Source organism: Phaseolus vulgaris, chromosome 5, assembly GCF_051622355.1.
Source record: "Phaseolus vulgaris cultivar YP4 chromosome 5, ASM5162235v1, whole genome shotgun sequence".
In the NCBI taxonomy this organism is placed as follows: domain Eukaryota; kingdom Viridiplantae; phylum Streptophyta; class Magnoliopsida; order Fabales; family Fabaceae; genus Phaseolus; species Phaseolus vulgaris.
Genome location: NC_143502.1, coordinates 7,220,601 through 7,292,689, shown reverse-complemented (window position 1 = coordinate 7,292,689; position 72,089 = coordinate 7,220,601). Strand labels below are relative to the sequence as shown.

At 34.2% G+C, this 72,089-nt stretch overlaps 6 protein-coding genes and 1 long non-coding RNA gene across 10 annotated transcripts in view; 1 reads left to right on the top strand and 6 right to left on the bottom strand.

Annotated features, from left to right (window-relative positions):
- Positions 1-744: 744 nt before the first annotated feature.
- On the bottom strand, positions 745-2,151 carry LOC137835019 (putative glutathione S-transferase). Its single transcript, XM_068643310.2, has 2 exons — positions 1,764-2,151; positions 745-1,428 (listed from the first exon to the last, which is right to left on the bottom strand). Exons 1-2 carry the CDS (start codon positions 2,082-2,084, stop codon positions 1,081-1,083), a joined length of 669 nt encoding a protein of 222 aa, XP_068499411.1. The 5' UTR covers positions 2,085-2,151; the 3' UTR covers positions 745-1,080.
- A 17,257-nt stretch (positions 2,152-19,408) lies between these two features.
- LOC137835018 (glutathione S-transferase 3) lies at positions 19,409-20,444 on the top strand. The gene is made up of 2 exons (XM_068643309.1): positions 19,409-19,852; positions 19,939-20,444. Exons 1-2 carry the CDS (start codon positions 19,538-19,540, stop codon positions 20,281-20,283), a joined length of 660 nt encoding a protein of 219 aa, XP_068499410.1. The 5' UTR covers positions 19,409-19,537; the 3' UTR covers positions 20,284-20,444.
- A 7,991-nt stretch (positions 20,445-28,435) lies between these two features.
- LOC137835017 (Pentatricopeptide repeat (PPR) superfamily protein) lies at positions 28,436-31,831 on the bottom strand. Its single transcript, XM_068643307.2, has one exon. The coding sequence runs from the start codon at positions 31,777-31,779 to the stop codon at positions 28,816-28,818; it is 2,964 nt and encodes a 987-aa protein (XP_068499408.1). The 5' UTR covers positions 31,780-31,831; the 3' UTR covers positions 28,436-28,815.
- Positions 31,832-36,561: 4,730 nt separating this feature from the next.
- Positions 36,562-36,973, bottom strand: LOC137836229 (uncharacterized). The gene is made up of 2 exons (XR_011085215.2): positions 36,885-36,973; positions 36,562-36,791 (listed from the first exon to the last, which is right to left on the bottom strand). It is a non-coding gene; the product is annotated as an uncharacterized LOC137836229 (long non-coding RNA).
- Positions 36,974-45,213: 8,240 nt separating this feature from the next.
- Positions 45,214-46,302, bottom strand: LOC150027455 (cytochrome P450 87A3-like). The gene is made up of 4 exons (XM_090302811.1): positions 46,171-46,302; positions 45,972-46,078; positions 45,642-45,769; positions 45,214-45,538 (listed from the first exon to the last, which is right to left on the bottom strand). The coding sequence occupies exons 2-4, from the start codon at positions 46,047-46,049 to the stop codon at positions 45,427-45,429; spliced, it is 318 nt and encodes a 105-aa protein (XP_090158937.1). The 5' UTR covers positions 46,050-46,078; positions 46,171-46,302; the 3' UTR covers positions 45,214-45,426.
- Positions 46,303-54,446: 8,144 nt separating this feature from the next.
- On the bottom strand, positions 54,447-57,097 carry LOC137835016 (cytochrome P450 87A3). The gene is made up of 5 exons (XM_068643306.2): positions 56,747-57,097; positions 56,334-56,655; positions 56,097-56,246; positions 54,688-54,939; positions 54,447-54,611 (listed from the first exon to the last, which is right to left on the bottom strand). Exons 1-5 carry the CDS (start codon positions 56,938-56,940, stop codon positions 54,462-54,464), a joined length of 1,068 nt encoding a protein of 355 aa, XP_068499407.2. The 5' UTR covers positions 56,941-57,097; the 3' UTR covers positions 54,447-54,461.
- Positions 57,098-70,658: 13,561 nt separating this feature from the next.
- The window catches only part of LOC137835014 (cytochrome P450 87A3), a 3,603-nt gene continuing 2,172 nt past the window's right edge, over positions 70,659-72,089 (bottom strand). Inside the window, exons 5-9 of one of the 4 annotated variants that reach the window (XM_068643304.2) lie at positions 71,942-72,031; positions 71,759-71,837; positions 71,560-71,666; positions 71,090-71,217; positions 70,659-70,988 (exon numbers count right to left, since the gene is read on the bottom strand). In XM_068643304.2, the coding sequence (XP_068499405.1) occupies positions 70,877-70,988; positions 71,090-71,217; positions 71,560-71,666; positions 71,759-71,837; positions 71,942-72,031 (516 nt within the window). In that variant the 3' untranslated portion in view covers positions 70,659-70,876. Of the gene's footprint in view, positions 70,989-71,085; positions 71,218-71,559; positions 71,667-71,750; positions 71,838-71,941; positions 72,032-72,089 lie in introns of those variants that run through there. The other 3 variants (XM_068643305.2, XM_090302827.1, XM_090302828.1) reach the window with 3 other exon arrangements.

Genomic DNA, 72,089 nt, shown 5'->3' with positions numbered 1-72,089 from the left:
TATAGGTGAATTCGTGGTGATCACATAGGTGAATTTGCCTCGATGTTAAAAAATCTCTTTTATGAATTGGTTGGTGTTATTCTTGTGGTTGAAATCTCAATTGAACGCAACTTCATATGTATTTGGGTGATGTGTGACTCTTCATTAGTTTGCTAAGTTTTTTCTAACATTCAAATAGATCCTTGGTCTCTTAGAGGAAGGTGGATTGAATGTCTTGTTTACTATAAGACCCTGACATTTAAGTTTCTCTCATTTTTTTTGGAAGAAAATAGATGTCCCTCTTTGACTTTAAGTTTATATAGGTTGTATCCTTAAGGAGTTTTGCTTTTGTTTGAAAGATTTGGTTTGGTCCCATACTTTTTATACCTGTTTTTTATATATATAACATGATTATATATAAATTAATATAATTATCTTTGAATAACTTATTAAAAGGAAGCTAATTCTTTTGCAGAGTTCAAGCTATATAATATATAATATATGGTAAAAAGACAAGTCTTTTTTAATTATTACCATCCTATAGTGATTATATAAACACACATCATAGGTAGATGGAAATATGAAATGCCAGCAACAAGCTAGGGACATTATTACATAATTCTGATGGTCCTGATGAATCCATATGTGGTAAAAAAATAGAAAAAAATGTACTTGTAACTTATTACATGAAGTTTAATTTACATTTAAAATATCATTTCTCCATATCCAAAATGTTGACTAAACATGATGTTACAAAAGTCTTAATGAAGTTGTGAACTCGCAAGCTTGTTTTTAATCATGTTCCTATTGTACAAAGAAAGCAATAACAATCGTGTTAAAAATTTGTTTCACTTCATGTAACAAACACTGTCATCCACCGACTCAAGTATATGATAATACATAAAATACTAAATTACAACAACCACATGAAAGGTACATCCGAGGTTTCCCAATAGCTACTATAGAAGACATGAACTTTGGCACATTCAAGTAGTGCCTTTTATTACATAAATTTTATTCAATGGAAAGGTTAAGAATGAGGAATGGAAGTCAATACTTTACTATGATCATTAAGCTGAAACCTAAACCTACTCAATGAACCTACTCAATGCCTGATTTCTTTCTCATCTCCACAACGATCTCATGGATCTTATGTTGATCAGGAAGAGACTTAGCAACACTCTCTTTCTGGAGGCACCTCTTGGCCCAAGCAATAAACTTAGGGCACTCACTCTCTAAGTTGAGGCCGCCAAAAGTCTCATAGGCTTCAAACCAAGTGTAAAATGGTACAAGTGCTACATCCATGAAACCAAGATTGTCTCCTCCAAAATAAGTCCTGTCTCCCAGTTGTTCCTCCAACACTTTAAGGGTTTCAATGAACTCCTTCTTAGCAACTTCGTTTTCTTCTCCTTTTGATGTCCAAAGAATCTTCCTTCCAAGATCATACATCTATTTGACATTTCAGAATTAACAATCAATCAGATCATAAAAGTGTAATAATGAGAAAAGGATCAACTTACACAACTATTAATCTAATACTTTTTCCTACATCTTGCTAAAGAAGAACAAAACTTTCATAACCACTTAATATAAATTATGGAAATCACAGGATAAAAAGATATGAAGAAAGTAGCTATGTCTATCCTAGTGGGGATCATCTTCCTTACATTATGCATCTCCCATTTTCCAATACAACCAAACTATACATCATTATATACCATAATCATAACAAAAGCTTCATGGTTGCAAGTAAGAATCAAAGCATTGAAGCACAAAAAGGATACCTTCTTGTCAACAAAGTCAGCCCAGAATCTAGCCTGAGCTCTCTGGTAAGGGTCAGAAGGTAACAAGGGAGTTCTGTCATGCCAAACCTCGTCAATGTACTGAACAACAATGAGAGATTCAGAAATGGGCTTGCCCTTGTGAATGAGAACCGGAATTTTCTTGTGAACTGGGTTCATTTGGAGGAGAAGAGGACTCTTGTTCTTCAAGTCCTCTTCTTTGTACTCATAATTTATACCCTTTTCAGCAAGTGCGATCCTCACCCTCATCCCAAACGGACTTGGCCAGAAATCTAGCAGAACCACCTCATCTGCCATACTCATTCAACTTCAAGAACAGATATGATAAAACAAGATTCAAAAAAGAAAGTGATTTGCATTGCAAAAGAGGAGTGAGACCTTCATATTTATAGCTAGTTTTGAACTTTGAATTATTCAAATATGACTATTATAGTCAATGTAAGCTTGGCATAATTAAAGAATCTTCTAGCTTTTAACTGCAAATAAGATTATTACATGTTCTTTTTAGTCGCAGGTTCTGGAGTATTGAGATGCTACCAATGTTAATGTGTATTCTGGAATATTCTCAAGCGTTATTTTCCGATCTTAGCTTCTACACAGCACAAGCATGTTCGTTTCAAGGTTCCAGGACCTTCCATGTGTAAATGTAACGAGGGCTAGAGTCCCTGCCAAATTGCACTCAACAAGATTGAGAACAAGTCGTCTTCCATGGTACTATAATTTTTCACATCACTTTCCAGTTTCTACCACGTGTTTTCCATTCTGTTTCTTCCACTATTTATCAATCCTATTTTTGGTATTATTAAGATATGCCTTTTTTTTGTCTTGTTTTTATCTTTTTCTTAGCATTTGTTAATTTTTAAATTATTTTTAAGTTCTACTCTTGATGTTTTTTAATATTATTTTAAATTATTTACAGTTAATTATGGTTAATTAGAATAAATATATTTTTCTTCGTTTTGTAAAATAATAATAATAATAAATTTTATATTTCATAACGAAAACACAAACCCGTAAGCCGTGGACTTAGAAAGAACCCAATTGATAAACAGTCAAAGTTATATGAATAATTTAAATAGAAAAAGAAAGAAAATTGAGGTTGACCCAATGATGTAATCGCTTAGATCATAATCTTTTGAATACTTTAAATAGAAATAGAAAGAAAAGTAAAGCATTGATTTTCAAACTGTAACCGAAAGCAACTTGACTTGTATCCGATGATGTTGTAATTGCTTAGATCATAGTTTTTATAATACATCAAATAGAAATAGAATGAAAACCGAAACATTATTTTTCATATTGTAACCAAAAGTAAATTGAGAACCCGATGTTGTAATTGCTTAGATCATGTTTAAAAAGTTGAATTCAAGAGTTCTTCAAAAGTTTTACAGACAGTTTTTTTTTTTTTCCATTTGTCATATCTTAAAAATAAAATATGTATAATAATATTTTAGATTTCGTAAATTGTGTTTTTGGTGTCTTGAGTTTTACGCGAAATTTTTAATTTTCAAATGCTTAAGTAAATCTTTGATTAAAAAGACAATCAACTTAAATAAATATCTTGGAAGTGTGGCGTAAAATATTATATATTATATATAATATTTTTTTATAATTATGTAATTTTATTTTTAAAAGGTACAAGTTTAAGACATTGATGTATATTTTTTTATTAATAGTAAATATTTTACTAATAATAAAGGTTTACTATAGTAATTTTTTATAATTATGAAAAATTGTTTTTTAAGGTGTAATTTTTTAAGCGAGTATCTAACTCATAACAAAATAAACTTGAATTATATATTTTTTTTATTAGGACAAATAGTTGATTCGGTTTAATAATTATATATTGAGATGTTAGTTTTTTATATAATAAGAAGAAAAAGAAGAATAATCTTGGTAAAAAATATTTTATCACATTATTTTTTTTTAATTCTATTAATTATTAAGGTAATTAAGAAAATGTTTGATCTATTAACTGTTGTATATTTATTAAAAGAAAAATTAACATTATTATGCAATTAATTTTGAAGAAGTTACTAGAGATTTTAAGTTTATAAAGAAAAAAACAAAGGGTAATACTCTGACAATTATAAAGATCAAACACATGTTTAATTACATTAATAAAGTTCTATAAAAATTAAAATTTAGGTATAATTATTTTTTAGTTCCTACATTAAAAACGAATAGTCAATGTATCCAATTTTATCGTTTCCGTCTAACATATAAACTCTACGTCTAATTTGAGTCCTCATCTTTCTTTTCCGAAACCTTCAAATTAGATTTTAAATCTTTAGATAGGTGTGGATTAGTTCTACAATTGGTTCTAGAAATCTTCAAATTGGTTATGCAACACCCTTCTCTTTTCCCATCCATTCTCCCCCATTGAACCTCATCTTCACCCTCACCAAACCCTCTTCTACTCTTTTCATCCGACGAAGGGCTTCACCTTCCTCGGCACCGGCTGCGCCTTTTACATGCATCCCTACTACACCATTATGGTTTTAATTGGGGATTAACATTTAATTGTTAGTGGGGCAAAAAGGAAAATTGAGGAATTTTTTTAGGTATATAAAGAATTTTAGGGTTTTTGAGTGAGGGGTACTGCAGAACATTGAAAATTAGATTTTGGGTATTGTAGAAGAACCTTAATTTTCTGAGTTAGTTTGAGTCCATGCCTCTTGTGCTTACCTTTTACTTCTCATTGAAATTAGAATCAGGTACACATAAAGAACACGTGAACACTAAAAATTGCGTAACAAAATCTAGATATGGTTCGTTATCTAATTTCGGAAATCAACACTTGGAGCAATCAATTTGAAGATTTAGGATCTTCAACACCTGGGTAAAGATTTTAGGATCCAATTTGAAGAATTTGGAAAAGAAAGATGATTCCAAATGCGACTCAGCTTACATATGGGTCCACTGTTCATAAATATGTCACTTTATTTTTCACATCATCATCTAATGTCGTTTATGCAAATTTAACAAAAAAATCAAATTACATATTTTTTTTTTTAAAAAAAAACTTATGACGAAATTGATTTTTTTAAAAAATTACTAGACAAAATTGACTATTGACCCTTAATATAGGGACCAAAAGGATAATTAATTACTAAGACTTTTTTTTCTCTTATTGTACTAAAACAAAATATGCAAATACCTATTGTAAAAACCAAATATTTACCTTTTCTAACATAAAGGCCTTTTGATCAATTTTGTAAATATATCATAAGTTTTTTTATTCTATCATTTTAATTAAATTACTCGCAAACTTTTTACTCATTTCTCTTTATTCTTCATTATCTTTCTTTCAATCTAAATATTTTTCTTAGGCTCGCTCAAGCAAGAGACAACTTGGCTAAGCAAGAATGCTCCAAAGAAAGGGTGTTTTGAATCAAGAATCTCACTTAAGTGAGATATGGTTTGCTTGAGTGAGTTTACTTTTTTTCAGGACAAGCTTGAGCCTAGCTTGAACAACTTTGGCTAACTTGAGTAAGATGTCACTAATCCAAAGATCGAAAAAGAGTTATATATGAAGATAAATAGGAAAAAAAAGGAGTTATTGAAACCCTTGAAGCTTAAAGTGAAGAAAAATAAGCTATCAACTTTCTTCTCTTGCTTTCCATCATTTTTTGCTGCTTCTAATGGCTACCATGAGTAGCTAACTTCCTTTCTTTGGTATTGAATGTAATATTTTCAAACTCTTATGTATTTTTGTGATATTTATATATAGTATTTTGTTCCTACTTGATATGGGTATTTTCATTTCATGGAATGGGTGTGATTCTGGAGATGTAGTTCATACCCAAAAAAGTTCATCTACTTCAATAATCTAGAATATTTCGATTATCCCCTTGACAAGGTTTTTGGTCCAATGGAATGGGTGTAATTCCTAACTCCAAGGAACTATTGGAACCATGAGGCTAACGGTTGATTTTTGTCTAATTCACAAGTTATTGAATATGGCTTTGTTGGAAAAGTAGTTAGGAAGATGATTGAAGTCTCAACAAGAACCATAACAAGTGCTTACAGCCTAAAGGATGAATGAGTCATGTTTTTAGGTTCTTGGGATGATAACTTATTAGTTGAAGAGATAGACACCATCCTATATGGTGTTTTCCGACCGACTAACATGTCTAATTTCATTATTTAAGGCTTACTAAAGAGAATGAATATTGACCCATTGGATAGGATGATTCATAACACTTTCTTCAATAACTCCTGTGTGCTAGCATTGCTACCTTTTAGTCAAATTCAAGGAAAGGTTCACTGTCAAAGAAGAAATAAGTACATCCAGCTACTAGGATGTCCAATAAAGAAGAAAAAAGCAATTAATGTGTATTTAATGCATCATTCACGGTCAAGCTCATGAGAACGACATTCAAGTGAGTTGAAGCTATTCAACAGCCAAAAATGAATTTTTTACAGCTATATCTTCAACACTTATTTAAAGTAATTCATCAAGAAGAAGAGAGAAACAACGTTGCATACTTCCGAAACACTGCTCAAATTTTTTGTGCCCCAAAAAATTTTAATAGAAAACATTGTTCGTGTTCACTTAGCAAATAAGAAGAGAATCCATAGACCTTGCATATGTTGAAATATGTTATCCATCTCCAGTGAGCAGCCTTGTGATCTATTGATCACTACTAAGATTTTTTTTTTTTATCTTAATGAGGAGTAACTTCTTAGTAAATAATATTCAATTATTCATTAGAAGTGACTATTGTTCAAAATTATTTTTAAATGGATAGTCAAAAGTGATTGATGTTTAAAGGGCTATTTCAAGAGCACCTTAGAGAAATAATGTTTTGACACTCTTAAGAAAATACATCCATCTAACAACCAACTTTAATAATATAATAATATATAAGGATTTTAAATTAATAAAAATGAATATTTTTATTTTATTGATATCCAGTGAATGTATTTTGTCTTTTAATGGTATCTATAGAAAAAGATAGAAAAAATTTAAGGGTAAAGTAGTAAAATGATAGAGGGGCAAAAGGGTAAAAGCATATGTGCATAAGAAAAACTTAAACAAAGAATTGAGCCTCCATTGTGTGTGTTTTGGAAAGAAGAAAAAGAAAAGAAATCTGATGGGTCTGGCATGTAAGCTGCAACAATTGGAGGAGAAGAAGAAGGAATTAATAGCAAGCAACAAGGTAAAAGGAAACTATCTTTTTATTTCTATTATTGTATTATTACCTTTAGAATAAAGAGATGTTCCCCTTTTTAAGGGTTTTACAAAAAACTAAAATAAAAAACTATATATGTGTGGATATGTGCGAATATGTGTGTTCCTTTCTCAATATCCTCCACTCAAGTTGGATGATGTATATTCATCATACCAAGCTGGTTTACAAAATTTTGGAAGGGAACCCGTTGTAAGGTTTTCGTAAACATGTTCGCTAGTTGATCAGAAGATTGAATAGGTAGGAAACGTAGGTGTTTGTCCTGTATTTTCTCATAAATCACATGGTAGTTAATGTCAATGTGTTGCGTTCTTTCATGAAAGCTAGGATTATAAGCTATGTGGCAAGCCGATTGATTATCACAATAGAGAGTACTAGGATCACGAGTTTGTACATGAAGGTCACGAAGTATATAGTTGATCCATTGTAGTTCACAAGCAATAGTCGTAAGTGCTCTGTATTCTGCTTCAGAAGAAGACTGAGAAACAGTGTGTTGTTTCTTTCTTTTACAGGAAATAAGATAGTAGCCTAGGAAAATGCAATAGCCGGTGGTAGAACGTCTTGTGTTAGGACAAGATGCCCAATCCGAGTCACTGAAGGCCTTAATGTGAACTTCATATTCACTATTAAAAAATAACCCATGCGCAGGATTAGCTTTGATGTAGCGTAGTATGTTGCACAACTTGTTGGTGATGAACTGTAGGTTCTAGAACAAATTGGTTAAGTAGTTGGACAACAAAGGTTACATCAAGTCTAATGTTGGTGAGATATAGGAGTTTTCCAATTAGTCTTCTATAGGGATTGCGATTATGAAGTTTATCTACAATTTCTAACAAAAATTTAGTGTTCGACATAAGAGGAGTCAAACAAGGTTTACTTCCTAGCATTCCAGTTTCTTCCAAAATGTCAAAAGCGTATTTCCTTTGACATAAATGAATTCCTTTCTTAGATCTGGCAACTTTAAGACCCAAGAAGTATTTTAGTTCACCAAGATCTTTTATATTAAAAGAATAATTTAGGAAATATTTGTTTTTTTCAATTTCTTGTAATGAATCTCCAGCAAGAATAATATCGTCTACATAAACAAGTAAAATGGAGAGAGAATTTTTAGTTTTTCTAGTAAAAAGAGAATAATTAGACATAGATTGAGAAAAAACCAAAAGAAATAAGGGAAGAAGATAGCTTAGCAAACCACTGTCTGCTGACTTGTTTTAAACCATAAAGAGACTTTGTAAGTCTGCAAACATGGTTTTGCCTTTCAGTTATCAGCTCTGGAGGTGGTATCATATATACTTCTTCTTCAAGGTCTCCATGTAAGAAAGCTTTGTCAACATCTAATTGATTTAAATGCCAACTTTTAACTACAACAATGGTTAACAAAATTCTAACAGTAGTAAGTTTAACAGCAGGAGAAAAGGTATCTAAATAGTCAATCCCTTCAAGTTAGGTATAACCCTTTGCAACAAGTCTAGCCTTATGTCTCTCAATAGTACCATCCGCTTTGTGTTTAATCTTTTAAACACATTTGTATCCAATGGGTGTGTTTCCAGATGGTAGATCAGTGACATAACATGTGTGATTTTCTTGTAGATCTCTTATTTCTTTATTCATATCAGCAACCCACTTTGTGTGTCTACATGCTTGTTCAAAAGATTGTGGTTCAATATTAAAGGATATAGCAAGAGTATAATTTAAATGTTTTTCAGTCAAATGTTTATATGATAAAACTGATGATAAAGGATATGGGGTTCTTAAAACTATTTTTATCATATTCATTGAATATGGAACTATTAACCTGATGATGATAGTCCTTTAGGAATGAAGGTATCTTCCTCTGTTTGGTGGATTTCCTCAAATCAATATTTGTAGTTCTTTCATGACTTGCTTCTTGAACTTCACTTTCTTGATTATGTGTCTCTTCTTCCCTTCTGTTATTATTTTCAATGTCCCTTCTATTGTTACTGTCCTGATTCTCATTGACAGAAAAAATACGATTTCCATAATTATTTAACCTTTTACCAATGTCAGCAAAATTGATATTTTCATTGACCAGAAAATCTAGTAAAAGATCAGTATTGTTTTGAGTATCATAATTTTGGTTAACATGAGAAGTATTGTCGAAATTTTTATAAGGAAAGATAACATTTTGGTTGATAAAATTTTTCCTATTTTTAGTATCTAGTAAAACATATCCTTTTAGACCTGATTTATATCCAAGAAAAACACACTTTCTAGCCCTAGGTTTAAGCTTATTTCGGTTATTTTCAAGACTAGAAGCAAAACAGAGAGATCCAAAAACTTTTAAATTCAGATAAATAGGAAGAATTTTATACAAAAGTTCATAAGGAGAATTTTTTTTCAAAACAATCGAAGATAATTTGTTTATTAAGTAAACAACATGTGCAGCAGCATAAGACCAATAGCATTTAGGTAGTCTATATTAAAAAATAAGACTACGAGTTATGTTAAGGATGTGTTGATGTTTTCTCTCAATAACAGAATTCTGTTGAAGGGTTTCAACACAAGAATTTTTATGCAAGATCTCAGGTTTATCATATAATTCAATGAAATCAAACTCCTTACCATTATCAGACCTTATAATTTTGATATCAAGATTAAACTGGTTTTTAGCATACATGATAAAATTGCATAAAAGGTTTCTAGTCTCAGCTTTTGATTTCATAAGATATATCCAAGTATGTCTATTATGATCATCGACAATATTTAATAAATACATATGCCCATGAATAGAAGGAATCCCAATAGGCCCCCAAATATCAACATGAATCAAATTAAAAGCATTTAAAGAACGTGTATTACTTTGTTGAAAAGGTAGTTTATGCTGTTTTGGAAAAATGACAAGTATCACAAGCAGTTTTAGAAATAGAGTGTACATAGGGAAAAATTCTACAAATGTATTTAATAGTTATGCTGCTAGGATGACCTAATATGTAATGCCAAAGATCAATATTGTGTTCATTACAGTTAAGCACAAAATTATTCTTGAATCCAATGTTAAAATCATGAAGCTAGTATAATCCTTTATGCAAATCAGCTTGTCCTATCATCTTGGATGAAATGTTGTCCTTAATCAAACATTTCTTAAGGGAAAAAAATTGTTTGCAGTTTAAGTCTTTAATCAACTTATGAACAGAAATAATATTCAATGAAAATTCAGGAACATATAAAAAATTGAATATGATGAATTCTTCATAAATTTGAATAGTTCCAGCATAATAAATAGTAATGAGAGATCCATTTGGTAATTTTATATTAATTAATAGGTTTAGTTTTGTAAAGAACAGTGAATTTGTTTTTGAGATAAGTCACATGATTTGTAGCACCAGTGTCAAGGATCCATGAATTCTTACCTTTTGATGGTATCTCAGCTGTAGCAGTTTAATTGTTATACCTTTGAATTTTGATTGATACCATGACTTGTTGAGGATTTTGTAAGAGTCTTTGCACTTGATCAGTAGTAAGGGAATTTCTTCCAGTTTCTTCTTTATTGTTATTTTGTAAAGAGACACTCTTTACATTCAGATTGCATGTTCTATCTTGATTAGTGTTGAATTGTTCATTCTTCTGTTTGTACCATGGAGGATACCCATGTTTAGAGTGTTGAACCAAGTGGTGTTCAATGTTTTGAAGAATCCAAATCCTTTGAAGGATGTTGAAGCCTCTGCTTTGCTTGCTGTTGTTGTGCTGGTTTAAGCTTTGTTCTGGGGTAGTTTAATGTTGTAATCCACCCTTAGATTAAATCTCAAGCTATTAGCATCTCAATCTTTATCAAAGTAAAATGTTTTTCAAACTAAGTTGAAACAACCGATTGTTTTGTCGAAAAAACCGATTGTTTACACTTAGGTGTTTTGAGAAAGTTTGAAAACTGTTTTTGAATGGTTAAAACTGTTAAGTAACAAAACAACCGATTGATTCGAGGAAACAATCAATTGTTTGTTTTGTAACCATAACAGAAAAACTGTTTTCTTTGACTGAGCTTTAAATGCTTTAACTGAATACGCTCCAGTCATTAAATGCTTTGACCAATCTATTTTAAATGCAATTAAAAGTTTGTTAAGATTTGATAACAAACAATATCTTTGTATAATTTCAGAAAAACTGTTTATGAAGGATTAAGAATCTTGAAACAAAGTTTTAGACTAAGAGTTTTTCAAAGAGTTCTGAGATTGCTTAAGAATTTAGAGATTGATCAAGGTGCTGGAATAGGATTCTACTTGTATTGATTTCAGATATTCATCTGTAACAAGTGTAATCTTTGTAAACTGCTGAACAATTCGTTTGTGTGTTTTGCTGAGATTGGCTATGTGTTCTTGAGGTGTTCAAGATCAACAATCTTAGTGTTGGCCAAGGAGAGTGTGTTTCTTGAGGTTTTCAAGGTCATTCTCTTGGTTGTGGTGTAAGTGATCAAGTGGTGATTGCTTAGTGGTTATCCTCAGGGTTTCTGAGAAGACTGGATGTAGCTCTTGTTTGGAGTGAACCAGTATAAACAACTATGTACAATTTCTCTATCCCTATCTCTTTAAATTCAGTTTTGATATTTTGAAACTGGTATAAACAACCGATTGTTTTTCCAGCTTTGTGCTTTTGCTGTTTTGATTTGAAAAACTGAATCCTTAATCAAGGTTCTTTTGAAGAATTTTCATTCTAAGCTTAAAAGTTTACTAAAATCTTTCTTAAACAATTCAGCACCCCCCCCCCCTCTCGTTTAAGGCCATATATTCTAACAATTGGCATCAAGAACTTGGTTCTTGAAAGTTATTCAAGTTGATCTAAAATCCTTTTTTCTATGGCTGAAAAACTATCTTTTGGAGAACTAGAGAAAACACGCTATGTGTATTTGGGAGAGGACCCATAAGCAAAATTTAAGTTTTAACTGTAAGTCAAAACTTGAATAAACGTAAATTGAACACATGCAATTATGTTCACAAATAGATCTTATCATATCATGACTCTCACACAATCATACAATCAAGAAGGAATAGGCGCTTACCTTGATCCATAAGTGATCCTATTTGAGCAATTACTTTATCTCCTTTGTCTCAATCTATCTCTTGCAATTCCGTTCTTGTCACACACTTTCGTGATGGTTAACAGTGAGACAACTATTATTTGCAGAGACAGAACCCTATAACCTTTAGTACCCAATCTCCATCAGATGTAGGTTTTCCATTAGGTATATCATCAGATATATATTTCTCACATTAACCAATGGGCCTTTATTCTATTATTATTATTAAATCATATTTGGCCCAAATCCCAAACTCTAAGTCATGTGAGTCACTTTATAGAAATTAATTTACATAATTTTTTACATTCTCCCACTTGACTCATATGAATTATAATACTTTCATGATTTAATAATGACATAAATGCGCATTTAAAAGGCCTTACATAAATTGGTTCTATCATTATTCATAATCAAGAATACAGAAATAATAAGAGTCATGGCGGTTACATGTCATTTGAATCAACACATTTCCTTCCATGTACTACTATATCATTATTTCTCCTTAATATGACTTTATAGTGAGAAATTCATAATAGGTTGAAACATAATATCATTGTCATCAATAACAACATAATTTGTTTTCCACACCATAATAACATAATTTGCATGCATATACATAAAGTAGAAAACAACATAAATTTCAGAAACTTTATTTATCAATGAGCTCAGAGTGTCAAATAAGCATTAACAACATTCATAATTCACTAGTAGACATAATGCCCATATTTACAACATGACCAGTAAATGTTTTGGGCGGTAACCCTTTTGTTAAAGGGTCAGCAATCATAAGATCAGTGCTAATATGTTCTATTGACACTTTATGTTTCTGAACTTCTTCTTTAACGGCAAAGTATTTCAATTCCATATGTTTAGCCCCTTTGGAATACTTGTCGTTTTTAGAAAAGAAGACTGTTGCGAAGTTATCACAATAAATTTTCAGCGGCTTGGCAATACTGTCAACAATTCCAAGTCCTGAAATAAAATTCCGCAACCAATTAGCCTGAACTGTGGCCTCAAAGCATGCCACAAATTCAGCCTCCATAGTGGACGCAGCGATGACTGACTACTTCGCACTTTTCCATGAAATCGCTCCTCCGGCTAAAAGATACACATAACCAAATGTAGACTTTCGTGTATCCACACAGCCAGCAAAATCTGAATCTGTATATCCAATCACCTCAAGGTGATCAGATCTTTTATAAGTAAGCATGTGATCCTTCGTTCCTTGCAAGTATCTTAAAACTTTCTTTGCAGCTTTCCAATGATCCAATCCTGGATTACTCTGGTATCTACCAAGCATACCAACTGCAAAACTAATATCTGGCCGTGTACAAGTTTGAGCATACATTAAACTCCCAACAATAGATGCATAAGGTATATTCTCCATCTGTTTCCGTTCCAAGTCATTCTTTGGACATTGCATGAGACTAAATTTGTCTCCTTTCTGTATTGGAACAGAAGATGTCGAACATTTATCCATTCTGAATCTCTCTAAAACTTTATTAATATATGCTTTCTGAGACAAACCTAACAGTCCTTGTGATCTGTCACGGAATATTTCAATTCCTATCACATAGTATGCCTCACCCATATCTTTCATCTCAAAGTTATTAGAGAGAAACTTCTTAGTCTCACTTAATAGACCAAGATCATTAGTTGCAAGCAAGATATCATCAACATACAGAATCAAGAATATAAACTTGCTCTCACTGACCTTCAGATATATACACCGATCAACGATGTTTTCCTTAAACCCAAAGGACACAATAGTATCATTGAACTTAAGATACCATTGCCTAAAAGCCTGTTTAAGCCCGTATATTGATTTCTTAAGTTTACACACCATGTGTTCCTTTCCTTCTTCAATGAACCCCACTGGTTGGTCCATATAAACATCCTCTTCTAAATCCCCATTCAGAAAAGCAGTTTTGACATCACGCAGCTCAAGAACATAATGAGCTACTAATGCCATGATAATTCTAAAGGAATCTTTCTTAGAAACAGGTGAAAATGTCTCCTTATAATCAATGCCATCCTTTTGAGTAAAACCTTTGGCAACAAGTCGGGCCTTGTAACGTTCGATATTGCCATGAGAGTCACGTTTAGTCTTAAAGACCCATTTACACCCGACTCTCTTGCATCCTTCTGGCAATTCTATAAGGTCCCATACATCATTCTGTGCCATTGATTTAAGCTCATCTTTCATGGCATCTAACCACTTATCAGAATTATCATCATTGACGGCGTCTGAAAATGAAACTGGATCATTATCAATACTTAAGTCATTTTCTGACTCTTGTAGATAAACCACATAATCATTCGAAACAGCAGACTTTCTTTCTCTTTGAGATCTTCTTAATACTATTTCTTGTGGTTGTTCTACTACAGGTTCATTGTTTTCTTCATGATCATTAATTTGTTGTTCTTCTTCATCGTTGAGTGACTCAACTACATTAGAAACAACAATACTTGAAGTAAAGGTACTAGTTAAAGGAACTTGTACTCTAACTTCCTTAATCTCCACATTTTGTGAAGTATCACTCCCACTGGTTTCACCATTTTCAATGAACCGTGCATTTCCAGATTCAACAATTCTTGTGCTATGGGTAGGACAGTAAAACATATACCCTTTTGACTTTTCCGGATAACCAATGAAATATCCACTGATTGTTCTTGCATCCAATTTCTTTTCTTGCGGATTGCATATTCTAACTTCTGCCTGACATCCCCAAACATGCAGGTGTCTCAAATTGGGTTTCCTTCCTATCCACAATTCAAAAGGTGTCTTTTGAACTGCCTTACTAGGAACCCTGTTCAACAGATACATGGCAGTTTTTAAAGCATACATCCACAATGAAACAGGTACAGTTGACTTACTTAACATGCTCCTAACCATGTCCATTAAGGTTCGATTACGCCTTTCTGAAACACCATTTTGTTGTGGTGTACCTGACATTGTGTATTGAGCACAAATACCACGTCTCTCAAGGAACTTAGCAAACAGACCAGGGTGTTGTCCACTTTCATCATACTTTCCATAATATTCACCACCTCTATCTGACCTGAAAATTTCCACCTTTCTGTCTAATTGTCTTTCCACTTAATTTATATAAACTTCCAAGGCATTCACCGCTTGCAATTTTTCATGCAGTAAATAAACATAACCATAACGTGAAAAATCATCAATAAAGGTGATAAAATACCTTTCTTTATTAAAAGAACTTGCATCAAAAGGTCCACATATATCAGTGTGTATAATTTCAAGAAGCTGAGTACTTCTTGTGGCTCCCTTCTTTGTGTGTTTTGTTTGTTTGCCTTTAATACAATCCACACATACATTCAGATCAGTAAAATCCAAACTTGGAAGTATTTCATACTTTACCAATCTCTCCATTCTTTCCTTGGAAATATGTCCCAAACGTTTGTGCCACAAGAAAGCAGAACATTCATTCACCAAACTTCGTTTAGTGCCAACATTATGATGCGAGGTCATAAGAGTTTCAGCATATAGTTTATCGAGATTCAATCTATATAATCCATCATAAAGAGTACCAGATCCAATAGACTTAAGTCTTGCCGCAATATTAGTCATTTCAATGACATGTTCGTGCATAGTACGAGAACCATCAAATTTCATGGTGGTTAATATACTCATTAATGTCCCAACAAGAGACTTATCAGTAGTTTGGGAGCGCTCTTCCACAAATTTCGTAAATTCTTTTGCACCATTAGTTTTGGGAAGAGCAGACTTAATATTACTTGTTATGCTCATTCGCATAAAGATACAGGAACAATACTTGATCACACATGCTTAACATCAATACTTTGAGTCATAAACTAAACATACTATACAGATTCAGAAAACATTCTATGTATACTAATGTTCTCCTTTGGGAGATTCATTAATACACAAAACATAATGATGCTAATAATATTAACTTTATTTGGCAAGATGTATGCATTAACTAGAAACACTTGTTATCTTTGGATATACAAGCAAAACTAATAACATATACTCACTACCAACAATCATATCCATTAATTATAAGGACAACTAATCAACCTTTGGGTGATCCATAATGCCCTATAATAATGAATTTCCATTTACCCATATATATATAAATAATTTAGCATCCATTCTATAGGTAATTGGAATAAAATTTATCAGTAATCTGGAATTAAATAAAACTTAAAGATTTGATCACTTTGGTGATTACAAATCTATCATACAAATAATTCCATAAATAATATCATTAATTGAAATAAAATTTCATCATCCATAATTTGGAATTAAATAAAACATAAAGATTTGATCACTTTGGTGATTACAAATCTATCATACAAATAATTCCATAAATAATATCATTAATTGAAATAAAATTTCATCCATAATTTGGAATTAAATAAAACTTAAAGATTTGATCACTTTGGTGATTACAAATCTATCATACAAATAATTCCATAAATAATATCATTAATTGAAATAAAATTTCATCCATAATTTGGAATTAAATAAAACTTAAAGATCTGATCACTTTGGTGATTACAAATCCATCATACAAGTAATTCCAAAATTTCAATTTAAAATTAAATACATAAAGCGGAAAAAATAATTTTCCATTCCTCACTTTCAGTCAATTAATTAAACTTTAATTTAATGAACATAATAAAATTTCATTAAAACTTTAATTAAACCTTAATTTAATGCAAATAAAATTACATTAAAACATGATACATAAAACAGAAAATAATTTTTCGTTACTCACTTCTAATTAATTAATTAAAGTTTAATTTAAATGTAAATTTAATTACATTATAACATAACCTAAATTACAGAAAAGTAACAATTGATTAAACTTTAATATGGGGTGCAGCAAAGAATTCATGCATTTCATGATGACAGAGAATAATTCATACATGGATTCACTAATTGGATTCTTTTCATGCATTTTATTATATTATATTATAATATAATATGAATAAAATTGATGTATTTCATTATTTTATATTTCTAATATAATATTAATAAAATTGATAACCTAAGGCACAGTAAATCAAATTTGCTTCTTTTTCATGAAGCAAAATTGGTTAAGCTGCAGGGATGCCGTTAACCACCCCTCTCACAATGAGTCACCGTGCCGCAGCAGCAGCAGTCACCGTTCTGCGCGTTTGGGTTCAAAAGGTTTTACGCAGTTAATGGTGTTGATCCATAAACCCTAATTTTAAAAATTAGGGTCCTTCAATTGGGATTAATTAAAATTAGGGTTCTTTAATTTTGATGGTTTAGGACAATTAGGGTTCTATTATAGAGGAATGGAAACCTTAATCTATAAATCTTAATTTTAAAATTAGTGTTCTTAAATTGAGAATATTTTAAAATTAGGGTTCTTTGAATTTTGGAAAAACATTAATGGAGAATCACAAAAATGAGCAACAAGGCTCTGATACCACATGTAACTCAAAACTTGAATAAACGTAAATTGAACACATGCAATTATGTTCACAAATAGATCTTATCATATCATGACTCTCACACAATCATACAATCAAGAAGGAATAGGCACTTACCTTGATCCATAAGCAATCCTATTTGAGCAATTACTTTATCTCCTTTGTCCCAATCTATCTCTTGCAATTTCGTTCTTGTCACACACTTTCGTGATGGTTAAGAGTGAGACAACTATTATTTGCAGAGACAGAACCCTATAACCTTTAGTACCCAATCTCCATCAGATGTAGGTTTTCCATTAGGTATATCATCAGATATATATTTCTCACATTAACCAATGGGCCTTTATTCTATTATTATTATTAAATCATATTTGGGCCCAAAGCCCAAACTCTAAGTCATGTGAGTCACTTTATAGAAATTAATTTACATAATTTCTTATAGTAACAGTATTACAGAAGTCTCCAAGACCCTTTAGAAAGCAAATGACATATTATGAATCTCTGTATTTAGAATAGACTTGACAAATCACAATTATAAGGAACATGACAAACATGGTTAGGTATAAGTCTAAGAAATTCTAGCTCTTCCCAAATAATTTTCAAATCTGTAAAAAAACTTATTGGCATTCCTTTCTCCTTGTTTTATGGAATGTAAATCTTGGAGTAAAACTGAGATTCGAAAATGATCTCCTTTAGAAAATCTATCTCTCAAATCTTCCCCAAGATTTTGAGCAATGTCTATATACACAACACTTTCTGCAATTTGTGGTGATAAGGTTCTTGATATCCAAGAAAGAAACATTACATTACATTACATCTTTCCCTTGCTTCAAAACTTGAATAACTTCTGTTGAGTTTAAGAATGCTTCCATCAACAAATTTAAGTTTATTCTTGGATAAAAGGGTCTTTTCATGTTTCTATTCCATGTATGATAGTTGGTTTCATTGAGAGATGGAGAGACAAAAACCAGTCCTAGATTTTCTCCAGGATGCTAGTAGTAAGGACTAGTGAGATTCAAACATGGATCCATTGCAGAAACACTAGTTTCTGATGAGTCAGATTCCATTCTTCCTCAAGAAAGGGTAAAAAAAGGGTAAAGAACAAATAATTAACAGCAGAAGCATAGCAAGCCTTAATCTTCTCTAATACCATATAGAAAAAGATAGAAAAGATTTAAAGGTAAAGTAATAAAATGACAGAGGGGCAGAGGGTTAAAAGGATAAAACATATGTGCATCAGAAAAACTTAAACAAAGATTTGAGCCTCCACCGTTTCAAAAAGAAGAAAAAAAAGAGAGGAAACATGATAGTTTTGGAGTAAACTGCAACTATTGGAAGAAAAAAAAGAAAAAATAAACAAGCAACAAGGTAAAAAGAAACTCTATTTTATTTATTATATTATATTGTATTATCATCTGTACAATAAAAAATGTTCTTTTTTTATAGAATTTTAAAAGAACTAAAATAGAAAACGTGATAATAGATATGTACGAACATTCTCAATTGTATTGTATCGAAGTACCACCACTCATATTATAATAGATAACGTGTACAATTACTATGAAAAAATGCTCCTGTAGATTATAAGTGGTTTTAACATGATAATGTTTTAAAAAATATATTTTCTTCGTTACTATACGGTTGCTTCTGGTGTTTTCTTTAACAAATAATTAAAAACAAGAAACAAATTGAAAATAAAATAATATCTTTGTAACTAAAACTAAACACCCTCTTGGTCTTTTTCTTTTCTATTCAGCTTTTGTTGTTCTCCAACTGAGAATTGCGAATTGAAGTGTGCTTGAGATACTAAATGATAATTAGTCCGTCAAACACTATCAAGAATATTTAGACACGTAGTTTAGAGGGTAGGGATCTGTGTTAGGAAAAGCAAATCATTGACGTAATCGCAAACGTAACATAAAGGTCATTTGAGAACATTTGAGAACTCTCTCCACATCTTCTTTTTCGTAAAAGGTTGTCTTACATATATATCATCACCAGTCCTGTTAGTACAGAGCATCTAGCAACATACCCAGTTCACAACAACTTGAGTTGGATTTGGTGATCCTGTGCATGCAGTGATGGCAGACGAGGTTGTTCTGTTGGATACATGGGCCAGCATGTTTGGGATGAGGGTTAGGATTGCATTGGCTGAAAAGAGTGTTAAGTATGAACTCAAGGAAGAGAATCTCAGGGACAAGAGTCCTTTGCTTTTGCAGATGAACCCTGTTCACAAGAAGATTCCAGTTCTTATCCATAATGGAAAACCCATTTGTGAATCTGCAATAATAGTGCAGTACATCGATGAGGTCTGGAATCACAACCCTCCACTCATGCCCTCTGACCCTTATGAGAGAGCTCAAGCCAGATTCTGGGTGGATTACATTGATAAAAAGGTATGTGCTTTAGGTTTGTTGTCATGTGATTTCTCTTTTTGTACTGTAAGCAATTCTGATTTTGTGGTATTGGTCATTAAATGCAGGTGTATGATACTTGGAGGAAAATGTGGCTTTCAAGTGGAGAGGAGCATGAGACATGGAAGAAGGAGTTGATCTCTATCTTTAAGCAACTAGAGGAGACATTAGGTGACAAACCCTTTTATGGGGGTGAGACGTTTGGCTTTGCTGATGTTGGTCTGATCCCATTTTATAGCTGGTTTTATACGTTTGAGACATATGGTAACTTCAAAATGGAAGCAGAATGTCCTAAACTCATGGTTTGGGCCAAGAGATGCATGGAGAGAGAGACCGTGTCCAAAACTCTTCCTGATGAAAAGAAGGTGTATGCTTATATTGTGGAAATAAAGAAGGCACTTGAATCAAAATAGAGGAGTTTCATGAACTAACCCGATAAAAATTTGCACTTTAAATATGGTATTATAAGGCCTTGTTGTCTCTCTTGGATTATTTATGTTTGCTAGACACTCTGGTGTGTCTTCTCTGTATAAGATTTTACGATCAATAAAACCTCTTTCTATTAGTTATTTCATTTACTATGTTTCAATCTTCTTATTGGTTTGGAGCTAGTTTGAAGTGACTCCAACTTTAGTAACAGAAACTACTCAATTTGGCGTTTGATAGATATTGAAGTCACAATAACTACTTATGAATATATAATATGTGGACTCAAGATTACAAAAATTCCAATTATGTTACAGCATTTGGTTCAGAAAATATATTTTTATTTAAATTCAAAATTTTGAAATAAAAACTATTAAGAACTGGACTTTAATTCAACCTTAAAAAATCCTGAAATGAACCCAATTCACAAGAAAGTTCCAGTTCTCATACATTATGGAACCAATCTGAGTCCCTCATAATTGTTGAGTATATGATATGGTTTGGCACAACAATTTTCTTTTGCTCCCATTTGATCCCTATACCTTAATAGCACAAGCCAAGTTCTAGGCTGATTTTGTAGATCAGAATCATTGTATAACCAGTTTGAATCGGAATCAGTCTACAACATCGATGTCTGCTTCAGCAACTACAAATTTTAAACGTACCACCTCAACTTCAATATCTAGAGAGGAAGTTAGTGACATGACTGTTAAGGGATGTGTAGATTCTGTGGTGATAAGTGGGATAAAAATCATAGGATGAAAAATGTAATGTTTGGGGTAAACTCAATGTTATCTTCTGTGCTCAAGAAGATTTCGATATAATGCAGACATGGAATGTGAGGAAGAACAAGCTATCATAGGCAGCAACATAGACATTATTCAAGCTACAAATGTCCACATCTCCCGAAATGCTTTACATGGAATACTAGGTGGTAATACATTGCAGATCAAAGGAATTATCAAGAAGCAGACCGTTCCTTTTCTGATGGACACTGTGAGTACACATAATTTCATTAGTTGCAAATGGATCAAGTTGTTGGGGTTGAAAATACAGCTTATCAAGGATTTTTCAGTCATGGTTTCTTCTGATAAAAAGTTGTTGATGATTACATGGAAGTGTGAACAAATAAACTTGGAGATTCGATGAACATAAGTTTACTTCAGATTTCTTAGGGTGTAAACTGAAGATAATTATTTGATATAATATTTCTTAGTGTGTAAACATTTATCAGGGTGTAAACATTTATTTTAGTGTGAAAATAATTATATAAAATTGTACAAATGATGGTAATTAAACTGAAGATAAAGATAAATGTCGAGGTTAAAAGTTGGTGTAAAAAGGAGATGTTCTTAGATTGATATGGTTGAGATTGAATAAACTTTGCAACCTTCTTGTATCCTTCTTGTATTCAATGTGATTCAAGTTACCTACTCTCTAAAGTCAAACCAATATAATTCAACTTTTTAAGATCAATAATAGTAATCTCTTATATAACAAGCATTAAGCACACATTCAAATCAAATAAATTGAAAGAAGCATACATTCATAAGTAACAAAGTATAGGAATATTACATTATTCTTCAATTCCAACAAGAAAAGTTTAGCTACTCATGATAATTTTTACAAAACAATACAAGATTTAATAGCTAATAGCTAAGGACATGTTGCTTTGGATAATGCGCTTCAATTCTTGACTCTTCTTTCTTCACCTTGTATAACCTCTTTTCTTCTAGACCTAGCCTCTATTAAATTAAAAAATAAGATTAAAAAGATTTAAGTAAACATATTGATTCTCAAGTTCATTTATCATTAAATCCTTCATCAATTGACACATACATCATTTATCCAATTTCCAAACAAAAGTAAATTAACTAAAATCAATTTTTGTGTTTTCATCTATCTTATGTTCTTATGTGCTTTGTGTGTAGTCAAGTCTTTCATTAGTGAAACCCTTTAAGATGTTTCTTAAATAAGAACTAAACGTAGTCCAAGAGCTGAGGGTGTGTTGTCATCGTTTGTTAAACGACCTATCTGTTTATGAAAAAGAATCTCAAACTCTATTCAACTCCCCTTTTATAGCCTCATTATTACTTCACTTGGAATAAGTTTGTTGTTCTTATCAACAAGAATGTATTTTTCATTCTCCACAACATCCATCATATCAATGTGATATGATTAAAGAAGGCAATCATGTGTTTCTTCGAGTAGTCAAACTTTTCGCCCTTGAATGAGGGTGACAATGGGCAACTTATCCTTCATTCTCCATGTCAGCGAGGATCATTTCCTCTAGTCCTGCAAATAGTTAACTCCAAAATTTTATCTTTAATACCAATTGAAAATTAATGTTAGCTTTATAAAGAGAGGTTTGATAGAGCTTTAAAATTATCATTGAATATTTTCGCAATACAACTTACTAATTTCTTTAAAAGGATAATATATGTAAGTGTATGCACATGTGTAGTTTATTCAATTCTTGCATGACACAAAATGAACTATTATAACTTAGTGTTTCTATCACTACAAGAAATTATTTCTTTACATACTGATTATTACATACAAATATGAATGTGTGTAAAGTGAGCGTTACATACGGATATTTACATACTGATTTAATTCAGTATGTAAATAGAAATTACATATGGATGATCAGTATGTAATTTGGCTCCATGAAGCGGGAATAATTACATACGGATTATATACAGCATTACAAATTTGATTAAAAAAAAGCATAAATAGTTACATATGGATTATATCCGTTTATAACGTATTACATATTTAATTAAAAAATGGAAATAGTTACATACAGATTATATTCGTATATAACGTATTACATATTTAATTAAAAAAAATTGAAATATTTACATACCGTATTTAACAAAGCGAAAATATTTATATACGAATTATATCCGTATATATAGTATTACATATAGAATTAAAAAAGTAAGTGCTTTATGAAAGTATGTCATGTTTTGTTAAACACAAATCCATGAATTCACAAACCCTACTCTCTGAAATTCACCAAATTTACTGTGAAATCGAAACCCAGAAATCAAAAGTCCTCAAAGCCAATGAAAACCCATTAACCAATTTTCAAACCTGTCATATATGCATAACATTTGTTTCCTCTCTTCATTGCACAATGGTCCAAATATAGTGTTTTTTTATAGACTTTTTTCATAATGCACATTCTACTTCATCCAATAAAATGATACATAGGGGCATAACTCCTGCATGAATTAGTATATCTTAAAGACTAGTAAGCTCAAGTAAATTAATTGATTAAACTTCCTATCCAATAAGAAAGGATTAGAAGATTAAACATGGATGTAATATCTTTCTATCAACCTATCCAATTTAAGCCTTGTTAGTCTCACCCTATCTAGTAATCAAACCCTCCCCAAATGTTTAGGAAAAAAATTGTGGAAATTAATAAATTTAAATGTAAAAAATGATTATATTGAGTTCATATTTTTCCTTACCTTTGGTTGAAGATGAGTGAGTTCAAACTACACAAAATTGAAATAAAGTAGTGTATGTCTTCAAAGAGTAAAAAGCATTGAAAAGATGTATGCAGATGAATTTGAAAGAAATATCCTAGATTAGTTTAATTGTACAAAAATTAGAATTAGGTAAAAACATATTCAAATTCATTGGCAAAGAGTTTCAAGGAGTATGATGGAAACTATGTACAAATGAAAGGTGAAAGAAACAAACGTATTGAATTACATCTAATTGGCAAGGTAGGTCATCAATCTGACGTCTTACGACTACAATATTCCTCAATCTAGCTGCAAGTTGCTAACAAAAAGGGAAAATGTATGGATTTATATTAATTGAAATTTGAAACAATGAAATAAGCAATGGTTAAGAACTAGTGAAGGAAAGCTTAAGGTTTTAAATAGCAGTTTCCAGATGCAATTGCAACTACATTATTGCATTTTGTGAATTTTTTGCAACCATATGGTGACCCCAATTTCATCAAACCACATAAGCCCAAATGTTCCATAATTTCGGTAATTGTAGGACAACCACAACAACAATTCAAAATCATCAAGTGCCAAGAGATTAGAATTAAAGGAGTAAGAAACAAATACACTTGTTAAAATTGGTTTAACTTTTTCATAAAATCGACTTTTTAAACTAATTCACTAATGTAGTCCATCAGATAGATTCTTGTTATCATTGTAATTTGCAATTTTCCTCTCTAGTTCACTAATATCAGCTTGAAGTTTTGAGTGTTTAAAACCTTCATAACTACTGCAAATGTTAATTGGAATGAGTTGTTTTTGCTCTTTGGCTCTTTCTAATAGTTTAATTGTCTACATGATTGTCATTATTTTCGATAGTTGTTGTGGTGCTTTGGGTACAAGGCTTGTGCTGTGTAGTTGAAATGTGTCTTAAAGTTGATATGGGTGAGTTTTCTTTTGGGTGGGCCTTTATTGTTCATTGTTAGAGTTTTTTTATAGGATAATTCTGAATTAGGAAATGTCAAACCTCAATGGTTGTTGCTACAAATAATTGTGTGATTATTTTCTTTTTATTCAGATATGTATTATATTGTTAAATTGCATGCAAATGTATTATTTCCTTTTTATTTAGATATGAAAGACCACCATGATGTGACTGTTTAAGTTTAACTAATTGGGAGTGGTTTCATTTAGTGATTTGGTTATAAGACAAAATTGGATAAAAAAACTAACAGTATGACTGATAATGTGTCTGTTTAGATAGAAAAGGAAAATCGAGTACTTGTATAAGGATGACTGGGTTTAGACTTCATCATGTGTTTAGAAAACGTGATTTTCTATGGGTCTTTGGACCTTATTTGATGAGTTTCACGTATGATTTGTAGTTTTTAAGACATTTTAAGCAATAAATAATGGATTAAAAAAGAGTTTGTTAGAATTTTTTATGTTAAATAGTGGATTAAAAAAGTTTGTTAGAAATTGTTATGTTAGAAATCCTCATATGAGACATTGTTGGTACAAGTGTAGGAGATAGTTTAGTACACGTTGCTTATAGTTCTCCAACTTTTTCATTGTGAGTCTATGATTGTTAAGATACATTGCCTTTATATCCCTTGTATGATTTTTATTATGGACGGTTCATGAAGATAAGTAAAACTTTGTAATGACTTCAATTTCCTTTTATTAGATTTTTTTTTTTTGAATGAAATACATTTGGATATTTTGAATATTTGGAACTAGTATTCTATCATGCTTTTCAATTTATGGACAGGTGTGAATGTTGATGAATATCTGTCTTTGAATGAATTTTGTTGAAAATTGTAAATCTGGAATGACTTTCGGTATATGCAAGTGTGGAACTGGTTTTCAGTGCTTTCAAATATACAAAAAAAAAACAAAATTATAGTTCCATACGAATATATCCGTATGTAAACCTGAATGTTACATACGAACATATTCGTATGTAAACCTGAAGGTTAGATACAGACATATCCGTATGTAAACCTGAAGATAGTTACATACGGACCTATCCGTATGTAAACCTGAAGATAGTTACATATGGATATATTCGTATCTAAATTCATATACAATTACATACAGATCTTAAATTCGTATGTAATAGTTACATAGGATAGTTTTACATACAGATTTTTTTCGTATGTAATTTGTATGTAACTATGTATTGAATGCAAATTTACTGTCTTACATACGAATTTGTGTTGTATGTAATACCAAATTTTCTTGTAGTGTATGTTATCATTTGTGTCATCAAGATATTTGAATATTATACTTCTTAAATTAAGGAAAAGAACAAGTTTTATCTAAGGCCATACCAATTACATTAAATTAACTATACATTGATGAGAGGGTAGGTTGTCATAGGTCGGGATCTTCTTTAAAAATTGTGGGGAAAATTGTGAGTTGCACTCTTGAAGGTAGACAATCTTCTTAGTGTCCAACAACCCATTTTAGTTGTACGTTGATGAGGTTGTTTAACACTTCATGCATGTGTCACTTATTCATAAGTCATATAGTCTTTAGTTATCTAGTATTATTAAGTAGACTTTTGTTCTTATTTTGTATTTATATTTTTTAACAAAAGATAGACTTTGTTTTCATTTAAATTGATTCATACTTAACAAACTCATTAGGGTTTAGGGTATTTATTTATATTAAACAAAAACTTGTATTATTTACGATCATCAAAATCTTGAATATAATGTGTGGTTTGAATAATAATAATATGACATTTAAATTATTTTTAAAATATCAAGAGAAATATTCTTTATTTTACTATTAGTTTAAAAAATATTAAAACTATGTATTTATTAGAATCATCATACCTAAAGGTTGTGTTTGGATTGGGGAAGTAATTTGAAAGAGTAGATTTAGAGTGATTTGAAAGAAAAATTGAAGAAAGTGAGATTGTTTGAATTGGAGTATGGTAAAGTGAATTTGTGAGAAAAGTTTATTAAAGTTTCTGAGTGATATGATGATTCTGGATAAATTTTTAATTTTTTAAAAAAGTGTAAAATATATGCTTACAAATTTATCCTTATCTTTACAAATATTTGAATAATAAATAATAATAAAAATTTAATTAATTAATTTATATATTTATTTTTAATTAATATTATTATTATTATATAAATTTATTTATATAAATAAATATATTTATTATTATTATTAATTTAATTGTTATTTTTATTGTATTTTATCAAATGAATTAGTTTAAAACTTAAAAAAATTAAAAAATTGCGCATTGTTTTTAACTTTGTGTGAATATTGAAGAGGAAACAAACATCTATTTTGTAGTCTAGAAAATCGATTTTCAGCTTAAAACATTCAATTATCCCTAAAAACTTGTATCAAAATCGATTATGAATTCCTTCAACTCCTTCAACGTCAATTTCCATTTAAAATACGTTGAGAATCGATTCTCTTTCAGAACATCGATTGTTTGATTGAAAGAACTTGGTAAAAGTGTTCCAGTGCGTAAAAAATAATCAAAGCGAAAAACAACATTTTGTTAGAATGATGATGAGAAGCAACTTATCAACTTCTTAAAAGACTATATGATTCACATGAAAAAATAAAAGAGAAAATTCTTCTTGCACCTTATAAAGTGTGACCCGCATCAGATGCTTTTTCAAAGTTTCCAAAATTAACCTTAATTCCAAAATTAAAAATTCAGAATTCAAAAAATATATTTTGAAAAAATAAATTCATAATAAATTATTGTTTTTCAGAAATAAAATTCCATAATAAAATTTGAAAATCAAAATTCTATTATGAAAAATTAACTTTAAAATGCAAAAAATACATTAAAATATATTTCCATAAAAAATATTGAAAACAAAAAAATTTCATAATTAAAAAAAATGTTCCAAAAATTTAAATCCCGGAAAAGGAATTTCAAAAATATCTTTGATTCACGTTCAACTTTTACTTAAAGGACATTTTGACCATCCTAACATGATATGAGAGGAAGCCATAGTTTGATGTCTGAGGAAGGGGCAAGGCAATAAATGATATTTCTTTTACATTCTTAGACTCAACAACTTTGTAGCAGAGATACGGATACAAACACTCACACGATACGAATACGGACATATAATCTTTAAAATGTAGGACACGGATTATATATTATATAATTTTGAATTATATAAATTAAAAATAAATATTTATGTGTAAAAGTATGTTTCAAATTCTTTTTGGAGCAGAAAGATATTTTTCATAACTGGTTCAAAAGAATTTGTTCCTTATTTTTATACTCATAATAAAAATTTATACAATAAATTTGAGTTTTTAGAAAATTATTGTTTTTATACCTTTTAAAGTTATGTTAGAGCCATACTAGAATTTTAAAAAATCCAACAAATATTTTTGAATTGAACACTTCACCGATAAGTGTCTTACAAGTATCGACACATCATTTAAGATAAGTGTCTGAGCCTCATAGCTCAACACACTCAGATATTTCTTTATCTACTCTAAATTTGGAGACACTTATTTTTATTATAGAAAATATATTTTAGAATTTAAAAAGAATATTTTCTTCAAAATAGTATGGTTAATCCCCAAAGCGAACGGATTTAATGTTTTATTAATATATTTTTCTATAACATTTATTTATTTATTTTTACTTTCTTTGTCAATCATCCAAACAAGCAGAGAAATTCTCATGTTTTCCTTTCATATTTCTATTCATCTAAATTACACAATATTCTATTCTATTTTCCTTCTAATTACATTCTTCATATTTCTTTCCTTCCTACCTCATTTCAAGCATAACATTAGTATAAACCTACAAGAAAAGTTCTGAAAATAGTCCAATCTCCTCAACACAAGCCATAACTGACCTCAATTCTCATCAACTTGGTTTGGGAGGAGATTAGATTTCAGAAATGCAATTCTACATTTTGACACAGAAGACTTTCTTCCATGAATTCAAGTCATTGAATCTAACCTCAACTGTATGACATTTGTATTCTTCTTCATACAATTTCTTATCAACCTCAACAAGAACCTGAAGAAGCTTCATCAGTATTAGTCATAATCATCTTCACTTCCAACTTCAGATTCATCTTCACTTCCAACTTCATATTCACCTTCACTTCCAACTTCAGAGTGTTCTTCTGACTTTAATGTGAATCTCATTTCTTGGCTAACTAACTCGGCAAGATCCTTTCTATTGCAAATTTTGTAGGCATCTATAATAGCCTTGAACAAAGACTCACTTGACTCAATCTCTCCGTATTCTAATTGGCTATATACCCGTTTCACACCTTCAACCATGCCAGCTTTTCCATAACAACCTACCAGATAAATATAAGTTGCAAGATCAGGTTCCACATGCTTATCTCGCATTTTCATATATATATTCAAAGCCTTGTTGATATCTCCAGCTGAACCATATGCATAGATTGCCACATTATAGGCAGAGGAGTCAAGTTCAACCTCAGATTCAATGAATGTTCGAGCAGATTCAAGTGCCAAAGTATGCATACCAACTAAAGTGTACAAAGCAGTGAAGGTTGCTTGCCGAGCATAAGGTTTCCCCTCCTGGTAAGATGACTCTAATTGCGCCACTGCTTCATTGGCAATCCCTCCCTTCTTTAATATGGTGAACAACACTTTAAAAGTTCCATCATTTGGCAAAAGCTTCTGACATATCATCTCATGTACTAATTTACCACATTCATAGAATTGCCTATTGGCAGCATAACACACCAGTACCTTATTAAATGAAACACAATCTTTCAATAAACCCGACAGTTTCATCTCCTCTGCAATCTCGATGGCTTCGTCCATCATGCCCACACCCTTATAAAGATACATGATTGTTGCATAGGAAACTGCATCTGCCCGGCCCATTTCTCTCAAATTTTCAAAAGCCAACTTGGCTTCAGAAACCAAGCCAAGATCCGCAAAGAGGCCAATCATACTATTACATGCAACTAAATCAAGACCCCCTTCCATGTTCTTCATCCGCTCATAAATTGCTTTTGCTCCTTCCAAATTTCCAACCTTACAATAAGACTTCAGCAAGGATGTTAACACAACTAAATTAGCTGATAACCCAGATTCTTCCATCATGTTGAAGTATTGGAGTGCCTCATCAAGACTACCATGTTCTGCATATCCATTTATTAAAGAACCATACACAACCTCATTTGGTTTTACTCCAACTCTTACCATTTCGTGGTACACTCTCACGGCATCAGAAAGCTGACCAAGGCGTGCATAACAACCAATAATAGCAGAAAAAGTTTGACAAGGTGGCCTAAACCCCATTTCCTGCATTTCATCCATAAGGTCTATTGCTTGGTCCACCAAATCACCACCACACAACATTTGAACAAGGGAATTGTACGTGCTTTCATTAGGCCATGTCCCGTGATTTTTCATTCCCTTAAAGAGAGACACAGCCTTATCATAAAGTTCAGCTTTGCCATACGCTTTGATCATGACATTGCACTCTAAAACATCCCTTTTCCGCCCTGCTGAGTCTCTTCCTCCATAAAACAAATTCTCTGCTTCCTCGCAGAGTCCTCTCTCAGCAAAAACATCCATAACCGCCGCCCGAATTTTCGAGGACATATCCCCATTCTTATGAAACTTCTTCAGCAGCTCATACACTTTATCTACATCCCCTTCACAAACATACATGTCCACAATTCCCGGAAGTGAATGCTCATCAACACCCACAGAATCCTTCTCCATCTCATCAATCAAATCTTCCACATCCCGAACCATATTCTTTTTGCACAACACACCAAGAAGAGCTCGGTAAGTCACCTCATCAGGACACAAACCAGCCTCTCTAACCCTCCTATAACAAGAAACCGCAGCATCGACATCCCCAGCCTCAGCATACAAAGACAAAAAAATGTTATAAGTCTTGGTATCGGGCGCCACCCCTTTCTCCTCCATCATCCCAAGCAAAGCCTCCGCCTCCACCAAATCACCACGACTCCCACAAATAAAAATCATGGTATTAAAAGTCCACACATCCATCGCTACACCCTCCTTCAACATCTCTTCAAAAACCTCAGCTGCATCACCCAACCGCCCTGCTTTCCCATACAAATCTATCAACACATTATAGGTAGTAGAGAGTCGCGGCTTCTGTGGCAAATTCGACAAATTTGAATCAGAAGATGTGGACACTCTTCCACCAATCTTAAACAACTCAGTGGAGAGAAACTGCTTGAAACTAATTGACATCGATGCAGGGCCATTAGTACTACTAGCACTACCATTACCACCAAAAGAACTCTCTAAATCCAAATCAAGATCATCCAACTCAACCCTCCCATCACACCACCCCTTGTAAAACCTATGAGCCCTATCAAACTCCCCCACATCCTTCAACACCTTAACAGCAGTGCACATAGTAACCTCATCAGGGAAAAAGCCTCTCACCCTCATGTGCCTAATCCACAAAAGCGCTTCTTGGACAAGACCCGCTTTCCCATACACATCAACGAGCATGCTGTAGGTGTTGTTGGTGGGCAAGACGCCATTTTTAGCCATGTCTTGCCAGCAGAGGCGGAGGTGGTCCCACTGCTGGGCCCTGCCGAGGGCTCTGAGAACCACGTTGTAGTGAATGGCGTTGTGGGTGTACCACGTTTGGGACCTGAACCAGTCGAACGCCCTCGCCGCACGCTGCCACGAGGCAGACTGTTCGCGGAGGATGACGGTGATTTCTTTGGGCGAGAGAGAGGGGGCGTTGGGAAGTGAGTCAAGTGCGAGGGCCACGTCGGCGGCGGCGTTGAGGGATCGGAGGAGGGATGGCAAAGCCCCGCCATATGGTTTTTTCTTTTTTCTTTTTTGATTTGAGGGGAGGGGGAGGGTGTTGGAGTGAAGGGAGCAGAGAGGGGGAGAGACACGTGGCGGTGGGTGGAGAGGGGATAAAGGGAGGTAGAGGAGTTTGGGAAAGAGGGTGGTGGTGGAGGAGGAAGAGAAGGAAGAAGAAGAGGGTTTAAGGGAGCATGAAGCTGTGAACATGGTTGTGGTTGTGAGAAAGAGAAGTGAGTTTAGGGAATGGTACCAACCAAAAAATCTCAACTATTTGTTTGCACTAAATGTTCTCCAATTAGGGTTACTATTCAAGTTTCCCTCCTTTGGGCTTAACACTTTTACAATACATTATGTATTTCAAACTTCTTACAGGGAAAAAAATCCTTGATGAACTCAATTAGATATAAATTTTGTGTGACAACTTCATTTGTTAAAATTGTAATAATTCTTCACAATTATTTTGAAATTAATAAAATGATTTTAATTTTTTTCAGTATCAATCATATTAGCCATTGAAATTATAATGTACATTTAAATTGATTTTTAAAAATGGTTATTAAAAGTATTAATCATAAGCCTGATAAACAAACAATTTTGAATGTGTATGTAAGGAATTTAATTCATTCTAATTTTGATGGAAAATAACATGTACAAATATGTATATAAATAAGTACAATAGGTTTATTTTTTAAATATAGTTTTATGATTTTTTAAGTTCTCAATTTGGCTCCAATTTTATTTAAAATGGATTGATGTAATTTCTTATCTTAATTGTTACATTTGCTAACAACAAAGCAAGATGTGATAGTATATTTTAAGGTGAATTTTGTGCAGGCCTTTGACACTATTTTCAAAGGTTGAAAATAGTTTAACTAAAATTTGATTATACACATTAGATACAATTTTTGGATTGGTTGGTTTTTGGTGAAATTTTTTTGGAGAGTACTAGTGGTCATTCACTGGCATTTGAGGTTGTGTTTGAGTCATTCTAGGTTGGTGTAGTTTTTTTGTTTGTCATATTCCAGGATACCAGTGGTAATTACAGAAAAGAGAAAAAGAAGTTTTGGTGATTCTGCAGAAAGTAGAGAAAAACGGAGAAGAAAAGATTGTATGAAAGCTGAAATCTATTATTCAATTCAAAAGAAAGAGTAAAGTTGTCTTATATACATGGGCACAGAGAAAGAAAAGGCAAATGCTCCCTGCACCCAATCATTTTTAACCTGCACCCAACATATTTTTTTAATTTCCAAAAATACCCTTAATTCCGGAAATAAAAATTTGGAATTGAAAATAATATATTCCGGAAAAATAAATCCGGAAGTCATTATTGAGTTTCGGAAATAAAAATCCGGAAACCAAAATTAAAATTCTATTTCGGACAAAAAAATCCAGAATTGAAAAATAATACATTCCAAAAAAAAAAATCCGAAAAAGAAATAATTGTTTTTTGGAAATAAAAATCTGGAAACAAAATTAAAAATCAATTCCGGATAAAAAAATCCGTAATATAAAATTCCGTTCCGGAAAAAAATATCCGGAACACATATTTCGGAAATTTTTTTAAGGACAGTTTCGTCTTTTCCGCTAAGATCGGGTGCAGTGATATGGTACAGGAAGCAATTGCCGAAAGAAAAAAACAAATTGGGCTTATGAGTAAAAACAGATTACATATAAGCCCAACAAATAATAAAACAATATTTCATATTTTATCAGCTCCCTTCAAGCTGGGAGTATATGTTTCTCATTCCCGGCTTGGAAAGAAGAGTGTTGAACTGGATTGTAGGAAGAGGTTTAGTGAAGAAATTAGCAGCTTGAAGATATGATGATATTGGAAGAAGTTTAAGAAGTCCAGCATTGAGTTTCTCCCTCACCACGTGACAGTCGATTTCGATATGCTTTATCCTTTCGTGGAACACTTGGTTGTTTGCAATGTGAATTGCAGCTTGATTGTCACAGTAAAGCAAAGCTGGTTGCATATGCTTGATGTGAAGATCAGCTAGCAGGTATGTGATCCACTAGATCTCACAGGTAGTGGTAGCTAGGGCGCGGTACTCGGTTTTAGATGAACTTCTTGATGGTTTGTTGTTTCTTGGATTTCCAAGAGATGAGCTCCCAATTAAATAGAAAAACCAGTTATAGATTTTCTATTTTCGAGACAATTTGCCCAATCAGAATCACTATAGGCTTTTAATTGAATAAAAGTTTCACTATAAAAGAATATACATGTTCCAGGAGCATTCTTGAAGAACACGCATGGCTGCCTGATGATGCTCATTTGTGGGTTTGGACGAACTGACTCAGGTGATTTACCGAGAAAGCTATATTAGGCTGAGTATTGGTTAGATAGATTAGACGTCCAATGAGACACCTATATGCAGTGGCTTCCTTGTCATAGAGAAGAACACCTTTGCTCGTTGATAATTATGATGTGTGGAGCATAGGTGTAGGCACATGAGCATAACCAAGCATTTTGGCGTCTTTGAGTAAATCCAGGGCGTACTTTCTTTGACTTAAGTGGATGCTAGTGTCTTTGCGTGCTACATCAATGTCCAAAAAATAGGTTAAGTCACCCAGATTTTTGATGTGGAAGAAACTGTTTAGCAGATTCGTTATATTGGATATCTTCATGGGGTTGTTCCTGGTGAGGACAATGTCATCCACATAGATCAGGATTGTCGTGGTGTATTTGCCATCATGTTTCAAAAACAAAGAGTGATCAACAATGAAAATATTATATTTGTGAGAAATTAAATTTTTTGAAAGCTTAGCATATCATTACCTTCCTTCTTGTTTGAGGCCATAAAGTGACTTTTTGAGGCGACAAACCAGGTTTGTAGATGAAGAATGAAGTCCTGAAGGCAGAACCATGTATACTTCTTCATCTAACTCCCCATGTAGAAAAGCCTTGTTGATATGAAGTTGCTTTAGTGTCCAGTTGTTAGTTGTTGCTAAAGAAGCAACCTAAGAGTAGTTAACTTTGCTACATGAGCAAAGGTATCCAGAAAATATTGAGATTTTTATCAATTATATGGTGAGAAACTCAAAGAAGATTCCCACTGCACACGAACTTAACCAAGTTGTTAAGTAAGTGTGAAGGTTCACTTTTAGAGGGCAAAGGAAAAATACAAGTATATGGTGATTGATGACGAAGGGTGGAAATTAAATTAACATAGAAGGAAACATAAAAGCATGATGGAAAAATAAGAACATAAGAACACAAAGATAAATGGAGTAATGGAAAAACGGAGAGATGAATGAAGGAAATGCTTATCTGGTGGAAGAGAGTTGGACACGCCACTTGAAGTGTGGTTTTCCTCCAAGATAAGTGTTGATGGTCGTCACTTGAGAGCTCTCCAATCACTCAAGATGAGACCTAATGCTAAGAGGAAACAAGCCTCGCAAACACCTCACACAAATTGTGCATATTAACTTTTCTATTCAAATTCAACATGAAAATACAAGGAGGAAGACACCCTATTTATAGGAGATGGTGCCTTGGAAAACAAGAAGCAAGGGTAGGATGGTAAATGTGTGAGGGGGACTGCCTTTAGGGTTTGACTAAGTCAAAACCACACCTTAGGCCACTTCTTCTAGAAACTAGGTAAAAAAAACAAGTTAAAAATGATAACTATATTCCCTATTATGCTAAAGGCACCTATTCTAGCCTATCTTGCTATTTGGACACTTGACACCTATTCTAGCCTATGTTACTATTTGGACCCTAAAGTGAGCCCAATTTATTTACAACTTTGTTTTATTTTTAAGAAGACTAGCGGAAAGAACATTAGATGCACTGGTCTTTGTGCATTTCTTCCTCTGGTGAGGTCTTCACTTGAAAGTGGAGATGATTTCTCATAGTGTGAATGATAATTTACATACTTGGTCATCTCCTTGTTGGCTTGGTTTGTATCACTACTTAACTACTAAATTTTAGTTACCAATTACTTTAGATACCTAAAACATTGGTAGCTAAAACTTTGATAGAATATTATGTTAGAAACTAGTTTAAATTTGTTATTAATAATAAAAATTACTTTAGATAATAATAATTTTTGTAGTCTCTAAAATAATATCTAATATAGTTAATATAGTGAGTAATTATTTTTTGTCTTTAAAATTGATTTTTATTGTAATGAGATAACATAGTATAGTATATGTGTGAATGATTTCTATAAAAATAAATAAATAAATAGTCTACGTATACTGAGTTATATATATATATATAATTAATTTGTTATTTTTTTGTTTTTATTTATGACTTATATTTTTATGCATATTTTCTTTTATTTTTTAACTAAATATACTGATTTTAGTTTTATTTCTCATTTACATTCTTCTTTTCTTTTTTTACCTGCTTAGTTCCTTTTTTCCCCCTCTATTAAACTAATCTAAATGAAATTTGGTTGATCATTTTGTATGATTACACATCCTTTTATTTGGAAAACTCATTGATAATAAAAAAAAAATCACATTCTTTTGTCAACGCCCTGATAATGGAACATAGTGTATTCTAATTCCGTTATTTATATTACTGAAATTATACACATGTTCAGTGATAATAAAAGATAAAAGTATATTTAAAAAAAAACCAATTATTATAATGAAATTAAATAAAATATCACTAAAATTTATATTGAAGTTATAAAATGTTATTGAATAAAAAAATAATTAATAGTTTTTATAATGTTACAATTATACCATAAGAGTAATTTGTAAACTTTTATTAAAATCAAAATTAAAATTAAATGTGTGTTAAACAATAGTAATAAAATTTAATTTTATTCGAAAATCATTATCATAATTCTTTTCTAATAAAAATTGAAATATAACACATCAAAATAGAATCTGACATCTCAGCCAAATTAAATTAACATTTCAACAATTATTTGTCATAATTATTTAATAATAACAGTTTCAAAAATATATTTTTATATAATTGAAATTTACGAGTTAGTAAATAAACATAAAAATAAAAATATGCAAACCAAATAACAGTAGAAAATTCAATTATTATTATTATTTTCACTCATCCTCTACACATATACATTAACATATATAGCAAATACATGTATGGTACTTGTCGCTACAGATTCCCACTGCTTTCTCTGATTTGAAATGTGATCTGCAAACCCAGCCACAAGGATTATTGAAAGGTTCACAATGTTGAGGAATGCTTTGTACTATACAATTAGGTTCCACCACTGATTCCACTTCATTTCCTACAAAACCACATCACAAATCACACACCATAATTAATCTTCTCAAAATTCATTCATCACACACAATACTAAAGCTTAAAGAACTGGTCTTACCAGAAGCAATGAGGAGAACCAGCACAAGGACTGAGAAACAGAAAGAGCTTTTCATTTTCTTGAATTTGTTTGGAAAACAGTTGTGATAGATCTCATTGAAGGGGTTCTCATGCATTTATATACACCAAATTACATTGAGAAATGAATACAGGATTCAGTTCTATACAAGATGCATTTAATAATAGTCGTAAAATTACTCCCAATATTTAATGCAAACGTTAGCACAAGTTACAATAAATTGGATCAATCTATTGAGCATTTAATCATAAACCTTTACTTATTGTTTGCTTTTTTTCAAATAATTTAATAAATATTAATTAATGAGGTTTAATTAAGTTTTAAGTCAAACGTAAATTTGAATATTTGGTTGCTGAGTTTTATGAAGTTATACATGTCATTGAGAAGCTATAAAGAAGAGTCTTTCTAGTTTATGGCTTGAATATGATTCTTCATTGGTTTGTGTTGCATTTATTATTAGGACTAATGTTCCTTGGTTTCTTCGTAATGAGTGAAATATTGTCTTGATTATTGTGGGAAAATCAAGTTTATGATTTATCACATTTTTCGTGAAGGCAATGCATGTGCTGACAAGTTTGCTAACTTAGAGTTTATTCAGAGAGAACAATTTCATTGGTATAATAGGTGTTCATCTAGTATATTCTTAGAATTTTTTATTAATAGATATAGATTACCTAAGTATCATTTTTTAGGTTTTTTATATATGGGTTTTGGTCTAGTCCTCCCATATTTGTGTGTATTTTTTTTTCCTTTTTTTAGTAATACATTTTTCATGTGGTGACAGATGATTGTTTATCTTTAAGGTGTCAGTTTAGCTGAGATGTCGCCAAGTTTCGTAGTAATGCCTAACATGATAGCATTTATAATTTTATTATTGAATATTGAATATTTTTTATTGAATATTGATTATTTTTTTACTTTATATTTTTATATTTTTCAATTGAGTCTTTGTCATTTAAATTTTTTTATTAACGGGATGATGTAATTGATATTTTGTCTCATTATCTTGCTTATTTCTCCTCTATGTGTTAGGATATGTGAGCTTTTGTAATTAATATAAAATTATATTGTAATTAATGTAAAATTGCAAATAATTTTTATTGCTTTAATTGAAAATGTGTTGCATAACAAGTGATTGTTGTCGTCATCGTAATCTACATCAACGGTGATTACAACGGAAGTTTCTTGGTCGTTATAGGTGATGACATGGAAGTCATCGAGAGTATAATATCTCGTTATCCAACGTATTTTCGATTAAATAAAAATCACTTATTTTTTTTACATTAACCACACTATTATATTTTTATTAAATAAATACTGTAGATACCAATAATTTTTTAGTTTATAAAATAAGATATAATTTAGTCAATAAAATAATTGATTATTCTTTGTTTCTAAAATTAATTGTTATTTAGTGTTTTTCCTTGTCGTGTTTTATTAATAGGTGGAGATAAGATGACAAGATAATAGAATAAAAACATGTCTGGAAAATTAATAGAACAAGATAATGTAAAATTAATAGAATAAGCATGAATGTAAAATTAATATAAAATAATAAAATAAGATACACTACAAGAAAATCATTAAATAGAAACTAATTTTAGAGACTAAAAATAATTAGACAACATATTAACTAAATTAAATATTATTTTATTTAAAGTAATTTTTATTATTAATAAATATTTTCTAAATTGGTATCTAATTAGTCACCAAAATTTTAATTACCAACTTTAGAATTTAATTAATTAGTAGCTAAAACTTTGGTAACTAAGTAAATATCAATTTAAAAACTATTTATTAATAATAGAAACTACTTTATATTCCAATAATTTTCTTGACAAGACTTGTTTTTGTGTTAGATGTTTCCTTTCTATACACTACAAGAAAAATCATTAAATATAAATTAATTTTAGAGAAAAAAAATTAGTTGTTATATTGACTAAATTAGATATTATTTTATAGACTAAAAATTTATTGGTATCTAAAGTAGTTTCTATTATTAATAAAAATTTATAAACTAATTTCTAAATCATTATTTAATTAACTATCAAAGTTGCTTGTTAAAACCTTGGTAGCTAAAATATTGGTAGCTAATTAGATATAAATTTAGAATCTAACTTATAAATTTTTATTACTAATACAAACTACTTTAGATACCAATAATTTTTTAGTTTATAAAATAAAATCTAATTTAATTAATATATTAACTAATTATTTTTTGTCTATAAAATTAATTTATATTAATAATTTTTTTTAATCATATTTCCACAACTTTTTTTTTGTCTTATGAAGTTTTATATTTATATAAAATAATATATACGTCATTGATTCAATAATCATTGATTTGCACTAGTAAAAAAAAACTTAATCACGACTACAAATAACGATATTTGATAGAAATCCTTCATATCAAAAAGCGCAATGACATTTCCGTGAATAATTTGGATTTTCGATGCGGAATAACGACGATTAGAGCTATAACTGTAGTTAATAATGACCAAAGTGAGAAATAACGACGGTTCTCCCACCTAATCGTCGTTATAAATGAGTTCTGTGCAAAATAATGACGGTTATCCATTTAATCGTCATTATAAAATTGCATAAAAATGAAAATTTGCTCAGCCCGCACTCTCACACGCATTCTTTTTCTCCAGCCCGCGCCCTCACTTCTTCTCCATCCAACGCTCCATTCGCATCGCTGCCTCAATTCTTCTTTTCCTTCGTGGCATCGAGCTCCACTCCTCTCCTCCACGCCACTGAGCTTCCCCCCCTGTCCCGCCTTCCCGCCCGCGCCGTCATCCTTGCGAGTTATCTCCTTCTGCACTCACTGTCGGACGTTGCAGTCACCGTATTGTATCACCATCGCAACTCCATACTGCAGGCATCACGTGTGTCCACTCTAGCCATTGTCAGATTGCTCCCACCGTGCCGGACTTCCCTTTTCCTCAACTCCACCGTACTGTGCGTGCCAAAAATAAAAGGTTAGTTATTTATTTATTTAATTAATTTTATAATAAATATTTGCATGTATATTTATATTAGTTAGTATTTTAATTTATTTAATTATTTTTACAATAAATATTTGCATGTATATTTGTAGTAGTTAGTATTTTAATTTATTTAATTAGTTTTATAATAAATATTTGCATGTATGTGTTGATTAGTAATGATTAGTATATCTATTTGTATTTGTATTTATTGAACACGTTGATTCTAATTCCGAGGATGTGTGACCCTTGGCAATTTTGATTTAGATTTTCTTAGTTTACGAGTTCTATGGATTGGAGTTGGATTAATACACCACAAATAAGTGATGCTTATGAAAAAGGGGTCGAAGAATTCTTACCGTTTTCACAACATAATGTTGTTAGTAATCATAATGGAGTAAGAATAAGGTGTCCTTGTGTCGATGGAGGCGAGAGGCTCGGCCTTGATCCAGTTGGTTAAGTAATCTACTCCGACCAAGAGGAACCTTATCTGCCTGCTCCTTGGTGACACATTTCAGTAGCGGCTAGAGTATCCTTTTCTGTAGAGGTGTTGGTTGATCATGGTGTACATTGCACATTGCTGCCTCATCGTCTTTTCCTCCTCTGATTTGCATATGCCAAGCTCCATGTATTGAATGATCGGAGTCATCCAAGTGTCGGCCTCAGTTATGGCCAGGCATTTGACGTCTCCCACGCTGGGATTGTTTAGATAAATCTGCACCATAGATATGTGGTGGTTCTTCTTCTTAGTTGTAGCGAGCTGAGACAAGGCATCGACCCTTGTGTTGTCCTACCTACGAATGTGCTCCAATGTTACCCTTTTGAATCGTGCGGTAAGGTTGGAGACCGTGTGATAGTACCTTTGCAACAATGGTTCTTTTACTTCGAACTCCCCCTTTAACTGGATGACCCATCAGCATACACCATCCATTTGGCCGAAAGGTCCTGTTGGGGAGTTAGCTCGATCGAGAAGTCAGCTAAGCATTGGGAATTTCTCGCCCCCTCGGTTCGTACTGGATGTCAAATTTCAAGAGCTCTACCGACCACCCTATCATGCGTCCAGCAAGATCTAGTTTAGATAAAATTTTGAAAACTGGGTAATCAGTTCTTACTGTGATTGTATGATTTTGGAAGTAGGGACTCACCCGCCTGATCGTCAGGACTAAGGCAAGAGCCACCTTCTCTATCATCTGGTATCTCGTCTCGGTCGCATGAAGTGTTCAACTAACGAAGTATACTGTGTGTTCTTCCTTTTCTACCTCTTGTACAAGAACTGCACTCACCGCCTCCTCCGAGACTAACAAGTAGACAATGATGGGTTGGTCGGGTTTCGGCTTCTGAATCACCGTTGGTGAGGATAAGAACGCCTTCAATTGCTAGAAGATTTCTTCGCACTTCTCTTCCCAGCTGAACTTTGCTGCTTTTCGTAACAATTGCACCATCAGCCGTGTTCACTTGGCCAATCGAGGGACTAACCTCGAAAGGGTGATAAGATGCACGATATGCTCATGCACCTCTTTCACGTTTCGAGGGCTTCTCATCTCGATTATCGCCCGACACTTGTCCGAATTAGCCTTAATCCCTTGGTGGGTTGACATAAAACCCAAAAACTCGCCCCCTCAACACCGAACACACATTTTTTGGGGTTGAGCCTCATGTTCATTCTCCTCAATGCTTCATAAACTTTCTCCAAATCCCTAATGTGTTTGTCACATGAGTTCGACTTCACCACTATGTCATTCACTTCTAGGGGACTTCCGCCCCCGAGAGGATTTTCGCCTAAGGGATCGGTCGTAACCGACATCCTGGTTCGTCGACTTCACGCTCAGGCTCGCCGCATAGCACTCTCGTGCTACTTTGTGATCTACATGTACCGTTAGAATGCCTTCCAAGGCTGATGAGAACTTCATGGCCAGATAAGGGGTGGAAACGATCGCCCTCAATCTATTGATTGATGATCGACCGAGTAGGATGTTGTAGGAGGTGTTGACATCATCACTAAATACTAAACCTTGATAATTTTGCTTGCCTTACCCTCATCGAACATGGTCTAAAGGTCGATATAACCTCGGGTGGCCACTCTCTCACCCAAGAAGCGGACCACTTGATCATCATACGACTTCATCTCCTCCTCGGATAATCTCATATAATTGAACGTCTTCCAGTAATGGTACTGAACTCCTATGATCCACCAACGTCTTCATAATGGTGAATTTGTCAATATCTACTGATATTACCATAGGGTCATCCTGTGAAGGGTCAACACCCTTGAAATCCTCGTCGATGAAGGTGATGGGTGGCGTTCTCAGTCAGAAAGAAATGGTGTTCACCTATTGCACTGTCCTCAGGTGTTTCTTTCTAGCCGTGTTAGAACTTCCTCCACTAGCGAAGCCCCCGACAATGGTGTTGATGACCTCTCGACCACCTCTTTCTTCACCTCCTTGGTCGGCGATCTGGTTGACGATCATCCTCTCTTGCTCTCTGAGGGGTGTAATCCCTCGGTCCTGCTTCCTCTCTCATTGGAGACCGTTTCAAACTATGGTCTCTATGCACAAACTGGTGGAGGTGCCCGACCTGGATAAGCTCTTCAATCTTATCCTTTAGACACTCCTTGGTGGTATGTCCACTATTCCTGTGATATCGACACCTACGAATTCGGTCGGTGTTATCAGGGCTTGTTGCCCTTCTTGGTGGTTGGATTAACTCGACACTCAAAGCCTCATATAATATTTTCCCTATGTCGGTGGTCAGAGGGGTGTACCTCGTGAACTGGGGCCCCCGATTATCTCCGTCCCTATCTCCCCTACCAACACCGGGTCGTTTCAGGCGCTCATTCTCTTTGTCTCTCCCCTTATTAGCTCCTTCCTTAACTCTGGCCTAATTCCTAAACTCTCTCAGCTCTTTCAGTTTCATGAACTTAGTGGCTCTCAGCCTAAGCTCATCCAGGTTTGCAACTGGCTCCATGCACAAACTATCAACAAACGACCCCAACCGTAGGGCAGTGACATGTGGTGCATTTCCATGTCCAGACTCAGATTCCACATGTTAAGGGCTATCTTACTGAACCTCTTAATAAACAGCCTTAGCAGCTCTTTCTACTCCTGGCGAATGTTGACCAGGGCAACGAAGGTTAGGTGATGCGGTCGGCTGGTAGCGAACTGCGTTCCGAACTTTGACACCAGAGTTTCGAAGCAGTCAATAGAATTTGGAGGAAGCCTCATGAACTAGCTCAAGGCTCCTCCATTCAGCGAAATCGGGAACACTCGATAGAGGATTGCACTGTCCCATGTGTACAAGCTCATGTGCATGGTGTACACGTTCATATGCTCATTAGGGTCGGTCGTCCCGTCGTACCAATCCATGTTAAAGCCCTTCCATATCGCTGGCAGTTGTGCCCCTATTATGTGTTCAGTGAATGGAAGTTGGTGAGATACATCCAGGGTGTTGGTCGTAGGGACAAACCTGTTCCGATAGGACTCACCCTCAGTTTCCTGGGTGTGGATACCCCTTGGCTCCTCAACATTTCTAGGTCCGATAGGGTGGATGAAGGATTTTCCAGCTAGATTGCCTGGTCCGACAGATGGACCTCCTTCCACCCACTTCCTCTTCATCTCTTCATTCTCCCTTCGGGGAGCTAAAATCTCATCTTCACTCTTCCGTTGCATCTCGTCGTTTCTTCTCTTCATCTCGGTCATCTCTCTCTGTAGTGACATCAATAGCGTTATCTGCTCAACATCAGACATCTTCTCGTTCACCATGCTTCTAGTCGGTACCATCTACTTCCTTCTTTGCTCTGATTCTCTCGGCTCCATGATGGACACCAATTGTTCTCGAACAGGGTTGGAACTAAGAGAACAATTCAAATTACACCTTTGGTCGGTCGGTACTTCACTCCCTCTTCTGGACTGAACTCTCTCACTTGCTCCTCCACTCTTTCTCCTCGCTAGCTCCGGACTCGGATGGTACCTGCAAAAGTTACTCCGATGCTGAAGCCAAATTTCAGCACTCGACACTCATCACATCGACTCAATTGGAAAATGAATCCTCACAAGCTTCGAAACTACTTTTACTACACCACACCTGCTACCCACTTTCTTTGTTATTGGTTCAAAAAAGCTTAAACATTCCTTTTCTTATTTTTACTCTGCTTCATCCTATGGTGCTGTTTAATATGTTCTAAAACCGCCAACCCTTGTTTTTTTTTTATCAGCAAAGAATAAAATAGAATAAAGGAGGTACTTCAGGGGTACCTCAACCCGTATACATAAATCGTGAAACTCGACACTACTTCCGATTCCAGTTCATACATATTAAAAAAACCAGTTCCAACAATTACAAAGAAATCCCAAAATCCTCCTACAAACAAAAAAACCAGCATCTGCATAGTCTCATTTTATGGTACCTAATAAAAGCAAATAGGGAATTGTGGCCTTATAGAATTGTGTGCACCGTTCGACATCCAATTCAAGAGTCACATGCATAATCCAAGTTGTTCCAGCAAAGTTGTATAAGGCTATTTGTATAAGGCATAGACATTGCCACTTGTCAAATCTGCCAACCGCCTCATTCATACACCTTCTCTCCTCCATCGAATGTTTTACCACTTCTGCATAACTACTCTCTGCATTGTGTTTTTGAACTTAGAAAACTAGGTTGTATGTGTGAAATTCATACTGTTTTCGTAAGCCTGAGATGACTTGTTCATGAGTTGAAGTGTCTTGAATTAGTCCATGTCTTATTCAAGCCAACCCTTGTTGTTACTTATTCATCGGCGGAGGATAGAGCTTTCCTTTTTTCTGCTTTCCTATGATATGATCTATTGGGATCTGTGCTAATTTATACAATTATTGTGGACCCATTGTGGTTAATAGGCCTAATAAAAGCAAATTAATAAATACTGAGTCATTAATCAACCTCGCTATTGATCATGTCGGTTGATATGAACCGGATGCCAAGTCAAGGTCTCGGCGGATCCTATCACACTTTAGGACTATGTATAGATTACTCTACTCAAGTTTGTGATATATTAATGGTTGCTCTGATTGATTTTGGTGTCATCGAAAAGAGGAGGGTCGAAGTTCTGTTTGAATGGAAATGATATTACATCTACTAATGTGGGAAATACCCTTTACATTGTCCACATATACTTCTCATGGATAATCAATGCAAAATATATATTTTTTTTACAAATGTAAGATGTACAATTTAATATCGTCTTTTTTTTTATTTAATTTCAAATTTAAATTTGAAAATCGTCTTCTAGAAATTGAAATTGATAAGTGGAACGTAGTTTCCTTACATATTTTTTAAGTTGATACACACAATTATAAACATGATTTATAAATTCACTTCTTTATTACAAAATAAAACATTCCACTTTTTCCTTCAGCTTTTACAATAAAGCTTTATTCTACTATCTGATATATACCTATATCACATGATACATTTAACTCTACCAAACACAACGAACTAAATTTTATTCTCCACTAAAGACAATGAACCATAAAGTTTGTCAATAACACAACACTTTCTTATATTCATTCTGATTCATACTTCCATGCATCTTTCTTCATTACCCGGACATAAAAGCCTTCAGGAAATTGTAACCCAAGATTTCGAACAATATTCCCTCCTTTGATGGGTCGCCACCTAGGTTTTTGAAGATTTCTTTTATCAGCAAAGATTTGAAGATGATGCATTAATGTTTTAATTTAAATTATTCACATGAAGATACACAATGAAGTTATAGTACCTATACTTTGTAACCAAGTTATGAAGAAAAACAGCCATCTGAACCTTTGCAAAGTCTGCTCCAACACAAAATCTTATGCCTCCACCAAAACCCATTAAATGTTTGCTTGCGGGGCTCATATCCATTCCCTATATAGATCAATTTTTTTTGTTACAATTGTAGAGCATGCAGAATATGTTAAGCTACAATATCAAATGTCACTGGAAAACTTTGCATAATTATATGAAAGAGAGAAAAAATAAAGAAATGGTTAGTTAATAGGGTACTTGAACATAAAACAAATGAAGAACCTTAAAAAATCAAAAACAAGAAAAGGTTAATTAGACTTACCAGCCATCTGCATGGGTTGAAGGAAAGAGGATCTTGGTATATGGTCGGGTTCAAGTGTACAGCTGGGGGACACACCATTATTGCCCACCCTGCTGGTATGGTGTATCCTGCTTGTGTGTATTATTTATGAGAAGTGTTAGTTTCATTGAGTAAGGCTTGAGATTTTAGAAGAATTTGATATAATGAAGCAATCACATACCCCCATATTTAATCTCCTGTAGTGTCTTCCGAAATATTCCTGGAACTATGTTTGCCAGCCTGATGGTTTCATTTATGACCTGCAAATAATCATCAACTAAATAAGATATGCAGTGAGAGTGAGAGAGAGAGGCTACGAGAGGAATAGAGTTGAGAGTGAGAGGGGTCGCGGGGAAGATGCAGGGTCTTCCTCAGGCGGGAGGATCGCGGGAGGAGAAACGAAGGTCAGCAATGCCGCTCTGCATGCAACTTCACAACCTACTTCTTCTCCAACTTTCCGGAGAGTCATGGTCAACTAGACATGTTTAAGATTTTTCAGAAGTGGACAAGGATGAAAAAAGTGTTTATCTCTCGGAGACGTAACAAGTGGGGCTGGAGGTTTGGGTTCGTGCGGTTTGATGTTTCTAACACGACAAGGCTGGAAAGGGAGCTGGACCAAATGTTTATAGGTAATTTGAAGCTGCATGTTAACCTTCTAAGGTATAGCAGAACAACCCCTGAAGTTGTTTCTGGCATACCTAGAGAGGCTAGAGAGGTTAGAAGGCTTTATCATCCTAAGTCGGCTTTTAAAAAAATGGAGGAGGTGAGGAGAGATAAGCCTGGAAAGGAGGTTTGGAAGCCAAACAATAGGAAGCATTCCTATGCTGAGGTTGTGAAAAGTTCTCCACAAGATAAGTGGAAAGGTCCTAGTTTTGAATCTAAGTGGGGTATATCCCCGTGGATGGAAAAAAAGTATGGTTGGTCATATGGTTCCGGATGTTACTTTTAGTCAACTCTCTGATGAATTTTATAAGGGTGGGATGAGCATGGTTAAAGTAAAATCTATGGGAGATGTATGGGTTTTGTTAACTCCTGTAGAAGAGAATCGGGTGGAGGATCTGGTTAGTCTAAACAAAGAGTGGTTTGATTGCTTGCTGGAGGATGTTAAACCATGGTCAGAATACTTCGTGGCTAGCCACAAGGTAGTCTGTGCTAGATGTTACGGGGTACCAGTGGCCTTATGGAGCAAGGAATGCTTATCCAAGATAGTGGATGAGGTAGGCTCGTTGGTTTCCTTTGATGAAGAATGGGAGAACCTTGAATATGCAAGAGTCCAGGTTAGGATTCCTATCTCAAGCAATGCAAGGCTATCAAAACCGTTTAGGGTCAATAGCCTTATCTTTCCCATAACCGTTGAAGAGGAAGCTATGGGGCAAGGAGGATGTTCGTGTAAATGTCTCTTTAACAATTTTTTTGTCCTCTGATAGTGTGTCCTCTAAGGACTCTTTTGTTGAAGAGACCATCATATCTGCGGGAGCAAGTGTTGACGAGGTAGGCAGCGGCGGAGAGGCTCTGTGGAGGGAGGAGACCCAAAATCAGAATAGGCAATTGTCTTGTTCGAAAACGAGAAATGGTGGGTTTACAGAAGAATGTATGTCTATGCATGGAAAAGGAGTGCAGAAAAAAGGTCAGGTTCATTGTATGAATAAGGAAGAATTTGCGGATCCCAAGTGGCAGAACAGGTGGCAACGTTAATCTCGTCGGATTTGGAGGAAACACAGTTGGAATACATCAGCAACGAAGATAACCATAATTTTAAAATCTCAATAGCTACTGAAGAAGGCCCCCAAACTGGGGTTATTAACCAAGATCGAGGTGTTTGCGAAGGTGAAAGGGTTACTGCAGATCTGAATTTGGGATCTGAATTGGAAGAAGTACACGAAGAGTGGGTGGAGGAGCATTGTGTTACTCCGGTGAGGATAGAAAGATTGCGGAATTTGTGGGAGCTGGGAGAATCCAGACCGAAACAGAGGTGGCGGTCAAAGGGTGGTGCAGGGACCCTTCATGGTGGGAGCAGCTCATCATCCAGGTTAAGCTCTAATTCTAAAGACTTATCTGATGGTGATATTGTTCTGTGCAATAGTAGACTTCGGAAGGGGGGAACCATGACGAACCAATTGAGGTGTGGAAGCTGGGAAAACAAATAGGTGTGTCCTGTAACGGGGACGAGGAGGAGGTCGTCAGGGAGTTTGATAGTATGGAGCAACGGGATAATGAAGTTATGAAGAAATTTGAGGAGGGCGCTATTCCCAGTTGTCTATGATTATAGCTAGCCTAAATATAAGAGGGCTGGGAGGGGTACTAAAGCCAAGTATATTAGACAACTTATTGCAAAGGAGGGATGTGTCCACTGGAGATGAAAGCTTTTGTTATGTCAGATTCTAGATGCTTTGGGTTATGGGGATGATAATGTCGGATGGTTACATAATGAAGGTGAGAACAGCGTGGGAAGTACCTTGACTTTATGGCACAAAGAGTCTTTCTGTTATGAAAGTCATTTGATGGGAAGGGGTTACATAGCAGTTTTTGGCTTTCTTTATAAATCAAACTTTGCATGTGCTCTAATCAATGTTTATGCACAATGTAACTTGGAGGATAAGGTGGTGATGTTGGAAGAGATGACGATTGTTAAAGATAGCCAGCCAAATAGAGTGTGGTGTCTTTGTGGTGATTTTAATGTTGTCAGACACGCAGATGAAATAAAGGGTACTAGTATAAAAGGAAATCAGAAGAAGAAAATCAGCGGGTTCAATAGCTTCATTGAGAGGAATTTCTTGGTGGAATTACCTATAGTTGGCAAGAAATACACTTGGTTCAAAGCAGACGGTTCAACTAAAAGCAGAATAGACAGAGTGCTGGTCTCTGATGAATGGATCCAATTTTGGCCCTTATGTAAACAATATATTCAACCTAGGATGGTATCAGACCATTATGCGATGGTGGTCAAGTCCCTTCTTAAGGATTGGGGCCCAAAACCATTCAGAACCATTGATGTATTGAATACGGAGCCTGGGTTCAAGGAGTTAGTGCAGAACAAATGGAGTCAGTACCGGGTACATGGAAACAACGTGTCCAACCTTAAAGATAAGTTAAAGATTCTGAAGGCCGATCTTAGAGTGTGGAATAAGGAGGTGTTTGGGTGCCTAGAAACAAATAAGACAAGGATTCTTAAGGAAATAGAGGAACTTGATATTTGTGACACCAATAATGATCTTGAGGAACCAGATAAGTTGAGAAGGTATGAGCTTGTCAGTCAGTTGAGGATGATCGATAAAAAGATCGAATCTCTTTGTAGACAAAAGGCTAGAGTGAAATGGTTTAAGTTCGGGGACTCCAATACTAAATATTTCCACTCTATCCTTAGATGGAGAAGGCTTAGAAATGAGGTTAAGGGCGTTATGGTAGGAAATCAATGGTGTGAGGATCTTGAAGTTGTACGCATGGAAGCCAAAAAGATGTTCGAAGATAGATTTAAGGCGACGTATGATTTTGGGGTTAGGTTGGATCAGGTGGACTTTAAATCTCTATCAACGGAGGCTAGCTCTAATATGATCACTAGTTTCACGGAGGAGGAAATAAAGGAAGCGGTTTGGCAGTGTGAAGGATAAAAAAGTCCAGGCTCGGATGGATTCAACTTTACTTTCATAAAAAACAGTTGGGGCACTCTTAAGCATGATTTAGTTGAGGCTGTGAGATGGTTTCAGAACACCGGAAGCATCCGAAATGGTTGTAATGCGTCTTTTATAACCTTAGTACCTAAAGTAAGAGATTATGTAAACCTTGATCAATATCGCCCCATATCTCTTGTAGGTGCTATTTATAAAATTATAACAAAGGTGTTATCTGGGGGGATTAAGAATGTCATCTCAGAGGTTATTGATACCAGTCAACCAGCTTTTCTAAAAGATAGAGGAATGCTTGATAATGTTCTTGTGGACAATGAGGTAGTTGAGGAGTTACGGAGGTATGGGAAGAGTGGTATGTGTCTGAAGGTGGACTACGAGAAGGCGTACGACTCAGTAAGGTGAGAATTCTTATACTATATGATGCGTAGATTGGGGTTCCATCAGAAGTGGATCATGTGGATTAAAGGATGCTTGGAGTCGGCAACGATTTCTGTTTTGGTTAATGGAAGTCCCACGTCAGAATTTAAACCTTCAAGAGGACTTAGGCAGGGAGACCCTTTAGCTCCTTTCCTTTTCCTCATAGTAGCTGAAGGGTTGGCTGGATTAGTAAGGTAGGCAACCAAGGTGAACTTGCTTAAAGGGGTGAAGGTAGGAAGAAAAGCGGTTGAGACCTGTTTTCTACAATTTGCGGATGATACCCTTTTTCTATGTGAAGATTCTCTTCACAATGTGCACACAATCAAAGCAATTCTTAGGTGTTACGAGATTGCTTCTGGGCTGAAAATCAACTTCCATAAATCCAAGTTAGCTAGATTGAATATGGATAGAACAAATCTTGAACGCTACGCAAAGTCCTTGCATTGCTCCTTGATGAGGGTACCTTTTAAATATTTGGGGGTGGAAGTGGGAGGTAATCCAAGAAAGAAGTAGTTTTAGGAGCCAGTCCTAAGTAAGTTAAGCAATAAGCTTAGTGATGGAAAGGGAGGTTCTTGTCGTTTGCGGGAAGAGTAAGTCTTATAAAGCCGGTTGTAACTGCCATTCCACTCTTCTACTTATCTCTCTTTAAAGCCCCGATATCGATTTATAATAGAATCATTAGTATACAGAAGAGGTTCCTTTGGGAGTGGGGAAGGGAAAAAATAGCTATTTCGTGGGTTAGCTGGGAGACCGTATGCAAATCCAGGGAGGAAGGTGGAATGAGAATTAAAGACATCAGGTTGTTTAATAATGCTCTTTTGGCAAAATGGAAATGACTACTAGTAAGCAAATGAACAAGGAAAATGGAAAGACATCTTGGAACCGAAATATGGTGTGGATACAAACTGTAGCCAAGTACAAATGAAATTCCAGTCCTGGTGGTGGAGAGATCTCTCCAATATACGTGGTGAAGGAGAAGAAGTAAGTTGGTTCCAAGAAGCTTTACTCTGGAAAGTTGGATTCGGGGATAAAGTTAGATTCTGGGAGGACAATTGGCTCGGTGGCAGCCATAATCTTTGTTTGTTGTATCCTAGGCTTTTTGCTCTTTCTCTGGATCATGGGAGGACAATGAGAGAAGTAGGTGTTTGGGAGGATTCAACATGGAATTGGCAGTTAAGGTGGAGGAGAGTCAGGTTCGCCTGGGAAGCTGTCCAGGAGGAAGAAATGGTTAGTAAAATCTCTATGTATTCTTTTAATAGGAGTTTCCAGGATAGAAAGATCTGGAGCGGGGAAAGTTCAGGGGAGTTCACTATGAGATCAACATATGAGTTTCAAGTAGCCCGAAACTCAGGAGAGAGCCATGATCTTTTCAATATGTTTAGGTGAGCAAAAGCTTTCCCTAATATACAATACACTGCATGGAGGATTCTGTTGAATAAAATTACCAACTAGGTGTGGTTTGATTAGGCATGGGGTGCAGGTTAATTCGGTGAGGTGTGAGATGTGCCAAGGTTTGGAGGAGACGACTCAACACATGTTCTTAGAGTGTCCAGTCGCGCAAAGGGTGTGGACAATGTGTTATAGATGGATAGGTATCCTGCTCGTCTAAAAAAAGAATTTGGAGTCTCACTTTGAAATTTTTTATCTGGGACATATGAGTGCCAAGCAGAATCTGCTATGGAAGGGCATATGGATAGTAGTTGTGAGCAGTGTTGTTAAGATCGCGAGTTATATCGTAAAAATAGCGACCTTACGATCTTTTAAGCAGAAAACGTGTTGGATCGGTGGCTGGATCGGATTCTCATTGGATCGGAGTGATCCGACGATCCAGGGGTTAGATCAGGCGATCCATGGACCTCCGCGATCCATGACACGGGCCCAAAAAAAGCCCTAATGCGCTGCTTGTGCTCGTCGCTGCCTTCGCGTACCGCCGCGAACGTCGCCTTCGCGCGTCGCCGAGAACGCACGCTATGATGTCGACGAAGCAGGAAGAAGAAGGAGCTGTGGCGGTGGCGCCGCGCATAAGAAAGGAGGAGCTGCGACGGGGCCGCCCATAAGGAAGAAGATGCCGGCACATTGATAAGTGTCTAATTTCAGTAATATTTCATATTAAAATATAGGCACTTATGAGGATTTATTGCTAATTTACATATAAAATAATCCCTAATTTATGAATTTATACCTTTTTACATTTTTTATGATCTTTATTTGAATAAGAGTATTTTATTCCCAAATTTGGTGTTAATTGCAGATTTCTAAGGAAGATTGGAGATTTGGATTAAAGATGAATGATTTGAGCTAAAAAGATAAAGATAGAAGGTCCCAGAATGGAAAAGATGCAAAGAAAGATTGGGCCTTTTTTATGTTTTATCATTTAGCCCATTAGCGCGACACAATAAACAACCTAACCCTAGAAAACTAGGATAAATAGAGGGCTAGAGGCTCAACCTTAGGGTGCCAAATTTAGAAGAAAACACCATAGAGTGAATTGTAACCCAATTGGGAGAATGGAAGGTGCTAGAAGTATGCGTGGCTAATTCTACCCTTTGGGATTGGGAGTAATCTGCTCAAACTCTTATGTATTTAGGTGATATTTTATATATTAATATTCAGTTCTTGATTGATTATTGGTATTGTTGTTTTACTTTTAATTCTCCGTGACAAATTGAGAATCTTAAATCTGACCGGGAGGTATTTTTAGGGTTCGAACCTAAACAACAATACTAACATATTTGAGTGCTAGGAATAGACTTGAAATGTTAATTGCTATTAAACGTCTGAGCTTCGTTCTAAGTTGTTCTTATAAGTATGCGAGGGATCGATAGTTAGGGAACATTCTTAAGGATTTTATATGCGAGGAATCGATATAAATGATTTTTATACGGGCATCAATTTCAATTAAAGAACTTAATATTAACATGCTAATCAAAATACATGAGAGTGAGAGAGATGAAACTTAATCCCAATTTTTCCAATTGAAGCAACTAATTCTTTGTTTGTTTTCTTATTGATCAGTGCCAACATAATCACTTCAAACTCTTTTTTATTGTTCTGTTGTTATATTTAGCGAATATTGTACTCGATAATTCATTGTTCTTTGTGGGATCGATATCCGTCCTTCTGACAAACGCGGTGCACTTGCCGTAAAAAGTCATCACACATACCTAAACCTAATTTTTAAGAGAGATAACTTTAGGCCAAAGGTCCATTTCAATTTTAACCTAATAAAACCTAATTCAAAATTTAAATATGGAATGTGCTGTGTGGTGTGCGGCTGAAACCCTAAATAAAAACCACAACTTACTTAAGAGACATAACTTTAGACCAAAGGTCCATTTCAATTTTAACCTAATAAAACTTAATAAAACCTAATTAAAATTTATATATGGAATGTGTTGTGTTTTGTACAGGTGAAAACCTAAATAAAAATAACAGCTTACTCAAAATTAGGTTTTTTTTGGGCCAATTTAAAAAATTACAACTATTTTCATCTTCAACACATTTTTCTTATTCTATGATTAATATGAATGATCTATAATTCATTTGTATTAAACATTATCTTGAATCTACTTTTAATTATGTTATGTATTTGAACCATTTCATGAATTATGAATCTATTTTTAATTATCTTATGTATAGTAACTCGAATAGTAACTCTTTCGAGTTGAGTTACGATCTCCGAGTTACGAATTTTTTTCCCTCTCCGATCCACCTACGAGTTACGAGTTTGACAACATTGGTTGTGAGGGTCATATGGGAACAAAGGAACACAATCATTTTTAAGCAAGGAAAACCTGATGCTGAAGAAATCTTTCTTTTAGCTCAACTTAGAGCATGTCTATGGCTGAAACACAGGGTACAATCATTCATGTAATCGTTTTCAGATTGGCTTATGAATCCGGAGCAATGTATCAAAAGTTATAGGTAACATGGCAGGTTTGCAATAGATTGGTAAGGGGATTAAAAGGTGCTGATGGTAATGTCTTCTAATCCTGATTAAATTGACACTGCTGTACCGTTTCTATGTCTGTTTTTAGAAGTTGTATATCATAAGTGGTTAGTTTGCCTGGTTTTTGGTACAAGCAACGGTACAGCAGAAGCTCCTCTGGCAGATAATGGCACTGTCACAGTTTAAGTTGCCAGAATTTAGGAAAACAGTTTTATGTCCTGCTGCTTGGATGACCCTGTTTGTGGAGGTTTTGATTTTCTGTTTTGTGCTGGAAGAACCTATGTGTTGCAAGGTTTTTATACAGTGATGGGGAAAGGGTTAAGTGCATGAACTGGTTTTGTGTTGGTATGTTACATGTTTTAACAGTTTTAGATATACCGTGAACTTATTAGGCCAAGAGTTTTTTTTGTGCAGAAGTTATTAGGCTTTTTTATGGGCATCTTTTATCTGTGAACGGGTTGGGATACCCTTAATATCCTTTTATTTAAAAAAAAACTCAGTTAAAATATATGGAAAATGTTTTGTTGAGGATTGAAGCACATGAAATGTAAATGTCATTGATTTGTACTCTTCCCATGTAAGTCCAGAGTTTGGATCTTCACGACCTTTTAGGATGCCTTCATGTTCTTCCTGCAAAGCCATATGCCCAAAGCAATAATTAAAAATTGTCCATGACTTATAATAAGAAAGCATATATTTAACGTACTTGTAATTTCTTCAGCACTGAGGGATTGTCAGATAGTGCTTTAATGGCATATGTGAGAGCCAAAGAAGTGGTTTCAAAGCTTGCAAAGAGTAGCGTAAACATGAGGTCCAAAGCCATCTCTTCATTGAGTGGTGTTCCCTCTTTTGAAAGTTCTTCCACTACATAATCAAAGAAATCGCTTACTTCTTTCCTAGGCTTTTCCCTTCTTTCCTTCAGCATGCTCTTCAGTGTCTTCATTGCCCTTTTCCTACCCTGTCAAAAATGACACCTTCACTTTCATTCTCTTTAATTTTTAATTCTCAAAACATCGGACTGAGTAGGCAAATGTGGCTATCTAAACCACCAAATCAAAGTTACCCTATTTAAATATTCATAAATTTTATTGAATGAATTAATACTCCACATACAGGTTTTTTTGACCATGATGGGGTTATTTTTTTTTTTCATCAAAATGGGGTCCGTTTAAAAAGAATTACAAATTTAGGCAAGTCGTGTCAATTCGGCACAACTTCATGTGCAGAAATCATTCCAATTAGGCACGACTTCTGCCCCGTCATATTGAAGTCTACCTTGTCATACAGAAGTCGTGCACGACTTCTGCCACGTCATATTTTTTTTAAAATTTTATTGTTTATATATTGGATAGTAAGTTATGTAATGTTAAAAATTAATTTGATACATAATTTTCTAAGAGTGTTAGTTTTATAAGGAACAAAAAATTGGATAATCGTGGATCATGTTTGACAGTAATGTAATACAATAACTTGGTTATTTGATTAATTAAAAAATGAAGAAAATTGTTATTGAATTTGGAAATAAATAGATAAATGAAAAATTATTATATTTGGAAAATAAATAGAGAATTACTGTTGTGAATTTGTAAAATAAATAGTTCGAGAAGCAATGATTTTACAGAACACGTAATGATGAGAAGAAATTAATTTTTAACATTACATAACTTACTACCCAATATATAAACAATAAAATTAAAAATAAAATAAAAAAATTATGACGTGGCAGAAGTCGTGCCAAGTATGACATGGCAGAAGTCGTGCCAACTTGGCACGACTTCAGTATGAATGGGCAGAAGTCGTACCAAGTTGACACGACTTTAGTATGACATGACAGAAGTCGTGCCTAATTGGGACGACTTCTGCATATGAAGTCATCCCAATTAGGCACGACTTGCCTAAATTTGTAATTTTTTTTAAATGGATCCCATTTTAGTAAAAAAAAATAAAATAACCATGGTCAAAAAAACCCACATGCACGGACACATGTCAATATCATATACTACCTAAATATAAGCTAAACATCAAAGAAAATCAGTGTATATAGGATAACATAATTGCGTGAAGCAAGTTAGAATAGTCATAAATGACTAGTGTTGGAGTGGATAATGGAGTTGCCTGCAAGCATTTGTGATAAGCTGTTCCTGGAATGTTGAGAGGGAGCGAGATGAGTCCTTCCATAAATGAATTAAAGTTGTCCATTAAACTCTCTAAAGTCTCTTTCGAATCACAACTGAGAAGTTTTTTTGCAGTCAACTCAAATATCATCTGGAAATGAAGGACGAATCAGGAAATCAAAGGAAAAGGCTTCTAAATGAAAATAAAGAAAGTTAATTATGAGTTCTATAATTTGACCCTTTTTGTTGCATCGCATAACTCAAGAGTATCCTGACATGACCACTGCTGCAATGTTGTGCACGCTTTCTGTTCCACCTCTGAGAGCATCCTTTTGAGGCCTTCAGGACCAAACATATGGAGCACCATGTTCTTAACGTACTTGAACACAGAACCATGCAGGGAAGATAAATTTTGTCTCCCAAAAATCTTGTTTAGTGTATCTGGGTACCAGCTCTGGAACATTTCTCCTTCTTGTTGGAATATTAAGTTATTAAATTTCTGGTCAGTGGACACCACAGTCGGTCGTCCAGCAAAGCCTGTCTTGAAGATTGGTCCATACCTGAAAAGAAAAGAAACCAAGGAGCACAAATATTAAGTAATACATTCTCATGAAAAACTCATGAAAAACGAGAAGCTTGCATATATTATACCTCTCCACTTTCTGCTTTATGAATGGATGAATATCAGAAGAAGTGTAGGGGGTGAAGAACTTAAGGGATTCACCAAGAAGGGGCAAACCCATTGAACCAGGTGGGAGTTTTCCATTGCAACTAGGGTTTCTCCATCTATAAACCCAATGAGTTATTCCTATAAAAAACAATGTTGCAAGACATAGAACCCACATTTTTTCCCTTTTTAAACCGACCACTGAACTCTTGATATACTAAAGAGAATATAATAGATTAAAGAGTTTTAATTATGAAGGAACTACACTATAAAACTGCTGAGACTCATGACATATTTAAGAGTTAACGAACATTTCCAAAATAAGATAAATTGTTGGCACTGATTATAGCAGAAGTTGCTTTATATAGGCCAATCACTTCTTCGAACCACGTAAAGGAGCACTCCCTATCTCTGTTCATCAATCACCACTAACATCAAGATGTTATTTTCAATTGTATTGTACAGACAAACAATTAGTTGGAACTAACACCTGGAAATTTATATCTTCATCAATAGCCATTAAAGACCATAAATGTTTATAAATGTTCTTTTCAAAATAATAATTAAGTTGGGCTCCACCACTCTCATTATTGAAACAAATACAAAGAAAACTTTCTACAAAAATGTAACTAAAACGATACATATATTAAAAAGAAAAAGTGTTCTAAACATGGCTCTTATTTCCAAATATAATTACAATTACTGCAATATATATGGTCCCACCAGGAGCACTTTTGGTGAGCATGATCTGTTGAATGAACCAAGTAAGTGTAAATTGGATGATTCTTGAACTTTAGGTGGATCTCAATCGTGGCTATCACAAGGAGATGTTTGCAATGGTTTGTGTGAGGTGCCACATATTGGTAATGCTGCGGAAGTCATCCCCTACTTGTTCAAATGCAGATTCTAGCACTTAGCAGATCAGAAACCTTACAATCCCTGAAGAGGAAGTAAAGAACTATGGTTGTTATTGAAGCTCACTAGTTGGAAGCTGTTCCTAAAAGTATGTCCCTTTGGTAATTCTAAAGCTGGTCTTAATTGGAGATGTTTCAATGCTCTGGGGATGAAAATATTGCTGCTTTGGTGTGGTGGTTTTATTGTCATGCTCTAGTCCCTTTAGAAGCATAATAGGTTGCAGCTATTATCTGTTTTGAATTTCTTTGTCGTATGTGTCTTGCACTCGGTAAATAGTATTGTTATATAAGGTTGGAGCACAAAAAAAAAATATTGAGAATATAATTGTGGTTGAGATACTTTGTCAAATCACCATGAAATCTGTATAATTAAAATTCAATGAAAATTGATTTTGTTACACCAAAAATTATTCATTCATTAAATATATTTATTTAATAACTGATTTTTTCAATAAAATAATTATATAACAATGAAATAATAATATATAAAGATCCTTCGATTGTAATAATGTCCGGAGAAAGAATTAGTTGGAAGTTATTGAAAATTTTATATCTTCATTTTCCTCTAAACACCATAAATGTCATGGGTATTATTGAGGCGAATGACTGTATGACGTTCTGCAATTATTATATAATTCTATACACAGAAAATGTAAAAAATTATAATTATTCTAACTATCAACTTATATATATTTTTAATAATATTAGCGCGAACATAACATAGGCCGTTCTACATCTAGTTTTTATTTTTACTATTATTATATATATAGATATATTTATTTCAATGTAAATTCATGTGTATTTGTATGTATGAGAAATATGTTATTGGGTTTTAAGAGATTTGAAAAAAAGAGTTGTAAAATAAGAGAGAGAAAAATTAAAAATTGTTCTATATTCAAACATAACTTTTTTAAATAAGACAATCAATTTCTTCACTCTCCTGCGAGTTAAGTGACCATAAATAAAATAAAATAAAATATTAACGTATCAATTTCTCTACTTTCTTGCTAATTAGGTAATAATAAAATAAAATTTACTTACTAATCTCTCCATCCTTTTGTCAATTAAGTGAGAACAAATAAAATAAAATTTTAAAATTAAAAATCTGTTTTATTAACTTCTAAAATTATAAAATGTTCAAATAATTAAAATAAATTAATAATAAAAAATATTAAGTAATATGTTAGGATATCGAAAAGTATCTCTCTGCCTGTGTGTCTCACATTTCTTAATATTCTTAATGAGCACACTTATTTGATCATTGGAACTTAAAAATTAAAATAGAAATATGAAATTTAAACCTATATTTATTTCTTCAAACGAATAAAAAAGCAAAGGTAAGGTTCTCTCCTGTGACTCTTTAATTGCATTATGGTGCAATACAGTAATTTAAATGTTTAAAATTCACACTGTAAAAAATTGCCATTAACAAAGACATTATCACAATAGTAATTTTGTGACCACTCGAAAATAACCCTTTACCTTCTCTTTTTTTTTCAATAGAGAATTTCATAAATATACAACATTTAAATGTATTAAACTTAAATTATTTTATTTTAAATTATTTTATATATCTTCCTCTAGAATCAATTGAGAAGAAGAAAATCATGACATACCAAGTAAAACATACTCAGTCACTCAATTTCATAATTATTAAGGTGAACATTAAGTGAAGGGAAAAAACTGCATGATGAACCGTAAAACTACTCTCTTTTTCTCAAATTTTCCTTTTGGTTTTAGCCAACTTGATATGTTTAAGTTCTTCCAAAGATGGGCTGAGTGAGCGAAGTTTTTATATAAAGGAGGCTGGATGCAAGCACTTTGGGTTTGTACGATTCATAGACCTTTGAAATAATTGTGTCGGGTTCTTAGGATGTGTCGTGGGGGGATTTTGAAGAAGAATTGTTTTCAAGGGGCCTTTTAGGATTTAAAGGAGAAGGGTTTATTTTCAAAGTTTGTTTCAAGTTTTTTCAAAAACTAGTTTAGTGCAGAAAAATCAATCTATTGCTTGACAAAACAATTGTTTTTTTTTTTTACTAGTGCAAAGCTATTAAGTTTTTTCAAATATTCAGTTTTGATTCCAAATTCAGTTTTGCTCACAGTTACCGTTAGCAACTAATCTGAAAGTGGTTATGTTATCACCATGTGTATTTTTCAAAAATATATGTTCTTTTGAACTTCAATCTGTTATTTTTATAACAGTTCTTGACTGTTTTGATATGAAACCTATAAAAGGAGGGGTTGATCTCAGGTCAAGACACACCTTGCAATCACGATTTTCATACAGTTTTCAAGTGCTTTTAGTGAGAGTTTGAAATTTACTGATGACTTCTTAAAAACTTCAAGTTCTCTTGTGCTGATGACTTTTGGTTAAAGATTCAAGGTTCAGTCTTGTGCTGCATTTGTGAGGGTTTTGTTTCGAACTTTTTGTATCTGCAGTCTAGGTGTTTTCCTTCCTATATTTTTCTTATTTAATAGTGATTATATTTGTGCCTCTTGATAGTGTTTCTAGAGGTGTGTATGTTGCTGAAATAGATTTTTTCAGCTTGTAATCTTGTTCCTCGAGGGTTCAAGAACCAATAAGTGTTTGTAAAGATTCTTTTGCATTAGTGAAATCCATCTTTGTATAAAGTGAGACTGGATGTAGCTCTTGTTGAGTGAACCAGTATAACACTGTGTGTGCCTTTATCTCTTCTTGATCACTGCTTGAAATCTAAAAATCTAGTAATCTGTGATAAAATGAATCTGTTGTTTTAAAATTGAATTTGTTGTTTTAACTGTTGTTGGGTTAAATCATATTCTGGTTTTCGAGATTTTGACAAGACTTTGATCTTGGTTAACATTCATAGTATATGTAATCTTTGACTGAGTAATATATACAAGTGTTAAAGATCAACTAAACAATCTTGTTCAGGATCCTTATCTATTGAAACTGCTTTCTAAAGGTTTTGAAAATTGCTTTTCAGAATATAGGTCTGTTGAAGATGGGAAGCTTTGATGTGCCAAATCCTCTTGGAGCATGAAGCTGTGTGATGTTTTAGGTTTAGGTTTTGGTTTCGGGTTTAGAATTGTTGTAAGATCAATTTTGATACTTAGGCAAAGCTTTTTACAATCTGTTTTTAAAGATTAAAGTGTTTTTCTATGCAAAGGGAAAAACAACCGATTAAAGTTTCGAAATAATCGGTTGTTTGTCACTTAGCTGGCAAAGTTGTTTTAAAATTATTTTTTTGAATCAGTTGCATAACTGACAAAACTATTCAATCGGTTGAATCGTGATTTTAACCGATTAAATGTGTGTTTTCACAAACATTTTTTTAAAAGTCTGTTTTAACTGTTTTGATCTTTTGAAACTGAAGTCATGATAGCTTTTCAAGGTATATAAAATGAGTCTTAGTTTCAACAAAAAAAGATTGATGAAACAGAAGTTATTTGATACTTTGATTGTGTTTTGATTTGAAAGATTACAAAAGTTTTCTACCAAGTTTGTTTTAGCAAGATTGCCTTTGAAGCTTTGTTGTGGTTCAATGAACTGATCAATAGGGTTCTGGTATATAGAGATTCCAGGTGTTTTCCTATCTTGTTCAAGTTCTTGTAATTGTTCAATATTACTTTCTATAGAACTGTGGTAAAATCCTGTAAAGTCAATGTGATTCTGGCTTGAGGTGTTTGTTGTGTGCAAAGAAGGTGAAAAGGCTTTGTGGGATTCAAAGTCACTTCTTTGTGGTTGGTGTATGTGTAATTTGTGATTGATTGCCCAGTGAATACTCAGTGGTTTGGTTGAGGACTAGATGTAGCTCTGTGATTGAGTGAACCAATATAAACTCTAAGTGTAATTTTATCCATCTTTTCTCTCATTAACTGTTTGATTTTCCGCTGTCATAAACAACCAATTGAATCGTAATTTCAACCGGTTGAATTTTTGCTACCTGTTTCTGTTTGTTTTTTGGTTAGCCTTCTGGATTGCTTTTCTGAGTTGATTGTTAAAAATTTGAAAATAATTTACCCCCCCCTCTTGTTTTAGCCACCAATTCTAACAATTGGCATCAAGAGCAAGGTTCTTGAAAGTTACTCTTGAATTTTGGTTTTTAAAAATCTTTTGATGGCTGATAAAAGTTTTTTTGGGCAAGGTGCATCTTTGAACAAACCACCTCGGTTTTGTGGTCAAAACTATCCTATGAGTTGATGCATGAAAAATCCTCTTGGAAATGTGATTCAAATTTGTGCAAAAACTGTGAGTCTCTTCAAGAGAAAGTCTTATATCTTGTGAAAACAATTGATATCATTTCGAAAGGAAAATCAAACTTTGAAAATGTGTTGGCATCCCAAACATGTGTTTTTGGAAAATCTGGCTTGGGTTTTAACCCTCAAAGCAAGCAAACTGGGTGCACAAAATCCTTTTCAACTTTCACTAAAAAACAATCGATTAAAAGTTCGAAACAACTGGTTGTTTGTTGTTTCTATTGCATGAAAAAGGGACATTCTATTAGGTTCTTTAGAATCATAAGGTTTTTTTGTACCTAAGGGTATTTTGAAATGGATTCCTAAGGAGTCTAATGATTCTTGGAAATACATTAACACCTATGAACCCAAATTCACAAGGGGACCAGATCTAGCAACTTGATTCTGTCTTTTTTGCAGGGTTGTTTGGAGAGAAAACAACACTTATGGTATCTAGATAGTGGATGCTCAAAACACATGACAGGTGATGCATCCAGCTTCATCAGTGTTTCTCTCAAACCAGATGGCCATGTAACCTACGGTGACAACAACAAAGGAAAAATTCTTGGCAAAGGTACAATAGGTAACGAAAGTAGTTTGCTTATTCATGATGTGCTTTATGTTGAAGGTTTGAAGCACAACCTGCTCAGTATTAGTCAGTTGTGTGACAAAGGTTATCAAGTAACCTTTAGGACCAATTCATGTGAGATCAGGTTGCCTAATTCAAAGGATGTTCTTCTCATTAGTAAGAGATCAAACAACATTTATTTGCTTGATATATCTAGTCATACTTCAATAGGTTGTCTTTTGTCAAAGCATGAGGAATCATGGCTATGGCATAGAAGGTTTGCTCATTTTCATATGAATCATTTAAATAAGCTTGTTTCCAGTGAACTTGTTTATGGCTTACCCAAAATCAGATTTGAAAAAGAACATGTGTGTGAAGCATGTTAAAGGGGGGAAACAAACTAGAAAACCTTTTAACTTGAAAAACTGTGTTTCAACCTCAAAACCCCTTGAACTTTTGCACATGGATCTTTTTGGACCTTCTAGAACTATGAGTCTTGGAGGAAATCTGTATGCACTTGTAGTTGTAGATGATTTTTCCAGGTACACTTGGACACTCTTTCTACACACAAAGAAGGAAACATATTCAGAATTTAAGAAGCTTGCAAGGAAACTTCAGAATAGATGTTGCAGCAACATAGGGGCCATAAGAAGTGATCATGGGGGAGAGTTTCAAAATGAAAAGTTCATTAGCTTCTGTAACAAGTTAGGGATTTCTCATAGCTTCTCAGCACCAAGAACACCCCAACAGAATGGTGTGGTGGAAAGAAAGAACAGGTCTCTAGAAGAGCTTGCAAGGACTATCCTAAATGACTATGCTCTACCAAAATGCTTATGGGCTGATGTTGTGAGCACTGCCTGCTACATGATAAACCGCGTGCTGATTCGACTATTTTGAAGAGAACTCCTTATGAGTTGCTGAACGAGAGAAAGCCAAACGCGAGCCACCTAAAAGTCTTTGGATGTAAGTGTTATATTCTCAACAATGGCAAAGAAAGCTTAGGTAAGTTTGATGCTAAATCTGACCCAGTTATCTTTCTTGGCTACTCTCTTAATAGTCATGCCTATAGAGTCTTTAATAAAAAGCTTATGTCAGTAGAGGAATCAATACATGTCATTTTTTATGAGACTAAGAAGTGTGAACAAGCTGTATCTAAGATCAATACAGATGAGGATGAGTAAAACATCTTCTTAAAGAATCTTGACAGCAACACAAAATTTCAACCGATTGAATCCTCGATTCAACCGACTGAAAATCTACAGCAGGAAGATCTTCCAAAAGACTGGAAGGTTCCTAAGGATCTGTCTATTGACAATATCATAGGTCAAATCCACAAAGGAGTTTCCACTAGAAGGCATGTGGCAAAAGTATGCAATCATTCTTCATTTGTTTCTAAGATCGAACCTCAATCAGTGAGTGAGGATCTCAAGGATGAATACTGGACAAGATCAATGTAAGAGGAACTTAACCAGTTTGTAAGGAATGATGTCTGGACTCTTGTTCCAAAAACCGATCAAAGGAATATGGTAGGTACTAAGTGGGTGTTCAGAAATAAATCTGATGACTCAGGCATCATTACAAGGAACAAAGCGAGACTCGTGGCCAAAGGATACAATCAAGCTGAGGGGATCGATTATGATGAAACCTTTGCACCTGTAGCAAGGTTGGAAACAGTAAGATTGTTATTAGCTTTTGCCTGTATGAGTGGTTTCAAAATATTGTTTCAGATGGATGTGAAAAGTGCATTTCTCAATGGAATCGTGAATGAGGAGATATATGTTTCACAACCACCTGACTTTGAAGATCACAAACATCCAGAGCATGTCTACAAGCTTAAGAAAGCATTGTACGGATTCAAACAAGCCCCACGTCAATGGTATGAAAGGCTAAGTCTTTTTCTTTTATCTCATGAGTATGAAAGAGGTAAGGTAGATAAGACTTTGTTCTTTAAGAAATTTGGAACTGATATTATCTTAGTACAAATTTACGTAGATGATATTGTATTTGGCTTGTCTAATGAAAAACTTTGTGAGGACTTTGTCAAAGCTATGAAGGGGGAGCTCGAAATATCAATGATGGGAGAACTTTCATTCTTTCTCGATCTACAAATTAAACAATTCAAAGAATGAATCTTCATATGTCAATCAAAGTATTGTAAAGGCATCCTTAAGAAGTTCGAGATGGAAGCATGCAAAGCAGCAACAACCCCAATGTCAACAAACTGCTATTTGGAAACTGATGAGGCTGGACCAGAGGTTAATCAAACCATGTACATAGGTTTAATAGGTTCACTTCTCTATCTAATTGCGAGCAGACCGAACATTATTTTTGTTGTGTGTCTGTGTTCTAGATTTCAGTCTTGTCCCAAGGAATCACATCTCAAGGCTGCAAAGAGGATCCTGAAATATCTGAAAGGCACAATATCCATGGGCTTATGGTATCCCTCTCTTTCTCCTATACATTTAGTAGGTTATTCTGATTTCGGATTTTGCAGGTTGCAAACTAGACACGAAGAGTACTAGTGTAACATGCCACTTACTTGGATCAAGTCTTATTTCATGGAATAGTAAGAAGCAAGCGTGTGTAGCTTTATCCACTGCTGAAGCTGAATACATAGTTGCTGGTAGCTGCTGTGCACAGATTCTATGTATTAAACAACAACTTGAAGATTTTGGATTAAAGATTAGTAAAGTTCCTCTCCTCTGTGATAACACAAGTGCTATTCACTTGACAAAGAATCATATTCAGCACTCAAGGACAAAGCACATTGAAATAAGACACCACTTCATTCGAGATCATGTAACCAATGGTGATTTTGAAATCAAGTTCGTTTCCACAGAAAGACAACTTGTTGATATCTTCACCAACCCTCTATCAAAGGACAGGTTTTATACTCTACGAAATGAATTTAGAATCCTTGATATGAATGCTCTATCTTAGTCATATCTTCTTTTAATTTGTCTATTTGATGAGACAAATAGGGGGAGAAGGGTTATTGGGAGATGTTTATGTCGAACTGTTTCTGGTTTTAATGTTTAAAACTGTTGTTTTCTGGTTTAACAGTTTTTCAGCCGGTTATCTTTGTATTATAACCGATTGTTCTTTTACAGGTTCTGCTTATTTTTGAAATCTGTTATATAGTGTTATTTGTTTGGATTAGACTATTCTGTGTTTGTTTAGTAATTACATGATTCAACAAATTCTAAACAAGGAACCTTTCTAAAAAGCATCACAGGGATTTGTCTCCATCAAATAGGGGGAGATTGTTGAAGATGGGAAGCTTTGATGTGCCATATCCTCTTGGAGCCTGAAGTTGTGTGATGTTTTAAGTTTAGGTTTTGGTTTGGGGTTTAGAATTGTTGTAAGATCAGTGTTGATACTCAGGCAAAACTTTTTACAATCTGTTTTTAAAGATTAAAGTGTTTTTCCATGCAAAGGGAAAACCAACCGATTAAAGTTTCGAAATAATCGATTGTTTGTCACTTAGCTGACAGAGCTGTTTTAAAACTGTTTTTTGAATCAGTTGCATAACTGACAAAACCATTCAATCGGTTGAATCGTGGTTTTAAACGATTAAATGTGTGTTTTCACAAACATTTTTTTAAAAGTCTGTTTTAACTGTTTTGATCTTTTGAAACTGAAGTCATGATAGCTTTTCAAGGTATATAAAATGAGTCTTAGTTTCAACAAAAAAAGATTGATGAAACAGAAGTTATTTGATACTCTGATTGTGTTTTGATTTGAAAGATTACAAATCGTTTGTGAAAAGTTTTCTACCAAGTTTGTTTTAACAAGATTGCCTTTGAAGCTTTGTTGTGGTTCAGAGAACTGATCAATAGGGTTCTGGTGTATAAAGATTTTAGGTGTTTTCCTATCTTGTTCAAGTTCTTGTAATTGTTCAATATTACTTTCTGTAGAACTGTGGTAAAATCCTGTAAAGTCAGTATGATTCTGGCTTGAGGTGTTTGTTGTGTGCAAAGAAGGTGAGAAGGCTTTGTCGGATTCAAAGTCACTTCTTTGTGGTTGGTGTATGTGTAATTTGTGATTGATTGCCTAGTGAATACTCAGTGGTTTGGCTGAGGACTGGATGTAGCTTTGTGATTGAGTGAACCAGTATAAACTCTAAGTGTAATTCTCTTTATCTCTTCTCTCATTATCTGTTTGTATTTTCCGCTGTCATAAACAACCTATTGAATCGTAATTTCAATTGGTTGAATTTCTTCTACCTGTTTCTGTTTGTTTTTTGGTTAGCCTTCTGGATTGCTTTTCTGAGTTAATTGTTAAAAATTTCATTCTAAGCCAAGTTGTGCGAAAATCTTTTGAAAACAATTCACCCCCCTAACAGGACTCTCTTTCTTGTTTCTAAAAATGATGCTTATGAGGCTTTCATGAAATTGGTTAAAACATTGCAAAATGAAAATGGTTACAACATAAAATCAATTCGAAGTGATCATGGGGGAGAATTTCAAAATGCTAAGTTTGATAGATTTTGTGAAAAACATGGGATCACACATAATTATTCAGCCCCTATGACTCCCCAACTAAATGGTGTAGTAGAAAGGAAAAATAGATCACTCGAGAAGCTTGCCAGGACCATATTAAACGAATCTAATCTTTCCAAATATTTATGGGCAGATGTTGTATACACTGCTTCATATGTGCTAAACATAATCTTAATTAGGTCAATTCTTAAGAAAACTCCCTATGAACTCTATAAGGGTAGAAAGCCTAATATAAGCCATCTTAGAGTGTTTGGGTGTAAATGCTTTATCTTAAATAATGGGAAAGATAATATGAGGAAATTCGATCCTAAATCTGATGAGGGTATACATATTGATTATGTTATTAATGGTCACGCTTATCGGGTTTACAATTAAAGATTGCTAACTGTGGAGGAATCCATGCATGTTGTGTTTGATGAATTAAATAATTACTTGCTTAAACCTATTGTGGATGAACTTGAAGTAGATTTAAGAGTTGTACTTCAAAAGAATCAATTGATTGATTTAGATACAACTGGTTCATGTGTTGTCAAAGAACCTGTTGTTAGTGAAGATTTGCCCAAAGAATGGAAGACTCCTAGAGATTTAAAACTTGAGAATGTGATTGGAAACATTGAAAAAGGGGCCTCAACCAGGAAGTCTCTGAACAACTTCTATGAAACAATGGCATTTGTTTCACAAGTTGAGCCTAAAAATTTGAATGACTTTTTACAAGACAACAATTGGATTTTGGCTATGCAAGAAGAGTTGAATCAGTTTACAAGGAATGAAGTATGGTCTCTAGTTCCAAGAACATCCGAGATGAATGTCATAGGGACTAAGTGGGTGTACAGACACAAGATGGATGGGCATGGGGTAATCACAAGGAACAAAGCAAGGTTAGTAGCCAAGGGTTATAACTAGGAAGAGGGAATCAATTATGATGAAACATATGCACCAATAGCAAGACTTGAAGCTGTCAGACTTCTCCTAGCCTTATCATGCATAAAGGGATTCAAGTTGTTCCAAATGGATGTCACAAGTGCATTCCTAAATGGTTACTTAAACGAAAAGGTCTTTGTTTCACAACCCCCAGGAATTGAGGATTATAAATTTCCTGATCATCTATTCAAGCTCAAAAAGCCACTCTATGGACTTAAACAAGCTCCTAGGCAATGGTATGAAAGATTGAGTGAATTTCTATTGTCTCAGGGCTATAACCGTGGTACATCCAATAAGATATTGTTCATTAAGAAAAAGGGTGAAGACATTATACTTGTACAGGTATATGTGGATGATATCATTTTCGGTTCTACAAATAAAGGTTTATGTGAAGCATTTGTAAAGGTTATGAAGAGTGAAGTTGAGATGTCAATGATGGGGGAGCTGAATTATTTCCTTGGTCTACAAGTCAAAAAACTAAGAGACGAGATCTTTATAAATCAAGCTAAATATTGCAAAGAACTGCTGAGAAAGTTTGAGATGGACCAGTACAAGGCAATCAACACACCCATTTCTACAAGTTGTCACCTTGATCAAGACCCATTTCTACCAATATAGCCCTTAAGGGACCTGGGGTTGTACTCGAGCTTGATCAACTCAGCGGTGCTAAACACCACTTCCAAGTTGGAGAAGAAATCACACACTTCTCGGTCACGCGGGGTTAAGTCCTCAAGGCACCTAGGTTTCTTGAGCCCTGGTTCTTTCACCCAATAAAGAGGGAACCCGTCCAGTAGGGTGGGGTTGAATTTGCTACACCGTATTTTGAAAAACTTCCCTTTGAAGCCCTTGTACGATTGCTGGAAGAGGGATAACAAAACTCTTCCAACGACCCCATTGAATCTCATCCACAGCTTCTTCCCTGGACTCTTAGCCTCAAAGAAGTGTAGAAAAACATCCACCGATGGCGTATGACCAAAGTGGTTGCAGAGAATAGAAAAGGCCATGACGAATGCCCAACTGTTGGGATGTAGCTGGGCAGGGGTCGCGTTGACCTTGGTTAGAAGGGCGCACTCAAACCCAGTGAATGGTAGGCGATGCTTGAGCCTTTTGAAGATGGTGGAATACAAGAAGAAGAAGGGATCTTTTGGGTCCGCGGAGTCATCAATACACACAGGTTCGTCTTCCCTGCAATGCAGGACCTTCACGAATCTGTCGTGCTCCTTCCTGAAAATACAATAGTTTTTGCTGGACTCGCCCTCCTTATACGCCTCTATATCCTTAAAGGAGGTGATTTTGGAGGTTTCGGCTATAAGGTTGTCAGGAGCCCAGCGGTATAGAGATTTGTAGTTGATGGAAGGAGGTGGGTTTGGAGTAGTTTTTGTTGGAGCCATCTCGAGAAGAAAAGCTAAAGAAGGAGATGGAAAAAGGAAGAAAAGGGCAGAGTTTAGAGAAAGGGGATGGTGTGCCTCAGAAATTCAAAAGAAAAAACAGATATAGATGCCAAAACGAAGAACATAAATCATAAAGTGCAGAAAACATAAACAGTCCCAGAACAGTTAATGCATGTTATGAGCATCGGAATAGAAAGGCAAAAGGCGATTATGGGATAAAGGGCATACCTTGTCGTGATCGTGCTTCGGGAAGTTGAAGTGTGTAAGGAGAGAAGGTAGAGTGTTTCGTAAAGTAGATGAAATAGAGAAAGGAGCATAAGAGTTTAGGGGTTTAAGGTACAGAGAAGCGCAAACGGCAACAAGCCTCAACCATTGATTTTGCCACGTGTACGCTGGTGAAAAAGTATGGTGAGACATCACCTCAATGCACTGTGCACGTCCTATCACTCGTTCGCCACGTAGGTCGCCGTGGGCGATCACTTAGCCTCTTCGCTGAAACAAGTTACAACTCGAGCCTGGGGGCTTGTGTACTAGCCAAACCTCAGACATCGGCTGCAGAGATCGGCATCAGATGTGGCATCGGATCTTGGTGGTCCGGTCGCACTAATAGGCCACGTAGGTGGGCCCCAGAAATAATGGTGAGTAATCACCCATATGTAAGAAGAACCTAAGTCACGAGAGAAGTTCATGCATGTGGTGTGTATAGTACGTTCAGGTCTAGCACAAGTAAATAATCTTTGGAGGCGTTAAGGTCCGTAAGGGTTAAGGTTTCCAAGGATAGATTACATGCATGACACGTGAATACTTAAGGCACTCATAGAACAGATGGCCCCGCAACGCTGATACATGAGTTGGTACCCTGACGACCATACTGTTAAGATTTTGCACTCCAGAAGAGGCAAGTCCTGTGTCGCGGCTGTGCTAAGCTTGTGCAACATGTCACAGGATGCCTCACCAATAACCCTAATTCCACTAAAGGAAAGATCCTCATGGGACTGAGAGTTGACCTAGATACAACATATATAAAGGGTGGTAAGAACCCTAGAAAGGTACGTCGTTTCTAAGACTGAGACTGTTTTACATATTTACTGTTTCTTAGCCCATTACTGACTTGATCGTCAGAGTACAATCAACAGGTAGGACCCCCTCTGTTTCAATGGATCCACTATCGACCACCCAATGGGAGAGCAGAAACCATCAGGAAATAGGTGAAGTTACCATCTGACTTTGAAATCAACGACGACCGAGTCAACCGGCGAGAACAGTTTTATTCTTTTTTATTTGAATCAGAAGAATATTTTTGTAACACGATACAAAAGAAATTATGAAATCAGAAATTATGAAATCCATTTTCCTTTTTATAAGAATAAAACTCATACCAATTTCAACAAACGTAATCGGTTTAAGTTTATAGATAATCTTACACCTTCACTTCTTTATTACAAATTAAAACATTCTACTTTTCCATTCAGCTTTTACAATAAAGGATTATTCTACTATGTGATATCAGGTACGTAGATCACATGATACATTTAACTATAGAAAAGACAAAGAACCGTAAATTTTATTTTATTGTCAATAACACAACATTTTCTTATATTCATTCTGATTCATACTTCCATGCATCTTTCTTCATTACCCGGACATAAAAGCCTTCAGGAAATTGTAACCCAAGATTTCGAACAATATTCCCTCCTTTGATGGGTCGCCACCTAGGTTTGAAGATTTCTTTTATCAGCAAAGATTTGAAGATGATGCATTAATGTTTTAATTTAAATTATTCACATGAAGATACACAATGAAGTTATATTACCTATACTTTGTAACCAAGTTATGAAGAAAAACAGCCATCTGAACCTTTGCAAAGTCTGCTCCAACACAAAATCTTATGCCTCCACCAAAACCCATTAAATGTTTGCTTGCGGGACTCATATCCATTCCCTACATAGAACAAGTTTTTTGTTAGAATTGCAGAGCATGCAAATATCAAATGTCACTGGAAAACTTTGCATAATTATATTAATGAGAGAAAAATAAAAAAAAAATATATTGGGTTTCTTTAAAAAATTAAAATTAATGTATGGATAAATTAATTTCTTGAAACTATTTCTATTTTTTTTCAAAATCTTATTTTTTTTAACTCATGTATATCATTTAATTTTAATTTAGATAGAGGGTTGATTTTTTTAATTGTAAAAATAGCTAGTTAATAGGGTACTTGAAAATAAAACAAATGAAGAACCTTAAAAAACTCTAAAACAAGAAAAGGTTAATTAGACTTACCACCCATCTGCTTGGGTTGAAGGAGAGAGGATCATCGTATATGGTCGGGTTCAAGTGTACAGCTGGGGGACACACCATTATTGCCCACCCTGCTGGTATGGTGTATCCTGCTTGTGTGTATTATTTATGAGCAGTGTTAGTTTCATTGAGTAAGGCTTCAGATTTTAGAAGGATTTGATATAATGAAGCAATCACATACCCCCATATTTAATCTCCTGTAGTGTCTTCCGAAATATTCCTGGAACTATGTTTGCCAACCTGATGGTTTCATTTATGACCTGCAAATAGTCATCAACTAAATAAGATGCACACACAGAATTAAATCAAACATAGATTCTCTGGTTAAAATATATGAAAAATGTTTTGTTGAGGATTGAAGCACCTGAAATGTAAAAGTCATTGATTTGTACTCATGCCATGTAAGTTCAGAGTTTGGATCTTCACGACCTTTCAGGATGCCTTCATGTTCTTCCTGCAAACCCATATGCCCAAAGAAATAATTAAAAATTGTTGTCCATGACTTATAAGAA

Bases quoted from the DNA above. Each gene is read 5' to 3' on its own strand.
- LOC137835019 (XM_068643310.2), bottom strand. From the start codon at position 2,084: ATGAGTATGGCAGATGAGGTGGTTCTGCTAGATTTCTGGCCAAGTCCG. The intron at 1,429-1,763 runs GTATCCTTTTTG...AATGTCAAATAG, and splicing joins CTGACTTTGTTGACAAGAAG to ATGTATGATCTTGGAAGGAA.
- LOC137835018 (XM_068643309.1), top strand. From the start codon at position 19,538: ATGGCAGACGAGGTTGTTCTGTTGGATACATGGGCCAGCATGTTTGGG. The intron at 19,853-19,938 runs GTATGTGCTTTA...CATTAAATGCAG, and splicing joins TGGATTACATTGATAAAAAG to GTGTATGATACTTGGAGGAA.
- LOC137835017 (XM_068643307.2), bottom strand. From the start codon at position 31,779: ATGTTCACAGCTTCATGCTCCCTTAAACCCTCTTCTTCTTCCTTCTCT.
- LOC150027455 (XM_090302811.1), bottom strand. From the start codon at position 46,049: ATGGTGTGTCCCCCAGCTGTACACTTGAACCCGACCATATACCAAGAT. The intron at 45,770-45,971 runs GTAAGTCTAATT...TGATCTATATAG, and splicing joins TCAACCCATGCAGATGGCTG to GGAATGGATATGAGCCCCGC. The intron at 45,539-45,641 runs GTACTATAACTT...TCAAAAACCTAG, and splicing joins AACTTGGTTACAAAGTATAG to GTGGCGACCCATCAAAGGAG.
- LOC137835016 (XM_068643306.2), bottom strand. From the start codon at position 56,940: ATGTGGGTTCTATGTCTTGCAACATTGTTTTTTATAGGAATAACTCAT. The intron at 54,940-56,096 runs GCAACTCCATTA...CATTTTTGACAG, and splicing joins CTTATCACAAATGCTTGCAG to GGTAGGAAAAGGGCAATGAA. The intron at 54,612-54,687 runs GTACGTTAAATA...ATGGCTTTGCAG, and splicing joins CAGTGCTGAAGAAATTACAA to GAAGAACATGAAGGCATCCT.